General features: G+C 43.7%; 1 protein-coding gene across 2 annotated transcripts; it reads left to right on the top strand.

Moving 5' to 3' along the window:
• Positions 1-22,543: 22,543 nt before the first annotated feature.
• ZBBX (zinc finger B-box domain containing) lies at positions 22,544-62,388 on the top strand. 2 transcript variants are annotated; one of them, XM_083504043.1, is made up of 20 exons: positions 22,544-22,743; positions 28,830-28,952; positions 29,302-29,415; positions 33,350-33,440; positions 34,318-34,366; positions 36,952-37,067; positions 38,744-38,839; positions 42,596-42,775; positions 44,337-44,517; positions 44,947-45,067; positions 45,890-46,035; positions 47,144-47,247; positions 48,597-48,673; positions 49,720-49,868; positions 50,470-50,720; positions 54,610-54,763; positions 56,845-56,997; positions 57,858-58,106; positions 60,327-60,456; positions 62,130-62,388. In XM_083504043.1, the coding sequence occupies exons 2-20, from the start codon at positions 28,885-28,887 to the stop codon at positions 62,200-62,202; spliced, it is 2,502 nt and encodes an 833-aa protein (XP_083360169.1). In that variant the 5' UTR covers positions 22,544-22,743; positions 28,830-28,884; the 3' UTR covers positions 62,203-62,388. The 2 variants fall into 2 exon arrangements, with proteins under 2 accessions (XP_083360169.1, XP_083360170.1); XM_083504044.1 differs by having other exon boundaries at positions 22,653-22,747.
• Positions 62,389-72,089: the final 9,701 nt, after the last annotated feature.

The following is a 72,089-nucleotide window of genomic DNA, read 5'->3' as shown; positions in this document are numbered from 1 at the left end:
ATTAACTAAAGTGGTGCTTCAGCTTAAGAACAGTTTCAGGTTAAGAAGGGACCTCCGGAACGAATTAAGTTCTTAACCCCGAGGTACCACTGTATCCAGAATGGATATGCAGCTTCTGCTTGCATCTGGACACAGTGGTGGAGTAATTGGTTTCCAGCGGCAGCAGTAAAGGAGGAGAAGCCACTCTTTCCTCAACAGGCTGCAGAATGCCAATGCCAAGGGGACGCCTAAAATTTGGAGGAGTACTAAAAGTTATTTAAAGCTCAGCAACAAACCTGTCCCCACCTCCCCCCCAAAAAAAAAACAGCCCAAGGAGGAAATATGTTCAGTAACCATGGAATGTCAAGTGCCAATTGGAGAAGAAAAAAACAGGAAATTCAGGAGGTGGGAGAGACCGACTTGCCGGAGAAGTATACGGCCGGCAGATTGAGACCCTGAACAGCCCTGTTAGGAGGTGAGAATATATTGCAACATTTTCTTGCAAGTTCCACTGGTCAACATAGGTTCTTTACTCAGCTTACTAAATCAGTTGTCTAGAGCATTGTGAACACGGGTAGGCAAACTAAGGCCAGGGGGCCAGATCCAGCCCAATCGCCTTACATGAGCAGAATGTGTCCTTTTATTTAAAATGCATCTCTGGGTTATTTGTGGGGCATAGGAATTTGTTCATTCCCCCCCCTTCAAAATATAGTCTAGCCCCCCACAAGGTCTGAGGGACAGTGGACCAGCCCTGTGCTGAAAAAGTTTGCTGACCCCTGATTGTGAATTACGGCAGATATTCGCAGATTCTAGCTTTCCTTATTTCTGAATAAGATTATCTTTGCATTATCATATTGTATGTTTAGGATTAACCGTCTCTCTCTCTTTCTCTCTGTAGTCAGATATATAGTATCATAATGCGACTGTGTTGCACAGATGCCATCTTACAGAGCACTGACTAACAGCCGACTGCAGCGATTATATCCATAACCTTGGCCCCAATTGCCAAATGTAGCAGCCTAAAAAAAAACCCATTCAAAGTCAAAGCCATGTGTGTCCTGAGAAATCCCCAGCTGATGTGCAAAAGGCAGGCAACAGCTCATCTGCAAAGCATTGCAGGACCACATGAGGACATTTGCTTGCTGTTTCGTTCCTCCCATGTAAGCCAATTCAAGGTGTCTTTCCTGATACTGAAAAGCCAGCGTTGGCTTGGTGCTCAGAGAGCGACACTCCATAACAAAAAGAAGCTCTAGAATTAGGGACATTTAACCTGTGATTGTTGACAAGCTTCTGTTTCCAAAAAAGGAGAGATAACTTGGAAGGAAATGCCTCTTGGGCTATGACTGGGGAATTTGTGGCTCTCCATCAGACCCAGCCAACATGGCCAATGGCCAGGAATGATGGGAGCTATGGTCCAACAGCACCCAGAGTGAAGGCTATGGGACTCCTTCTGGGAACAGAGGATAAATTAACACAGGTCCTTCTGTGTCTTCCTCACTATCACTCATTTTCACATAATGTTTCCAATAGCTTCTTTTATAGGCCAAAAAGGACACACACACACACACACACACACACACACACACGGAACTCATTCTCTGAGTGCTGATCTTTATTTTGCCAAAACGATACCCTCGACGAGTTATATCCTCATCTTATCCAGGTTGAGCTTCATGCTGCTGTCCTCATCTCAGAGTCTGTATCATTTAGCAGCATGTTGAAGTAAATACATTTTTTTAAAAAAGGTTTCTATCGGGTTGATCAGGCTCCCATTCCAGAGCTCTCCAAGAGTTATGCAAAGTTATTTTGCATTACCAGACATTACATCATTCATAATTTGATATTTTTTATGATGTCAGAGGTGGGCAAACACACAACAAGTGCATTCAGACATGAGGAATATGGTGCTATTTTTCCATATTATAATGCTAGTGTTTCTGTCCCATAGTTTAACGTTCTTTTTTTCACACCGCAGTACCTGTTGCATTATGGAACTGTGGCTTTTTGACCGATAGATCGGCATGACAGGCTACATTTCATTCACACTAGGGGGCGTGATGCGATGCAACAACAAATGTCACTGGACAATGTCATTACTCTCCCACCCTTTTGACATGTGTGTGTGTCTTTCCCCCCATGATAACAGCACAGAACTCTATGCTGGTTGTTGTTGTTGTTGTTTAGTCGTTTAGTCGTGACCAACTCTTCGTGACCCCATGGACCAAAGCACGCCAGGCACTCCTGTCTTCCAGTGCCTCCCGCAGTTTGGTCAGACTCATGTTTGTAGCTTCGAGAACAGTGTCCAACCATCTCGTCCTCTGTCATCCCCTTCTCCTTGTGCCCTCAATCTTTCCCAACATCAGGGTCTTTTCCAGGGAGTCTTCTCTTCTCATGAGGTGGCCAAAGTATTGGAGCCTCAGCTTCATGATCTGTCCTTCCAGTGAGCACTCAGGGCTGATTTTCTTAAGAATGGATAGGTTTGATCTTCTTGCAGTCCATGGGACTCTCAAGAGTCTCCTCCAGCACCACAATTCAAAAGCATCAATTCTTCGGCGATCAGCCTTCTTTATGGTCCAGCTCTCACTTCCATACATCACTACTGGGAAAACCATGGCTTTTGCTATATGGACCTCTATGCTGGTATATTACCCCAAATTTCATCACTTTTCTCTGGTGATTATCTGGGTTAAACTGGTTTTGGGTGGATTCCCTCCCCCCCGGCAATGACACAGAAATTAGCATTAAACTTGCACCGCAGTCCATTAGTTTTCCAGAAGTGGCTTTTATATCATGTGGAAGTTCAGATATAATGTGGAAATTAACAGTTAAGGGAACATTGAGGAAATGGAAAAAGCTGCCATGTGAATGCAGCCAGCGTCTTAACAACAGGTCCTTTAACCTCTGCAAGCTTTCAGCACTGGCCAATACTCCTCTGGCAAATGAACCATTGCTCCTGCTGTGGGGGAAAAAAATATCAAATCTGTGTCCTCCATTACATTCAGTGTTGTAGAGAACTTCTCAGGTGTGTGCTTCCTTCCTCTCCTCACACCCCTCCCTTCCGTTGCCTTAAATCTTTTCATCCCATCTCATCTAAAGACACCGGATAATTTGAAGACTTATTCGTAATTAATGGATACGATTACAATTAGGTGTGAAGAAACATAATGTCTTTGCTTCTAAGCAGGGATAACACACACACACACACACACACACACGGCTCAGATGGGAATGCCTTAAAATGAGCTTTCTTGGTGGTTCTTTTTAATCCTTGCCAAGAGAACAAGGGAAATTCACAGGAAGCCGCAGCTAATCTTGGTCATATTTCTTTTCCTGCTGTAAAAATACTGTCTTTTGTGTGTTGACGGCCCCTTTCCCCAATTTACCAACAGGTAATCTCATTCTGTTTGGTGATTCTGTTCGATAAGCCTCAATGTTATTACAAAATATAATCCATGGTAATGATAAACTAGACAGAAATTGGCTGCTGGGAAGCACATAGCTGTCACCACATAACTAGGTCTGTGCAGGGATCTCTCTGTCTTTGGGGATAGACTTATTGGAGGGAAAAACAGGCTTGCTTCGGGATACAGCCATCTTGCCAATTCCAATGTGTATGTGTGGTTTTGTTGTTGTTTTTTAGTTTGTTTTCAAATAGAAGCTGAGCAGAAAATCCCTAAAAGCATATTTGGAAGCAGTAAAACATCCTCTCCCAAGTGCTGCCTTGTCTTCTTCATACAGCACATAGTTTGACTGCAGAACTTTCTCCAACAGGAAGTAGCGGTGGCCACCATTCTAGATGGCTTTCAAAGAGGTTGAGGCAAATTCATGGAGGATAAAGCCGTCAATGGCTACTAGTCATCATGATGACTGTGTTCTGCAGCAATGCTTCTTAATACAGTGGTACCTCAGGTTACGAAACCGTTATTAACCTGAGGTGTGCTTTCACTAATGGGGCCTCCCACTGCCACCATGACACTGCCGTGCGATTTCCGTTCTCATCCTGGGGCAAAGTTCTCAACCCAAGGTACTACTTCCGGGTTAGCGGAGTTTGTAAACCGAAGTGTTTGTAACCCCAACTGTACCTGCTGCCCCAGTGCCATGATGTTAATGTGGCATCTGAATATAGACTGCATTTTTAATCAAGGCATATATTGGCTTATATCTTGATCAGGTTCCTAAATTAAAGAGAGAGCTTAAAGATTTTCAAAAGTTTCATGCCAGGCAAGAAGGCCAGCTGTTTAAAGAACACAGGCAATGTTTTCCTCCTAGACAAGGCCCCCCCCTTGATTTATAGCAGAAAACAATTCTCAAAGTCGTAAAAGCTGGAATTACAGACTAAGAGTGAGGACACTGACCCTACATGTTACAGAGATAAACATAATTAGGAATGGGTAAATAGTAAAATAAAACCGTTAAACTTGAGCCACAGGACAAAAGGCCAAGAGCACATGGAAACAAAGCAACTGGCTGGAGAAGGGGGGGAAGTGTAAACAGGGGAAGAGGTTTTTTTCCTATTTTATTTTGAGGCTGTAAACTGTTCCTTCCTTTTTACTTTGAGGAAGTTTAAATATGCTGGCTTAAATGTAATTATGCAAAGGATTTAAGAAATGCTAGATTTCATATAGTTGTAAGAGTTGTATTTTGAAATTAAGTCAGCCATCAGCCTAGCCCCCCCCCTGCCAGAAATGAGACGCCAATCGAGCACTCATGACGGATGGCTGTCAGGCCTTTGTTTAAAGACCTCCAAAAGGAGATATTTCATTGATGATGCATGAGAATATGAACCCAAGGTCTCTGACATCTGTTCAAGATAAAAATTTAAAATTATTAACCATTTGTTTTAGAAGGCAATAGGGCAAGGAGGGCAAGAGGTGAGCTGGTAATTAAGATTCCTTGTTGAGACACATGTAAGATATATTACTACTTATTTGTCATTTATAGATGTAACAATATATAGCTCTTTGTGTTCCATATAAGGACAGGAGAATATGGGTGTATCTTTTAAGATTGGTTATAGCAAACAACCAATAGAAATTTCAACCAGGCTGATTGAACAGAGGCAGCCACAGGAGGAGCAAAGGGGGCTGAATTAAGGGAATATAAGTGCTGGCCATAATGGTAGGAGGCCAGGCCAGAGCTTGGTAACCATATACCACTGTGCCTCTTATTTATTTGTCTGACAAATAAATTATTATTTTAATTTCTCTGTTGCTGCGTTGAATATTTCATTCCAGCTAAGCGTTAACCACAAGCAGGGTGCTACATTTTATGGTGCCTGCGACTCGGATAAGTGGTCTGCTGGAACGCAGCCCCTTCGCCTCACTGGACGGGGTACAAGAGAGAGGACAACTGTGCCTACCCAGCGCGCACTGGAAAATTTTTTTCCAGGGGAACGCAGCAGTCTCGTCTGTCTGATACCCTGCCCACTGACGGCGACGGACCGGGGGGGACCAGAGAAATAAACAGGGAACCAGCTAAGGGTAAGTGCACTAAGGGGTTTTGGCCCTCCAATTAATTGGGAGGAAGAGAAGTCCTGATCAAACTTCTGCGTCTCAGTAAAGGGGAACTGAGTACGCTAGGTGGCTGGGTACATCAGATGGTGATCTGGTGTAGGGAAAGGGAAAGTTGGGAGGTAGTGTGTGGTAAAGTATCTAGCGCATTGCATGTGTGAGAAAGTACAGTGTGTAGCTGACCTAAGTGTGGAGTGAGTACTACTTCGTTTACCAGTAAGGTGTGTGTGTGAGTGACTGAGTGGATACTTCACAGGGCCATACAATGGGAGTTGGGGGTTCAAAGGGGGGAAATACACCTCTTGAATGTATGTTAAATAATTTTAAGAAAGCCTTCTCAGGGGCGTATGGAGTCAAAATGACGCCAGAGCGCCTGAGAACGTTATGTGAATTAGAGTGGCCGAAGCAAAATACTGAATGGCCATCTCAAGGAACCTTTGATATAAATTTAGTAAGCAAAACTTTGGTCTAACATCGCCAAAGAAACTGGAGGGTGCCCAGAACAATTTTCATATATAGATTCTTGGCTGAGCACATTAAATAAAAATCCTCCATGGATAAGGGAATGCAAAGTCCAACGATGCAAATTATTGGCTGTAAAAGCCGAAGCTAGAAAAGGAATCTTGCCAAATAAACTCAAACCCATTTTTGAGGGACCAGAGGAAGAGCTGCTTCCACCTCCACCCTATGCTCCACATCGAAGGGAGCCTAATCCAAACACTCCACCAGTTGTAACCCCAAGGCAAGAAAGTGGAACGAATAATGGGGCTGGAGTCACCGAACTTGATTCCTTGATAGATTATGATAAATATCTTCAGGAGGCATTGGAGTCCTATAATGAAGCCCAAGCAGAAGTGGTTATTCCACCTGTGAGTCCCAGTAGAACTCCATCTACAGTCTCCTTTAGTGGAACAACTAATTGCCCACCCCAAACCCCTGTACATCCAAGTCCTAGAGAATTATTACAGACGTTACAGGGAGACCTTAATCGGTCAGCAAGCAATACAGCCAGGCGTATAAAGCTGCTAAAAGAACGCCTTGGGACAGATACCATCCCCTATGATTTGAGGCCCCTAGAGCAAAGCGAAGAAAAAGGTCACGTAGTAGCCCCTCTTAGAAGAGTATTTGATGCACTTGAGGAGCCTGTGCTGGTTAATGGGCAACCCGGACCACGGCCACCTCGAACTTCGACCCTGCAATATATTCCATTCACAACTACGGATCTGATGAATTGGAAAACACCCCATCTTTCGCAGAAAAACCTCAGGCTATGATGGACTCGGTGACTTCAATAGTAAATACTAATAGTCCTACTTGGACAGGTTGTCGCCAGCTCCTGAATACTCTCTTCACCACTGAGGAAAGGAGAGACATAATTGAAAAGGCACAGATATATTTGCGTGAGCAGGCCAGAGTGGGAAATATTTATAATATTGACCGTCATCTCCAGGATAACTTTCCCTTGGAAGATCCTAATTGGGATCCAAACAATGCAATTCACCTGGCCAGGCTTACCACCTACCGCCAGACGCTTGTGCAAGGTATCTGCAGGGCATGCCAGAAGCCCACTAATATGTCTAAAGTCTCAGGAGGGTAGACGTGTTACCCATAACACTGTTTCGTGTTCGGTGCACACCCACAAAAAGACTTAAGTTGTCACCTTTTGAGCTCCTGTATGGGAGGCCGCCCTCCTTTGTTCAGGATATTCCAACTGACCTCAAACAAATAGGAGACCATGTGACACAGGGATAAGTGCAATCTCTCTCCCGTGTTTTTGTCTCTCGCCCGTGTTTGTTTGTTTTTTTATCTTAACAGGTGGGCCCTCGAGCGCACGCCGTGCAGCATTGCCAAGCCGATTCATCAGCTCCAGGCTGGCATAGCATATGGGTGAAAGAGTGGAAACGTGATCCACTTGCACCTAAGTGGCGTGGACCTTACACCGTCTTGCTCTCTACTCCAACAGCGGTGAAGGTAGCTGAGGTGACCCCCTGGATTCATCACTCCCGTTTGAAGAAGTCCGAAGGCAGTTGGACGTGCAAAGGTGACCCCTCTAATCCTTTAAAACTGACTCTCTCCAAAAACCCCTGTATCTAGCCCTACGGGGAACGGGCTAGGTCACGGGCAACATTAGACGACCGGCCTGCTGCAGCCACAAACCTGGAAGCTGGCTGACCTGCGCACGCCTGAAGCTTGAGGAGCGTCTGAACCAGAGACTGTGAGCGGGAAGATTCTCTTATACAATTGATTGACTGCCCCCTTGTGGAACAATTATCAGAGATATTACACATTGGGGATCCTTGGGATATATGTTTTGGTCTTGGTGGTTCCCCATTTCTGTCACTGGGGGAATTATATTGGGACTAATAGTTTTATGCTATCACAATAAGGTAATCTTTTGTGGAAGGAATGCATATGCTAGACATCAACATGATTTTATTATTAATCCTGATCCCTTGGGAAGGGGAAGGGTCCTTGAATCTGACCAAATTTGCTAAATATGGATTCCGCTATGACCACAATATGTGGGTAGGCTTAGCTGAGATGGTAGCCAATGTTGCAAATAGGACCAATTGCCTTGTTTGCTCTCTTGGGCCAGATGATTCAGAGGGAGGTATGCCCTTATTACCAATACCATTAAATGCCATTGGTATGGTAAGCGAAATGCCACACCAAACAGAAATACAGAATTTCCCCGGATGGAACTCAACTAAACCATTACGAGTTATACCTGTACAAGGGGAATTCTGTGTACATAAATCATCAGATGCAGCTGATTCTACCATGATAGGCTCTTCTCATTGTCCCTATACTTGGGATTATATTAAGAATAGTCATACCTGGGCACACGGTACTACCTATCGAACTCGGAATACCTTGCCCTGTGCACCTCCTTTTATTCATGCATGGAAAGTGGTATGGAACATAACTGTGACAGAAAAAGGCAATCTAACATACCGCACTGTGAACTCTCTACCTCTTTTGCTATTTCGCCTTCTGTACTCCACGTACCAAAAACCTCAGACCCGATGGTTGTGGTGAATATGTGGAGAATGGGCATACAAGAAACTCCCTTCCAAATGGAGTGGGACTTGTTTCCTGGGATGGGTATTACCACCAATGTGGATTATGCCCACTAGTTCAGCTAAGCGAACACGAAGAAACGCTGATATTTCTCATATAGCAGGAGGAAGTACCCAAAGTTGGAGCGGTACTGATGATTGGCCGCCAGAGCGCATTATAGCCTATTATGATCCTGCCTCCTGGAATCCTGGTGAGCTCATACAAGGGGCACGGGATCCTATTTATAATCTAAACAGAATAATTCGATTGCAAGCAGTAGTGGAACTTGTAACCAATGCAACGGCCCAGAGTTTGAGACTTATTGCATAACAGCTGGATGAAAGTAGAGCCACCATTTTGCAGCTGAAAATGGGAATGGATTATGTACTTGCCAAGCAGGGAGGCCTATGTGGAGTCTTGAACTTGACAGGGAATGCCTGTTGCTTTAACATTTCTGATAATGGTGAGGCAATCCGTGTGTTGGCCACAAAGATGGAGAATATAGCACATGTCCCAGTACAAACATGGGAAGGATGGGGTATGGGATGGCTAACCAATTGGTTACCCAATGTCACAGGACTCAAAGGGATACTATTGTCTTGCTTGTTTTTCTTGACAGTAGTAGTGATGGTTTTATGTATGATGCCATGTATCATTTCATGTTTTAGAAGTACAATTAGCAAGATGGTTTCAAATGAAACTCTACCTCATATCATGGCCCTATACAGAGCTTTACCTCAGGAATATGATGGAGATCAAGCTATCAAGGACACTTGGTAGCAAGGTCCTTGAGCTTGAAAGGGGGGAATGTGGCATCTGAATATAGACTGCATTTTTAATCAAGGCATATATTGGCTTATATCTTGATCAGGTTCCTAAATTAAAGAGAGAGCTTAAAGATTTTCAAAAGTTTCATGCCAGGCAAGAAGGCCAGCTGTTTAAAGAACACAGGCAATGTTTTCCTCCTAGACAAGGCCCCCCCCCTTGATTTATAGCAGAAAACAATTCTCAAAGTCGTAAAAGCTGGAATTACAGACTAAGAGTGAGGACACTGACCCTACATGTTACAGAGATAAACATAATTAGGAATGGGTAAATAGTAAAATAAAACCGTTAAACTTGAGCCACAGGACAAAAGGCCAAGAGCACATGGAAACAAAGCAACTGGCTGGAGAAGGGGGGGGAAGTGTAAACAGGGGAAGAGGTTTTTTTCCTATTTTATTTTGAGGCTGTAAACTGTTCCTTCCTTTTTACTTTGAGGAAGTTTAAATATGCTGGCTTAAATGTAATTATGCAAAGGATTTAAGAAATGCTAGATTTCATATAGTTGTAAGAGTTGTATTTTGAAATTAAGTCAGCCATCAGCCTAGCCCCCCCCCCCTGCCAGAAATGAGACGCCAATCGAGCACTCATGACGGATGGCTGTCAGGCCTTTGTTTAAAGACCTCCAAAAGGAGATATTTCATTGATGATGCATGAGAATATGAACCCAAGGTCTCTGACATCTGTTCAAGATAAAAATTTAAAATTATTAACCATTTGTTTTAGAAGGCAATAGGGCAAGGAGGGCAAGAGGTGAGCTGGTAATTAAGATTCCTTGTTGAGACACATGTAAGATATATTACTACTTATTTGTCATTTATAGATGTAACAATATATAGCTCTTTGTGTTCCATATAAGGACAGGAGAATATGGGTGTATCTTTTAAGATTGGTTATAGCAAACAACCAATAGAAATTTCAACCAGGCTGATTGAACAGAGGCAGCCACAGGAGGAGCAAAGGGGGCTGAATTAAGGGAATATAAGTGCTGGCCATAATGGTAGGAGGCCAGGCCAGAGCTTGGTAACCATATACCACTGTGCCTCTTATTTATTTGTCTGACAAATAAATTATTATTTTAATTTCTCTGTTGCTGCGTTGAATATTTCATTCCAGCTAAGCGTTAACCACAAGCAGGGTGCTACATTTTGGTGCCCACCGGAGACATTTTTGTTTCAGAAGACTTTCCTTTGTGACCCTATTTATGGAATGCTAATTGTACATCCGTAGAAACATACAAACCATTTAATAGTTTTTAGGTCTTTTTGGAGGTCTTTTTGGTGTTTATTCCACTTTTGTCTGGAATACTGCTCCAGTGGCTTCATGCTAGGAAGCGGTTCATAAATTGGTTAAACCAGTGGTTTTTTTCCCTTAACAAATGTTTAGGGGTACTCTCATTTTGACTCAAGAAAACCACCATTTTCTAGTTCAAATTGGGAAAAATAAATACAGCAAATGGACAAAAGTACAAAGGTTCACAAAATGTTTAGGGGTATGCATACCCCTGTGCCCGCCCCCCAAGAAAAAAAGCACTGGGTTAAATGAACTAAATAAATATGGAGGGTAAAACGATAAAATACCACAAAAAGACAAGCAATAAAATTATCAATCCGTTACAATAAAGCAAAAGTAGTTACCAGTCTAGTAGTAGTATACATATCCTGAATTTTGCCATTCCAAAACATCACAAATAAACTCCACCATTCTATACATTTGTTAGACTGTTGGTTGTAATACATTCTTCTGTAATAAGTCAGTTCAGACAGAGTTCAGATGCATTCTCTATTTTATTCTACAATTCAAATAGATGTGGGACTGTATTCTTTTTAGATTGCACTTTACCCTTGTGGTGACGCATTGTTGTTGCTTTGTTGTTTGTTTATTTTCAATGTTAATAAAGCTTTTCTAAACCAAATATCACTGTCCGCTTCTTACAAGAAGACTGGCCCCTGGAAATGAAATTATTGTGCTCTGCACCAGGGAATGTAAATGTACATACACGGCTAACCAGAGCTCAGCAAACTCCCAAGTCCTGCAGCTACATGGACTGAAAAAAACCTCCCAGCGGGAGCTTCCCAAAGTACAAGCTAGGTAGAAAATAAATATTACAACATCCCATATTCAGGTAACTATCAAGCAGGGAGCTTCAAGGAGAGTTGAAGAAAATTACGCCGTGTTTGAACTGCCTTAATACGAGGAAGGGAAAGGGCCATTTAGCATGATGGTTTAATATGTGAGCACAGTTCCATTTGGAAGAATTATGGGGAACCTGGGGCCCTCCGGACATTATTAAACTACACATAGGGGTTTTCAGCTTTTTGGGGACCAGGGAACACATTTGGAATTTTGAGGAAGCACCAGTCACAAAGGGTCTGTTTTCATAGCTGTCAACCTTCCCTTTTTTGGTGGGAAATTCCCTTATTCCAGTGCCATTTCCCGCTGCTTCCCACTGCTATCCCGGATTGTTAGATATCCCGTAGACTGTCCCCAGGACAGGTGAGGCTGCTGATTCCTTATTTTCAAGGGTGCTGATCCCTTATTTTCAAATCTGAAAGTTGACAGCTATGTCTGTTTTTGGGCAGGGGGGACGGCATAAGACAAAGCAGCTGCTGCGCGGACATGGCAACACATGGGTGCTATGGGAGGGGAGTGTATCATAACACAAAATGGCTGCCACATCTAAAAGAGAAGAAAACGAGGACCATGGTGCAGCCATGCCACCACGCAACTTGGTGGTGGTGGTGGAGAGATCTACTTCAATCACTGCCACACTTACAGAGAGAAGCTATTTGCCCCTCTCCGCTGTTTATAACAGCAGACCCTCTGAGTTCCTTTTCCATGGACAGTCCTGGATTTACAGAAGCCGTCCCTGTTTCTGATCTTATCCCAGAATGTCCCGCTTTTCCATAGGATGTCATTATTTTCATTGGAGAAATGTTGGAGGGTATGGAATAAGACATCCTGAGGCCTTGTTATCAACTGGAACTTGACGGAACTCAGTTCCAGCACCTCTCAAGTGGGCACAATTACTATTATAAGAGAACAAGAGAGGCGTCCATGGTGAGCTCTGGCAACTCTTTTTCTAGAGAAATAGCACTGGATGTCCCTGTTTTCATTGGAGAAATGTCAGAGGGGACGTCTCTACAGTCACACCTCGTGTTACAGACGCTTCAGGTTGCGTTTTTTTGGGTTACGGACGCGCCGAAACCCGGAAGTACTGGAACGGGTTACTTCCGGGTTTCAGTAGTCACGCATGCAACGAAGTGCTAAATTGCGCTTTGCGCATCGAATCGCAACCAGCGCATGTGCACATGCAGCGCTGCGGGTTGAGAACGTGCTTCCCACATAGATCACGTTCACAACCTGAGTGTCCACTGTCTTTTCATCAGAGAAATGTTGAGGGTATGTAACAGATGGGTGAGAGGTGTTCAGTCGTGGTATCCAGTGAAACGTGAGTACGTTTAAGCGGTGGTATCCAATGTATGTGGGGAGGCATTTTTGTTTTTGTGTGTGTTTTTTGCAGGAACCATAGGAGAGCTAGTGTGGCCTAATGGTTAGAGTGTTGGACAAGGATTTTGGAACCAGGGTTCAACTCCCCACTCAGCCATGAACCTCACTGGGTGATCTTGGGCCAGTCATAATATCTTAGCCTAACCTACCTCACAGAGTTGTTGTGAGGATGAAACAGGGGGAGGGCAGGAGAACCATGTACACTACCCTGAGCTCCTTGGAAGAAAAAATGTGGCATATAAATGAAATAAACAAATAAATAAAAAACTGGTGGGCATGCTGGCACCTATGGGCACCATGTTGGTGCCCCTTGATTTCCAGTTTATGTAATCTGACAGGAACTGGAGTTCAACAACATCAGGAGCTCCTCCTGTTCCCTGTCCCTGATTTAGAAAGACAATTCATGTTGACTTCGAATGGCATTAAATGGTTGTGTGAACCAGGCCCCGGTTGGCAGGCTTTGGGGGCTTAGCTATTCATTTCTGGAGTTCTCAACATTTGACTTCCTCCCACACTCAAACATATATTTTTTCCAGATTGCTGTCTGCCAGCACCACTCAGTTTTTTTGGTAGCTGTCTAAAACCAAGGAAATAACTGCTGCAGAATAATATTTGCGGATCCTCTTCTCCCTGCTACTGTAATATCCGATCTATTTCATTGCTGAGATTGTATTTATAGAAACGACATGTAATGAATTAGCTGGGAAAATGAAGGGCCTTGGGTGATCACTGCGAATGCTAGGAGGCAGGTTGGGAAACTGGGTGCATTCTTTAAGTCAGTGTTTCCCAACCTTTTTTGGGCAAAGGCACACTTGTTTCATGAAAAAAATCTCGAGGCACACCACCATGCCAGATGGGGAAAGGTCACTTTTTACTTATGTAAAAAAAAATAAACAAATAGTAACAGCATAGAAGGTAGAGAAGGTAGGACTCGAACCAGTGGATTCACGTTACAATAAAGATTTTGACTAAACATGGGAAAGAACTTTCTGCTGGTAAGGGCTGTTCAACAGGGGAATGGTCTCCCTCGGGAGGTTTTTCCCTTCTTGGAGGTTTTTAAGCAGAGGTGGGATGTCTGTCTGCCATGGATGCTATGGCTGAGATTCCTGCACTGCAGGGGTTGTACAGTACTGGATAGTACCCTTCCAACTCTACGATTCTATTAGGATCCCTTTTATAAAAGAGAGAACTTTAATGGCACGGCCATTATTTATTTCGGCTTCTCCCAACGGGGCCACGAAGGATCAGAAAAGCTGAAGAAGAGACCCTTCCTCAGAGGAGGCGGGAGACCACCGGACCCGCCGAGGAGGGGAATCCGGCCGCCTTTCCCTCCAGAGCTTCACCTTTTGCCCCGGCCAAGTTGCGCCGAGGGCGCCTTGCGGGCTCTGCGTGGCTTCAGGCGGAGCCTAGGAGCCACTTCCCAGCCTGGAGGGCAGGCTGTGCGCGGACCCCGCCACTCTCGGGGCGCGACCCAGACCCGGCTGCCTTCCACGGCCAGCAGAGGTAGGCCGCCGGCTTCTAACCCGGCGGAACTGGGGCGTCCCGGGCGCAGCGCCGCGCTCCCCGCTCCTCCCGCCCCGCCCCCTTCTCCCGGGTGCCCCCTCCCTCCTTTGTTCTCCGGAGCCCCGCCTCCCCCTCTGCCCCAGCTCGCCTATTGGCTCACGCAGCCGCCACTCAGGTGGGGGCCCGCTTTGGCCCCGCTCCCCGGCCGCCGAGAGAGAGTGGGAGCGTGCGGGGCTGGGCTGGGCGGCCGGGCGTCTCCTTCCCTGCGCTGCTTCGGCCGCGTCTGCAGCCGCCGCGGGACCAGGCGGGAGGCCAGTCATGCCCAGACACTGCCAGCCGCTCGGAAGGAGCCGTCGCTCCGCCGGGCAGCGCCTGCCTGCGCGCCCCTCGCTCCCTGCGCCGAGGATGGCGGGGGTGCCAGGCGCAAGGCAGCGCCAGGGCTGCTGGGCAAGCGGCAGATGCTGATACAGTTTGGGGAATTCCTGTCACAGGGAGCAAGGCAGAAGCGGATGACGGGGCACGTTCCCCGGGGGAGCGGGGCCAGAGGATTAGCCCGACTCGCCCGCCTCCCTCCCACGGCACACTAGGCAACGTCCGGCGGCACACTAGTGTGCCGCGGAACACCGGTTGGGAAACACTGCTTTAAGTTATTGATTCCAGCAAGCCAGAAATAGTTGTTTTGGCACAGGAGGTAATAACGATTATAGAAGCAAGTTTGCACCATTTCAGGAAAGATGCCAGCCCAGGGTTTTTCTGCTCCACAGTTTTACTCTTCTGGATTTGTCAGTTACTTTCACACCATACATTTAAAGTACATTTAATTCGCATTTAAAGTACATTTAATGCATATTTAAAGCAGGGAACTGTACATTCTTAAAGCCCATTTATAGCACCTTAACAGTTATGGCTTCCCCCCAAAATTCATTTCCCCAAATAACAATCATTCTTTTTTTCTCTCCTGTTATTTGATTGTGCACATAAACAAGCTTTTATTTGCAAACCAGAGTCAGTAGTTGAATTGTTGGTCAAATATGCCTCCTTTTCAGTCAGGTAGAAAACGCTGGCAGCTGTGCATCCTTTTTTGTGGTGGCACCATATTGCTTATTAGCTGGCTTCATATTTAAATTCCCACCTCCTGCCTTCACTGTCACGTCTTTTATATTGTGTGGGTGTTATGTTCTGAGTTGAATAGGATCTAAAATGCAGCAGTCTGATTGGTCCTAGAACAATGCAGCAGTATGATTGGTCCACAGGAGCCACGCAATCCAGCTCCAGGTGGAAGTGAATCCACAACCTGATTGGTCTACAGGAGAATCCCGGAATTAGCCAATCACGTGCAGCCCATTGTGTAAATAATGTACATAAAGCAGATATTGTGGGGGAACTTCCATTCCTCCTCACCACTATGAGCTGAATAAAGAGCACGAAATCCACTCTCGAAGCCGAGTATATTTCAGTGGGAAATCAAGCTTATATTTTCATATGTGGCATGGGCACATTGCATGCTCAGTGATACCACATATACTTCTCAGGGGATTTGAAAATGGTGGTGGACATATCCTGAACATTTGCCATATTGAGCACGCCCCTTATTATGGGAAACATTTTAAAAAGCGCACCAATTGCCAGGTCCCCCCCCCCCCCCGTTTTTCAAATAGGTGAAAAACATGTCATTCCGGGCACCAATTGCAACAACACTGTGGTTGGATCTGGAAACATCACAGAAGTGTTTCAGTTAAACATGTTGCAAACTTTGTATGAGAAATCAGGTTGGCCAAAATGTAACTCCCAAGCGCCATCTGGTGTCACAAGGTTAGAATGCATAAACAGCGCATATAAAGCACTTTTTATTTGCTAATGTTGCTGAGTCCTGGTTGATAGCGGACATTGGTTATGAGCACTTTGTCCTCTGTTGCAAACTATCCTGCAGTTGAATAGGAACACAGTGTGGGAGAGATGGAACAGTACCCTAAAGATGCTTGAAGCATCACAGAGAGGGACAATCCGGAGAAAACAATCATGGTTAGTGCATTAAAAGAGCTTCCAGTATTTCCAAATATGTTAGCATCTGAGAAACCAGTACACAGTACGGTTCACAGATCTCCCAAAGGTGTACTCACCCCACTAAGCAGCTTGTGACGTACAGACCATAATGTTACCCTCCCACTTTCATGCATGAAGGAGCGTCTCCACCCCCATCGTTCTACCCGGACACTGAGGTCCAGCGCTGAGGGCCTTCTGGCGGTTCCCTCACTGCGAGAAGTCAAGTTACAGGGAACCAGGCAGAGGGCCTTCTCGGTAGTGGCACCCGCCCTGTGGAACGCCCTCCCACCAGATGTCAAAGAGAACAACAACTACCAGACTTTTAGAAGACATCTGAAGGCAGCCCTGTTTAGGGAAGCTTTTAATGTCTGATGCATAACTGTATTTTAATATTTTGTTGGAAGCCTTCCAGAGTGGCTGGGGAAGCCCAGCCAGATGGGCGGGGTATAAATAATAAATTATGATGATGATGATGATATTATTATGAGCATATTCATGTTTTGTATTCCTTTTGGTTATTTCCCCGTTTGTGTTTTAGGCACTAAGACACTTTGAATTCTCCCACACCAAGGTTCCCACTGTCCCCTTTTAAAAAGTGGCTCTGCTTTTTGTACTGTTTCTGAACTTCTGGTTTTTTTGGTCTTCAATTCACTCATAAAGATTGGATTCCAGCCAACAGGTTTAGCAGCTGTTCCTGGCTTTGTTGCTGATTAATTGCTGCTGGTTTCATTTCCACAACAGAAGGGAGTCCGCAGAGCACACGCATCACAGCCCATCTCTTAAGTATGACCTGGGTGCTGTAGCCTTGCTAGCTGGAGGCGTCCCACTGCCAATCAACCACTAAAAAATGGTTTTGACCAGTGCTTGGTGTACTGTGTAGCTGGTTTGTGAAATGGTGCAGTCTCAGGGAAGGGCTGTAGCTCAGTGGTACAGCATCTGCCTTCAAGCAAAAGACCCTCAGTTCATTCCCCAATAGCATTTCCTGTAGGGCTGGGAGAGACTCCAAGCCTGAAATCTTGGGAGAGCCACTATCAATCAGGGTGGGCAATACTGAGCTGGAAAGACCAGTGGGTCTGACTCCGTGCAAGGCAGCTTCCCATGTTCCTAGTCTGAGGCACATTTCCCCACCGGTCCCTGAGGTGAACCCAAAAGCATACATAGCATTTGAAGCAGGGGTTGGCAAGCTAAGGCCCATGGGCCAAAAGCGGCTCATGGGGTTGTTTAATGGGTCCATGGGCCCCTGCCGCCTGCTCAGGGGCCCCCACAGCCTGCTCAGTCAGCTCCCGTGCACCACGCTAAACCAGTGCGGAACAGAGCGAGGACCGCCTTCTGTGACGCTGGCCGGCTTCCCATTGGCTGCAGGAAGCTCCTCCTCGCTGGAAGGAGAGCTGGAAATAGTGTTTGTGCATGTTTGCTTGCCCACTGCGGCGTCTGTGGGACCGTGAACTGGCCCAAGCCACAAAAACTTTGCCAACCGCTGATCTAAAGCATAAGAATGTCACCGACAGCTTTTGGGGACGCTGTTGTTTGATTGGGTACTAAACGGTCACACTGCGTTCAACACATAAATGTGCCCAGCCCCTCACCCCAAAAAATGCATTTGAGATTTCATGGTTGCCTCATTAACTTATCCCACTCCCCAGAAGCTAATTTTGGGTTGTAGGTGTGACACTGCAAATTCTTACAAACCCTCCCTTTTTTACGTTACTGGAGGCAAAGCGGGTGTTTCTGGCACTGCACAGATTGTCTTAAAAAGAGTTTTCTTAAAAATATGCTTAATATGGTGTTTTTTGGGGTGGGAGTGGGGGGAGGAAGCCTTGTATCCCCTCCTTTTGTGTGTGCGAATTGTTAGAAACAAACACAGACCAAGACCTGTGAAATGTAGGAAGCTGATAACTTATAGGACAACTCCACCATATGGATTTCAGCTGAATTTCAGGTCTTGCTTTCTCTTCCTGAAGGCACACTGTTTCAAAGCAAAAGTAATTTGGGAACAATTACTGGCAAGGCTTGGAAAGGGAAGGCTGGATACACATCAGGGAGGTGTGCGTCCCTGTCCCTGCATAAGCAGAATGCTCCATGTGTGGGAACTCGGCCTGGACTGGTGTGCAAGTGGGTGGAGGTCATTTATCTTGTGCCATTATGCATGATGCATAAGGGAGAAATGCAATGAATAAAGATCTGAACTGCATTCTGGTTTCATTAAATCTGGTGGGAGTTTTGTTTCCAGTTTCAAAAGGGTAGGGTTTATTATTATCATTTTAAAAATAGGATATATACCCTGCTTTCCTTTATACATCTCAAAGTGGCTTGCAATAAAAAGAAAAGGTGTGCAACCAATGGCTTCAAGTTACAAGAAAGGAGATTGAGGACTAAACACCAGGAATGTCTTTTTCTGGCGGTAAGAGCTGTCAAGTGGAATGGACTCCAGGGGCAGATTTAGGGCGCAGAGTCCCAGGGGTGCCACAGGGGATGCCACAAGAATTATGTAGGATGGAGCATGAGAGGCGGGGTCACTGAATTTTGGTGTTGCATAGGGAGTTGCAAACAAATTGGGCTCCGTGATCACTGCAGATGATAGCAGTCACGAAATTAAAAGATGCCTGCTTCTTGGGAGAAGAGCGATGACAAACCTAGACAGCATCTTAAAAAGCAGAGACATCACCTTGCCGACAAAGGTCTGTATAACTAAAGCTATGGTTTCCCCAGTACAGTGGTACCTCGGGTTACAGACGCTTCAGGTTACAGACTCCACTAACCCAGAAACAGTACCTCGGGTTAAGAACTTTGCTTCAGGATGAGAGCATAAATTGTGCAGCAGCAGCGTGGCGGCAGCGGGGGGCCTCATTAGCTAAAGTGGTACCTCAGGTTAATAAGTTTCAGGTTAAGAACGGACCTCCAGAACGAATTAAGTTCTTAACCCGAGGAACCACTGTAGTGATGTATGGAAGTGAGAGCTGGACCATAAAGAAGGCTGATCGCCAAAGAATTGATGCTTTTGAATTATGGTGCTGCAGGAGACTCTTGAGAGTCCCATGGACTGCAAGAAGATCAAACGCACCCATTCTTAAGGAAATTAGCCCTGGGTGCTCACTGGAAGTACAGATCCTGAAGCTGAGGCTCCAATACTTTGGCCACCTCATGAGAAGAGAAGACTCCCTGGAAAAGACCCTGATGTTGGGGAAGACTGAGGGCACAAGGAGAAGGGGATGACAGAGGATGAGATGGATGGACAGTGTTTTCGAAGCTAGGGACATGAGTTTGACCAAACTGCGGGAGGCAGTGGAAGACAGGAGTGCTTGACGTGCTCTGGTCCATGGTCCATGCTCTGGTCCGAAGAGCCGGACATGACTGAACAACTAAACAACAGGGAGCTGCTGAAATTTGAGACCCAAAGTCTGCCACTGTGGACTCCCTCTGAAGGTGGTAGAGTCTCCTACGTTGGAGGTTTTCAAGCAGAGGTTTGGTGGCCACCTGCAGTGTCAGATTAAACCCTGCAGAGGCCCCTAGGCAGTTAAAATCTTGGGCCCCACCCCTCTTGCACGAGCTCTAGTGGGATGACAGTGAACTAAGAAAGTGTGTCATTTTCTTTCAAGATCAAATCAATATTACTTTGAGCTGTTCCCCGCGGGGTCCCTAAGCCAGTGCCAACTCTGCCTATTTGGTAATCCGGCACTGGCCATCTGTCATGGATACTTTAGTTTAGATTCCTGCATTGCAGAGGATTGGATTAGATGACCCTCGGGGTCCCTTCCAACTGTACAATTCTATGATAGATTTAGCTGCAGTGGAGAATGCCAACTAAGGGGTTGTGCCAAAGGGTTTATTCAGAATATTAAGAAGCGCCATAGCTGAGAGGTAGAGCATCTGCTTTGCATGCAGAACTCTCAGGTTCAACATCTGGCTTCTGGGGAAGAGCTGGGATTGTCTCCTGCCTGAAACCCCGGAGAGTCACTGCCAGTCAGTGCAGACAATACTGAACTTGATAGACCAACAGTTTGGCTCAGTATAGGGCAGAGTCCTGCATCCGAAAATATACTTTCTATTTTTCAGTCTTTTGTTCTTCAGTAATAAAGATATTGAATGCAATCAGATCCACATCTTCTGTGTAACATTAGCGGAGAGCTGTTTGCAATCTGCTTTTGAGACATTTAATTTCACAACCTGAGTGCTGCTATATATATGCCACCTTCATTTCCAATTTATGTTACTTCCAGTTCATGTTTCTCAAGTATTCTTAAGGGTTTTATGTAGCTGCAGAATCACGTTGAGGTCTATTGTCTAGAGAGAGAGAGATTCTTTCAGCATTCGTTCCAGATTATCCAAGGATGCAATTCTCATCCTGCAGCCTGTATTGATTATTCTGCTGTACAGTTAAGAGGCTGGCGTATCCCTGGGTGAATGAAAAAGAATCCAGCTGCCCCCGTGCATTCAGGCAAGTAATTACCAGACACACAAAATAAATGAGTCGAAGAGACCTTTGATCAGACCAGGATCATTCACGAGAGCAAATATAAACAGCTGACCCTCTCACGCCTTAGGTCTCTTCATATTCTTTCATGGGGAAAGGCGAGCATAGCAGAATGTGCAAAGTGAATTAGGCTGCAATCCTATACCAACTCACTTACCTGGGAGGAAGCCCCATTGAGTTCAAGGGAGTTTTACTTCTGAGTAAACACAGCATTGAGCTGTGAAGAGAGTAAGAGACAGGGTTCCTGCATGTTTAATAGCTTTGTAGAAGAGGGAATTTCAGCAAACGTAATTTGTCATGCAAGATACACCTGCTTAGATTCTTTCTTCGCTGTTGAATGAAAGTGACCTATTCCTTGTTTATGTGTGGCCACCCGAGCTGCAAATTAGATGAACAATGGACTTACTCTAAATTAGGTCTGGCTCATAAAGTGCGTTGTATTTTATTTATTTCACAAGATTATATGCCACTTGATTGTAATAAAACCTCAAAGCAATTTGCAGAAAGAATAAATTACCAGTAAAAAAAAGATGAAAACAACTATTTAAAACATACCAAAAAGTAATTAAAATCAATGATAAGCTGAAAACCAGATTAAAATGCATGCCAACAACATTATACGTGTCTAAACAGGCTTGCGTGTTTTTAGCAGGCACCAAAGAAAGTACAGTGAAGGTGCCCACCTGATGTCAATAGGCAAAGTGCAAATGCTGCCACACTAGAAGATTAATTAATTATAACCACAGAATAAACCATAAGCCACAAGGAACAACTTTATATATTGACATGTGAAATCCTCCCGCAGCCAAAAATTCATTCTGTAAGGCACTTTGAATTTATTTTATGAAGGAAGATGGTACATATATGAAATCCAATAATAGTAATAGGTAAAGGTAAAGGTAAAGGACCCCTGGACGGTTAAGTCCACTCAAAGGTGACTATGGAGTTGTGGCATTCATTTTGCTTTCAGGCCAAGGGAGCCAGCATTCGTCCACAGACAGCTTTCTGGGTCATGTGGCCAACATGACTAATTCACTTTTGGCGCAACGGGACGCCGTGACGGAAACCAGAGCGCACGGAAACACCGTTCACCCTCCCGTCGCAGTGGTACCTATTTGTCTGCTTGCACTGGCATGCTTTCAAACTGCTTCCTTCCAATCGGCAAGCACAAGAGGCTCAGTGGTTTTGGCCGCAGCACCACCCGTGTCTCAATAGCAGTAATAACAATTGTTATGTACTGATCTGAATCCTAGAACAATGTCCCCATCTTCCCTCCCCCGTTTTACAAGGGAAATACTATAAGCGGGAAGGAGCTGGTAGGCATTGTAAGACCCACTGCAGGCAGGTGGGGGCTTAATGGGGGCACAATGAGGTTGGCAGGGCAATGCCCGCCCCTTGCCCTAATGGACCAACTCCCCCTGGGTGGCTCCAGTGCCCTGGGCAACCATGGAGACTAGGGATCTTGTGGTGGTGAGTAGTTTGGTTTGCAGCCTTAGGCGGGGGCCTTAAAGCGAAATATAGAATTGGGATGTTCCAAGTGCACCAAAAGCGAACCAAAGCAGGCTCGGAAATGAAAAACCGGATCATTCCACTCACCCACTCCCCCCCCCGGGCTCATTCTCTGTTCCACTCCCCCCGCTCTGCAGCATGGAACCTTCCGAAGCCCCGGCCGCGGCCACTGCCCCCCCCCCCGCTTTCCGAAGTGGAACGCGCCGCGTTGACCCGTTGCCATGGAGACCGGCGAGGCCCGGTCCGGCGCGTCGCTCCCGCCCTGCGATAGGAGGGATTCGAGGCGGCTGGTTGGGTGGGATTGCTGCTCGTGTTCGCCCCTCTCCCGCGTTGGAGGCAGGTCTTGAGGGGTGGGGTGGGCGAAATGCTGGGCCGAGGGGGCAGCTGAGGGGTGTGGTGTGGTGGTGGGGGGCAAAATGGTTCTGCGGCTGCGTGAGGCGGGGGAAGCCGGCGGCCAAGAAAGGGTTAATTTAAAGGGGCGTCGGGGGTCTCGTCGGAAGGGCGCCGGGTTATTCTTGGGCGGGGCGGGGTAGGGCTGGACTGGTGGAGAACCCGCTCTGCATGCAGAAGCCATCCTGGAGAGCTGCTGCCAGTCAGTGTAAGCAATACTGAGCTAGATGACGTGATGCCTTGATTTGGGAATTTTTTTCTTTTCTTTTACAAGGCAGCTCCCCTGAATTTACAGGGGTTCCTGCTGAAGGGCCAAACATGAAATACGGTACCTACAGCCTAACCCCCCCCCCTGTGGTTTAGGAACTAGAAAGCTTCGCTTGCTTCATTTCTGCAATTGGTGAATCCCACCCATGGGCGCAGCCAGATTGTTGTTAGGGTGGGTGCAGAACTTGGTTAGGGGGGAGTGCAGAACTGCCGCGATTGTCAATTAATTAAGTATTTCTATTGTTTTACTTGATCTAGGGTTGCAGCTCTCCCCCCCCCCCAATACACCCATCATCCCAGCCCTGAAGGCTGCCACCTTTCTTTCTCCTTCCCTCCCCAAGCTGGGCCTTTGGAATGGAACAGCTGCAAATAAGGCGGAAACCCAGTGGGTGAAGCTGGGGGGGAGGGGTCTAGGGGGCTTCCCTTGTTGAATTTCTGCTTGCTGCAAATCCACTCTGAGGGAAAAATAAGGTGCGGAATTCTGGTGGCAAAGGGGTGAGGAAAAGGTACTATGATATATATATATGGTGGAATTGTTTAAACATCAAACAATTTTGGGAAACAATATATAACGAAATGAAAAAAATGTTTAGATATTCATTTAGGAAAACACCAGAAGGTTTTCTATTGGGAATAGCTCCAGGAAAAACTTAACTTTCAGTTGCGGCTCTGGGAGATAACTTGCAGTGGGGTTGTTAAGTAGGTGGCGGAGTTAGGATTTGCATGCAGCAAAGTGATCCTAGATGCATAAGAAGCTGTGCAATACCAGGTCAGGCACTCTTTGCCTACGATCTAGCATCGTAGTGTCTGCTCCAACTGGCAGTGACTCTTCTGGGTCTCTGGCAGAGAAGGTTGTTTCTTCTCACATGCCGCCTAATTCCTTTCATCGGAGATAACCAGCAGTTTATTTATTTATAAGATTTTCCAAAGTGTGCAAGGCACCGTACATGTTTTTTCCTTCCTTATTTTATCCTTAAAGCAACCCTGTGAGGTGGGTTAGGGTAAGAAACACTGACTAGACCGATGTCACCCAATGAACTTCGTGGCTGAGTGGGACATTCAACTGGAGTCTTCCCTCTCTCTGCCCTAGTCTCAATCACACTTGCTGACTTTCTTCCTCATGCAAAAGATGTGCTCTGGCCCTTCTTTCATTTGCACATTCATTAAAACTTATAGTTCAGACTGTCCTGAATGCTTATGAAGGGTAGCAACAATCAATTGTTAAATGTTTTTAAAAGTGTGAAATATATAGCAAATCATAATCTCCCCAAAGAGCTTCAACAAGCTCGGTATTGGTGTGGTTGGAATTGTGACCCTTTTCATACATGGACCAGTTGGATAAAAGAATGCCTAATAACAGAATGTTTCACTCTTGTAGAATAGAGTCGTACCTTGTTTTGCGACCAGGATCCGTTCCGGAGCCCCGAACGCTAGACAAAAAGGATGCACAACAAAGCGCCGCTCTGCGCACACACGCGGAGTGGTTTGTGCTTCTGCACATAGCACAATTTAGCTCTTCTGCACATGTGCGAGTAGCAAACCTGGAAGCAACCCGTTCCGATACTTCTGGGTTTGCTGCGGACGTTTGATGAAATGGACGCTCGACAAGGCGGACTTAAAACGAGGTGCTACTGTAGCTGTGACAAAGCCCTATTGAAACCCTTCTACTCCAGACTCACTCCTATTTCACCACCATGAGCAGTTCTGTCTTTTCTCATGCGTGCTCCCAGCAATTCCATTTTGCACACAGAAGGTGCCTGGTTCAACCCCCAGAATCTCAAGGTAGGGCTGGGTGACAGTCCCATCTGAAATCCTGGAGAGCTGCTGCCGGTCAGTGTGTAGACAATACTGAGCTAGCTGGGCCAGCGGTCTTGTAATTATATGTGTTCTTAACTGGCAGAAAACCCAATGTAGCTAGCTCTCTGTCCGTTGTCACATTTGTGTAGGGCACAGAATGAACATACAAAGCTGCATTTTATTGGGCCCATCCAACCCAATATGTTAACTCTCCAAGGGTTTCCGCTGCCTTATTAGCTGTACGCTGCCTTTGCTTTGTGGCAGGATATGCTGGGAATATAACATGAAGAGCATTTGTATGTAAAGCATATAGAGCACAGAACTGCAGCCCCCCTGCAGTGTTGCCGTATGCTTCTGCTGAGTCTAATGTTGCCATTTGGGAGGGGCTTAATTGACTGTTGCTTGCAAGAAAGGCAGATGAGTGCCAGGTTACTCATCTGTGTCTTTCTTTCTTCCATAGACTTATTTCTATGTGCTTTTAAGATGGTAACGCAAGCCTTTAGAGCTTTTGATTTGTTCCACCTAACACTCCCCTTCTGTACCTGGTTACCAACTTTTTATTTTATTTTACAGAATTTTTCCCCTAGTTGCCTTCTTCAGATGTTTGATTTGCTGACATTAGCAGACGATGATAATAATTGTCTCCATCTTTTAACCGTTGCTTATTTATGTTGCTGATCAAGCTGCTGTAAAGGTGCAGATGAAATTCAGGGTATTTTAGTTGACAAACCAATGTATGCCTCAACACCTCTGCTGAATTCTTCTTCTTGCTTAAAACTTTATTTTTCAGTTTCTGATAATACTTGTGAGCAACAACTCCTAGCTTGCTTCCCACTTGCAGAATACTAACTTCAATTTCTAAAAGGCTAGTGGTAAGCCTCCATTCTTAAATGGTAATATGTGAATTATGTATATAGATCATGCAAATTGTTCACTCAAATCTTTTGGTCACTTAAGTATTGCGGACGTTTTTGGAGATTTTCCGTTATGTATATCCCACTTTTCTTAAACAATTCAAAGTAGCTCAAAAGCAAGCTCAGTAAAAAAAGAACAAATAAATACATAGTATAATAAGAATTACACATCAGCAGAGAGAAGAAAAATGAAATTGACAGACTATTATCCAGCCAATATAACCACAGGGAAGAATCCATATCAGAACGAAGACAGAAAAGAGGGCCAACTAACCATTCTCCAAAATCTCCTTAGAGAGCCAGGTTTTAAAGCTTCTGAAGGGCCAGGTGAGCATCCTTGGGGAGTTCCAAGGATTGAAACAGGGATCTGCTAGTAGACACCTATTAAAAAGTAGGGCCTTTGATGCGGAAGGGAATGAGTAAGAATAGGGGGTCTTTCTTTTTTTTTTTACATTTGTCATTTTGTACAAAAGAAACAGTTGCAAAGTGACTTAACGACAAGAAGCACTACAAATGAAACAAAACCAGATAATTTTAAACACTAAAATCCATACCATGCTCACCCAATAACATATTCATAAGGACAAGTCCTACCACTAAATGATGATCATCACTATAGGGGCCAATATTACCATTTGTTCTACATATTTAATTCCTACACATCTAATTCTGTTTACTATATAAGCTTAATCTAGTTGGATTAAATTACTCTAGTTTTTTTTTTAAAAAAGCATACCTTCGTCAAGTGTATCCTGTACTCGTTTTTAGTGCTGTATAGCTATTTTATTTATTTTAAATATATTTAGACATCTCTTCATTGTAGAGCGATTTCACAGCAGGGTACAATTTAAGTAATAACTGATGGAATTGGCAAAATGTCCGGGTTTTGGAAATGTCCCCCCCCCCCAAATCTCAGCAACTTTCTTTGGGCGATCCCCGCCAAAAAAAATCAACATTTTTTTGTCTCGATTTTCACTTCTTGAAATATGGCAACCCTAATGTAAAAGCAATGGCATATTAAGGAGAGAGAAATTAAGAACCTCATCAAAATGTAACCATCCAATCTTCCAAAGGCCTGTGTGAGTGTATCTGAAGAAGTGTGCATGCACACGAAAGCTTATACCAAGAACTAACTTAGTTGGTCTTTAAGGTGCTACAGGAAGGAAATTTTTTTTATTTTGACTATGGCAGACCAACACGGCTACCCATCTGTAACTCAAGTCTTTAACTGGTATTGGAAATTCAACAGTGTTGGCAGCTTCCATGAATGTGGAATTCCATGAGTCCGGCCCTAGCCGTAATGACAAGGTTCTGCTTCCACTGTCAGAGGCAGCTGGCATTCCAGTTGCTGGGAACCACAAATGGAGAGATTTTGCTGTTGCATCTAGGTCCTTCCTTGGGGCTTCCCATAGGCACCTTGCTGGCCACTGAGGAGAGGATGTTAGACTAGGACGGGCTTTTCGTCTGATCCAGCAAGGCTCTTCTGATGTTCTTGTGACAGTGATTAACAGAATTATGCTTTCTCATATGGTAAAGGTAAAGGTACCCCGTGACCATTAGGGCCAGTCGCGGACGACTCGGGGGTTGCAGCGCTCATCTTGCTCTATGGGCCGAGGGAGCCGGCGTTTGTTGGCAGACAGCTTCCGGGTCATGTGGCCAGCATGACTTAAGTCGCTTCTGGTGAACCAGAGCAGCGCACGGAAACACCATTTACCTTCCCGCCAGAGCGGTACCTACCGTATTTTTCGCCCTATAGGATGCACCTTTTCCCCTCCAAAAATGAAGGGGAAATGTGTGTGCGTCCTATGGGGCGAATGCAGGCTTTCGCTGAAGCCTGGAGTGCGCACTGACCGCTCTCGCTCTCCAGGCTTCAGGAAGCTATCGGCTAGCCGTGGGAGACGCAGCTCTCCCACGGCTAGCGGAGAGCTTGCCAGCACCCAGAAGCTTGGGGCGCACTGAGGTCAGCACGCCCCAAGCTTCGGGCTTCGCGCAGCCCTCCGCTAGCCATGGGAGAGCCGCGCAAAGTCGCGCAGCTCTCCCACATCTAGCGGAGAGCTTGCCGGCACCCAGAAGCTTGGGGCGCACTGAGCTCAGCATGCCCCAAGCTTCGGGCTTCGCGCAGCGCTAGCCGTGGGAGAGCCGCGTGACTCTCCCACGGCTAGCGGAGAGCTTGCCGGCACCCAGAAGCTTGAGGCACGCTGAGTTCAGCACGCCCCAAGCTTCGGGCTTCGCGCAGCTCTCCCACGACTTGCGGATAGCAGCCTGTCCTGGGGGCTGGGGTCGTGGGAAGCTCGGGCTTCCCCCGCCCCAGCCCCGCACCTGGGGGGGAAATAATTTTTTCTCCTTTATTTCCCCCCCAAAAAACTAGGTGCGTCCTATGGGCCGGTGCGTCCTATGGGGCGAAAAATACGGTATTTATCTACTTGCACTTGATGTGCTTTCGAACTGCTAGGTGGGCAGGAGCAGGGACCGAACAACGGGAGCTCACCCCGTCGCAGGGATTCGAACCACCGACCTTCTGTTTGGCAAGCCCTAGGCTCAGTGGTTTAGACCACAGCACCACCCGTGTCCCTTGTGCCACCCACGTCCCTTTTCTCATATAGTAAGCACACACACCCCAAATTCTGTAACAGTAACTGTGTTGCATCTGCTGCTGCAAAAAAGCATTAGAACAGTACCTTAACAAATATATTATTTTTTAGAATTTTATTTTAAAACAATTTAGCATGTGTGGCGTAATCCAGCTTTGTCCAGTTCGCCATATGCACAGGCTTAGTGGGGCTTTCTTATGGGTAAACACACATTGAATTAGCCTGTGCCTGCAATTCCCTGAATGCTTGTTTGGGAGAAAGTACTACTGAATTCATTGGGATCTACACCCAAGTAAAGACGATTTTAGCATGTTGCTGCATCATAGTTGCTATAGGGCACTCTGTTCTTCGTGTGCCAAAATGAGTGATTGGCTTTCCTATTTCCCTTTTTAAAAATATAGTTGGAATTGGTAACGGGTTATGGATATTGCCTTTATTTATTTATTTTTTCATTTCTGAGCAGATATCAAGTCTGTACAACTTCTTGTATCGCTGTAACTGTTTGACAATTGGCAATCATGAGCGTCAATGACTTTGTGATTCTCCCTGGTTCAAAAACTGGAGTCTCTGTAAAACTGAAAGCAAAGTAAGTTCATTTCCTGTAACTGTCTCGTGTGCTTCGATAATCTATTGGCTTTTTATGTGCACCATGAAAGCAAGCTATTCATAACTATGAACAGAGCAATCACCTGCATGATGAGTTCAATGGTGTTGTTGTTGTTTCTACACACCTAGTTATGTATGTATAGGATTGCAGCCTATGGCTACTGTCATAAAATAATTTGCTTGGGAGTTACTTCTGTTGAAACATATGGGATTTGCTTCCAAGTAAATGGGTTTAAAATTGCTTGTTTCTGAACCATGCTGATCATATTATATTGTATACGGGAGGAGGAAAATCTGAATTTGGTGTTTGAACTTAAATCTCTCTTCAGAAGTATACGAGAGCTGCAGTTGGAGAAGGTTCAGCTGGAACTTGAAAATAAAGAGATGGAGAAGACACTTCAGCAGCTACAATCAAACATGAGCAGAGAAAAACAAGAGAGAGAGTAGGTGAAATTTAATGATTTGAAATTAAGAGTGATGATTCTAGTGAACCCCTGCTCCCCCGACCCCAAACCCCCACTTTTGGGGACTGGGTTGAGTTGTATTCCTCAAGAGTTCTTTCTTTAATTATTATTTGATTTCAAACTCCACCTGCCTGCTGTTTGCACCCGAAGTGTCTTTCAGTGCAAGAAATCTACACAGGAAAAGATATCACCATCTTAAAATACATAACAACATAACTTTAAAAAAATTGAGTAAATAAGATCGGTTGAAACAAAGAGCAGCCAATTAAAATTGCTGTTGGATAACAGCTGTAAGATTTCACATTGCTTTTGTGCTTTTCCTTTTTTTAAAAAACAACAACCAATAGCTCGTGGCATGGTTTCCCCCTGACACTTATGTGCAGTCTCCAGGGGTGCTCTATGCTCAGCTGGAAGAAGTCTAAGTGAAAACTTCCAATTGTTCCTCATCTGGCCGTAGGGGCAAAGTGGATTTTAAACTGAAAAGTGGCTTGCCTATTCATCTGTGCCAGCAGCAGATGTAGAAACATCAAGATAACCCCCAACTATGTATCTGCTTCTGCCCTGTGCTGGCACACTGCTTTGTAGAATTGCAGCCTTTGTCTTTTGCTGCTGTTGGGATTTTGATACCAGAATTCAATTTCAATCCCCACTCTCACCCAATGAACTCTGTTTGGTATTCTTTCAGGGTGCTTCATTGTTCATGAAACGGTCATTATCTTTTAATAGAATCTCAATTCTATATGAGTTTTAAGTGCATATGCATGCATTTACAAAAAAACACAAGGAAGTTGTAATTGTTCTGTATTTGATAGAATCCATTTAGGAAGTCAAAATGTTCTGCAGACAAAGCACAACGCTGAATATCTGTAACTCTTCTCTTCAATTCCGAGAGCCACTTTTATTAACCTCTCTGTATCTGTTTCTCTTTCTCGGTAATGTGAATAATAATGCTAACTTTCCTCTCTCAGAAGAGCTTTGCAAGGGTGCAGTCATTAGTGTTCTGCTGCGCTTAACAAGATATATGGTTCTGTTTAAGTGTTAAGTGTTGCTAATTGCCTTGGATCATAATCATTAATTTCTGCATCCTTTCTCAGAACATTTAATGCTGGATTCTAGCTAGGAGAAGCTCATTTTTTAAAAGCAATGGCACTTCATTTTTTAGTTCATAACAATTTGTTTTGCTGTTCATTTGCAAAGGAGCAAAATAGTACTGGAACTGGAAGCAACTAATATTCTCTAAATGGGATTTTTCCCAGTACAGTCATACCTCGGGTTGAATGTGCTTCAGGTTGAGCGCTTCCGGGTTTCGCCGCTCGCGCATGCGCAGACGCTCAAAATGGCATCATGCGCGGAAGCGGCAAAACGCGACCCGCAGTCGTGTCTTACGTTCTGTTCAGGATGCGAACGGAGCTCCGGAACGGATCCCGTTCTCATTCCGAGGTACCACTGTATGTTAACAGTGTATTGAAAGTTGGGAAATGCTAGGTTTAAGAATCCTGTAATTTGCAGTGGATGTGAGGGAACATGGTCAGGAAATCATGACTAGCTGGGGGAGAAAGGCTTCCGTAATGCATAAAGCCACCTAGTTTAGTAATATCAAAGGCTTGAACCCAAGGTCTTCTTGATTCATACCTTATTCAACCTTATAGTCATAGTCGCCATGCTACATCTAGGAATATCAGATAATTCTAACAAAATTCAGGAACAGAAATGGCTGGTGTTCATTTAGTTGTCCCATCTTCAGAACGGAGACCAATCCATTCTGAATGCATTCCTCCCCCTTTTGCATTAACTTTTTTTTCTGCATTGAAATGAATGGGGTGAACTGTGGGAATGTTCTGGGGTGCAGGAGAGGATATACTGACTAATTATATCCTTATCCAACTTGTGCTAACAAGTTCCCAAAATATCAGCAGAGTTCATATACATTCCCCTTTAAGTTCGCAACGGTAACGTGTGCACAGGTTCGCTAGAACCTCTATAATAATTATTCTGGTAATTTCCCCTTTGTTCCCTCTTAAAATACAAGACACAACACAGTATTTATAAAAGTATAAAGAGTTTACTCACGATCTGTTCACAATATGATCCCAGACGGCAGACAGGCTTAAAAAGGTTACATATACTTAGAATCTATCTTGTTGCAAGATAGACCTTATCTCCTCTCTTGGCTGAGAGCCAAGAGGGCATCTTTACATGCTTCCTCATCGAAGGAAAATGGCAGAGAGAGAGAGAGAGATGGCTGTCTGCCCTGTGCTTTTGTCATTACCTGCACAGGTGAGGCCACACCCACCTCTGGTCACATGCGGAGGAAGTCCGTCCCCAGGAAGTTTACCTGCTTGCTGGACAGACATCCCTCCCCATGTTCTAACATGTACACTCTAGGAATGTTGTCATTGACTGCTCCTGTGTTTATATCCCACATGAACTAACATAATGACAACGTAGTTTTGCCAGTGTGCAGCAAGACAGATAATGTAGTTTTTGGTGGAACTGCAATAGAACAGAAAAAGTACTCCATGTGATGAGTACAGGGCAGAACAGAAAAGAATGCCTTCGTACATCCTTAGCTATACCCAGTGCTTTCCCCCCCTAATTTTTTTAAAAAGGGTACAGTGGTACCTCGGGTTAAAGGCGCTTCAGGTTATAGACGCTTCAGGCGGTGATCAATTATGTATTGTTTGTGTTCTTAAAAACAACAATGTGAATGGATACAGATTGCATTTGCTTGGCTGATTTCTGTTGCTGACCACAGATGAACATGTGAGCTGCAGCAATTTGCTCTTCCTTTTCTGTTTTTGTTTTAATTATCTGACACCCTTTGATGAAGCAGCAGGCCCATCTCCCTCTCCAGCCCTTCCTTAAACAGAAAAACCTTCACTGAACCAATGGTTGGTGCTGTTTTAATTGTGAGGAGAAGCCGAGGCCTCGGCATGGCTGCAAATGGATGAATTTGCTCCCAGTCCCTTCCTGCCAGTATTGGGAGTATAGGGTAACATCCTTTGCCCTGTCAGGCATGATGAAAGTCATCCAGATGTTTTTGGCCTACAGCTCCCATCATCCCTAGCTAGCATGACCAGTGGTCAAGGATGATGGGAATTGTAGTCTCAAAAACCTGGAGGGCCAAGTTTGAGGAAGCCTGGTGTAGAGTAAAACTGGCCCACCTGGGGCTGCATCCCAGTGGTGAGAAGGGAAAATGGGCGGGACAGCAGATGTGAGTCTTACCTTTGTACAATGGAGTTTGTTTGAGTTATGGACAGCTGTATTTTTACACACCTCCCTCCAGGCAAGCAAGAGGATTATTGCAGTTCAATGGCACATTCTGTTAAAGCAAAAGCACTTCAGGGGTGTCATGGAAGCAGGACCAGGGTGAGGTATGGCATGGGGAGTGGCCCAGAGGGCAGCTAGGGAAGCCTGGAGGGCAGCATTCAGCCCCTTAGGCCTGAGTTTCTGCATTCCAGTTGTGAAGACTCCAAGCATAGTATAATAATATGAATTGCACTCCACTCTCCCTCTTGTGATTTTCATTATGTGAACAGAGAATGCCGGAATAGGTCTTCTTTTTTATGGATGTTATTCCTATTATTCAAAAATAGCATAGCAGCCAGCTAAGACAGACACACTCATTTTAATTAATACATGAGCAGTAATAACAATAAAGAATGCAGCAGCAGGCCATAGTAATGGGCCACAAAGGCCTCAGTTGTGCCAAAAACACATTACAGCTGGTGTTTGTCAGATTTATATTCCAAAGGTAAAGAATCTAGGAAACCACCCCCTCCCCCAATACTTCTGTTTCCCTGTTTTTAGAAGTATACCTTTGGTATTGGCAGGGTAGGGGGAAAGGAGAGCAGTAAAAATTCCTCTTCTTAATCTGAAAACATGTACAAATGCAGTTTTGGAACTTTTATAGACGAGCAAGTGGATATCGCTGGAAATCAGGCCAAGCTGGCCTGGGCATGCAGCCCCAACTGTTGTTGCAGAACAAAGAGAATGTTGGAAAGGTAAGACTCTCACTAGAATTCCAATAAGGTAGGCTTATTGTAACTTAGGGCTTTGTTCAAAAGGTTGCTAACTCTGCAAAGCCATTAATTGAACCGTTTCCCCCATCTCTGTTGCACCACCTTTCAAGGAAATGGAGAAGGGCGATGTTTTTTCCCTCTCCTATGAATAAGTTTGCTTTGAATATTGCAGAAACCACCTACAAATGACCCATTAGCTTGTAGCTTCATTGAATTTCAGGGTTGCAACAGATTGAAGTTATTTTCACCAATGAGAAACACTTCAGAATTATTATGCTTTTATTCCACGTTATGCTTTCTTGTTCCTGGGTATGTTTTCATTGTTCATTTTATTTTTCTTTCTTGCTGTTCTGCCAGTGTTTTTCTGTCCACCAGCTGCTGCTGCAGTTGCACAATGAGAGAAAAAAGGTTTACAAAGTTGTTACGAATGCAAGGCTAGCAGTGGGGGTGGGGGGTGGACTAAGACACTGTATTTGCAGTTATTGATGTACTTGATAGTATTTTCCAGCCCTCCTAGGCTGATTCATATGGCGACTTTTGAGGATTTTTTTAAAAAGCCATTTTGGGTAGTATTTTTTTTTAATCAACCAGCACTGAATGTGAATCAACCTTTCGGAGAAGCAATCTTCTGAGCACGGTTGTGCATCCAGATTCTGATTTTCTGGGCCACATTGTAAAATGCTTCAAAACTGTCTGTTGCATGATGTGGAAATACATCTGACTACTTGGACAACTATATTCCACATGCATGCTAACATGAGATGAATAGAAAACAGTCAGTATGACCAAAAATGGCATTAAAATCAGCCCAGATTTTAAATCATGTCTAACATAGCTCTTTGCTTTTTATTTTAACTAGGTTTCATCAGGCAAGATAAAACTAAGAATACTCAAAGAACAAATTCCAGGTAAAAGGATGCTAATGTTGGAAAAACTGTCATAGGAATATAGATAACTGCCTTGTACCAAGTCAGACTATTGGTCCATTTAGCTCAGTATAGTCAACACTGTGTGGCAACACTGTCTGGCTCTATAATAATAATGATAATTTATTATTTATACTTGCCCATCTGGCTGGGTTTCCCCAGTCACTCTGAGCGGCTCCCAACAGAATCTATGATAATAATAATAATGAAGTGATAAAACATCAGCCATTAAAAGCTTCCCTAAAGAAGGCTGCCTTCAGGTGTCTTCTAAAAGTCAGATAGTTGTTTATTTCCTTGACATTTGATGGGAGGGCGTTCCACAGTGTGGGTGCCACTACTGAGAAGGCCCTCTGCCTGGTTCCCTGTAACCTCACTTCTCACAGGGAGGGAACCGCCAGAAGGCCCTCAGAGCTGGACTTCAGTGTCTGGGCTGAACGATGGGGGTGGAGACGCTCCTTCCGGTATACTGCGCTGAAGTTGTTTAGGGCTTTAAAGGTCAGCACCAACACTTTGAATTGTGTTTGGAAACATAGTGAGAGCCAATGTAGGTCTTTCAAGACTGGTGTTATATGGTTCTCGGCGGCCACCCCCAGTCACCAGTCTCGCTGCCGCATTCTGGATTAGTTGTAGTTTCCGGGTCACCTTCAAAAGTTGCCGCACATAGAGTGCATTGCAGTAGTCCAAGCGGGAGATAACCAGAGCATGCACTACTTTGGTGAGACAGTCTGTGGGTAGGTAAAACAAAATTTAAAAATTCCTTCCAGTAGCACCTTACATGCACACGAAAGCTCATACCAATAACAAACTTAGTTGGTCTCTAAGGTGCTACTGGAAGGAATTTTTAAATTTTGTTTCGACTATGGCATACCAACACGGCTACCTACCTGTAACTAAAACTGTGGTTAGGTAGTGTCTCAGCCTGCATACCAGATGGAGCTGGACACAGAATTGACCTGCACCTTCATGGACAGCTGTGAGTCCAGAATGACTCTCCTGGGTTTGGGGCTGGAGTCTTTCTCAGCCCTAACTGAGACCTGCGACACTTTGCATGAAAAACAGGTGTCTTACTACTGAGCTATGATCTTTCCCCAGGGTTTTCATTATACCTTGTAATCAAGTTACATTGAAAACTTTGGCTAATGGTTAGACAGACTATGCCACCTTGACAAAATACTTTCTTTTGAAAAGTGGCTACCCATTTAAATAAATAAATACATAAATTGAGCTTTGGGGGAACTTTTGGTCAGTATCTGTGGAATTCAGTTTTAAGGATTAACACGAGACTCTGGAATACAGGAGAAGTATCCTCCTCCAATCTTGATATTTGGCCCATTGACCTACTGCCCAAATAAACCTAACAAGTTGCATAAGCCATAAGGAATACGCTGAAAAAATCTTATTATAAATTGAGGTACATCAGATATTTTTAGTGCCTCAGACTATTTTGAAGTCTAATTATAACACATTTGAAGCCATATAGCTGCCTTCCTGACATCAGCATCGCTAGAGCTTTAGTCAGTGTTGTTTGTCATTCCCCGAGTTCACGAGGCTCGTTTGATGGCAACAAGAAAACCAAGCCTTTAGTTTCCAAGGCTCAGTTTTGTGGAATACTCTTGCCAACAGAGGTTCAACCGACACCTTGTGTTTCGACTTTTAAACATTCACAGAAAAAAATTCTATTCTGTCAGGCTCATGCAGGCAGTTGCGAATATATCTTTCAACAATAGTTTGTTGATTTTCAAATTTAAAATGTTTATATGGCTGTTTGGTTTTACATAAATAGTGGTACCTCGGAAGTCAAACGGAATCCGTTGCGGTAGTCTGTTTGACTTCCAAAACGTTTGGAAACCAAGGTGCGGCTTCCGATTGGCTGTGGGAAGCTCCTGCAGCCAATTGGAAGCTGCGTCAGATGTTTGGGTTCCAAAGAACGTTTGCAAACTGGAACACTCACTTCCGGGTTTGCGGTGTTCGGGAGCCAAAACGTTCGACTCGCAAGGCATTTGGGATCCAAGGTACAACTGTATACTGCTGTAAACTGCTCTGATACTTATTATGAGAAGTGATCAATAAATATTTTTATGAATAAGGCAAGCCTACCTGGATGGCGTGGGGGCAGGGCATCAGTGTGGTTAGGGCTGCATGGATGCAATGGGGCAGCCAATTTGCTTCATGGCCCCAACCTCACCACCATCCAGGGAAGCTGTAGTGACACCCGAGTCAGGAGAGCAGATCTAAGGGTCTTTCTTGCCACACCAGCCATTATTGTTAAAATGAGTTGCAGTTAAGTAATAAAATTGTAGACTGAAGTCTTTGCCATCCAACTGGGATGTTTTTATCTGAACACAAACAAGCTCTTGTCTTGTTACTTCATTTTTATCTAGTGATCTAACAGTATCCTATAAACCTGTGGGTTTTAATTCTCTGAGTCCACATGTGCACTGTAGTTTGTCCAGATGCTTCCACCTCTCATACAGATCATTCCCCATCAGTGCCTCGTTTTAATCCACGCTCTGTACAGTTTATGGCTTAAAACAACAGCAGCAACAATGCTCTACTACATTTTGCAGCTCCAGAGCCAGCTAAGCAGCCGCTTGCAAGTAAAGTAGCAAAAGATGCAGCCCCTGAAAAGCCCAAAGTGAAGGGAAAGGCATGTGGGCAGTGTGAGACAAAGACTGCGCTCTTGGTAAGTACGTGAAAGAAAGGAAGAATAGCCGCACTTGTTAGTTCAGTGTGCTCTTGAAATATTTTTAAAATATTTCTCTGTGGTGGGGTTTTGTTTAATGCCTATGAAGGCTGGTAAGTGCCCCTGTATTGAATAAAACACTATCACTGTTTGCATTTCAGACTAGCCCCTTCATAAAGAGGAGGTTAAAATACCTGTCCTATATTGTTCAGACGATTCAGACATTATTCTACAATCTCTCTCTCTGCCCCATCCCCCCAGTAATTCATACTATACTGTGTTCATATCTGTTTCCTGTCTTGCTTCCTTAATACCATAGTGGGGCCTACTAATATATTTTGCATATAGATCCCATACAGTTGCCTTTTTCCATGCCCAACCCATCTTCAATAGATCACATAGTTGTGGAATCTATAGAACAGGGACGTCCAACTCCCAACAGACAGCGATCTACTCACAGTATAAAAAAACTGGCAGTGATCTACCCATTGTCGTTGGATGGACCAATATAGAACATAGTGATCATTAATAGGAACATGAATTCTGATTTTATCATTTCACCTCATTTTAAGCTTCCCTTCCTGCATACCATGACTATGATTAAGTGATATACAAATGGTTGAAATTTAAAGGAAAAACATTACAATTGTCGAACTTGTTTTGCTGCTTATGTGAGACACAGTGCTGTGTTCTTTTAGCCTTTTCTGTCAAGCTGTTCAAACCTCCACACTATTGTAAGGTGTATATAGCTTCCCAAAACTTTGAGAGTTACCTGGCTGATCTGGATGCCATCCTGTTGATAGCAAAGGGAACAGTCCTGGCTTCTTCACTCTGCCAGCCTTGGAGCTGGTGCAGCGAGTGGGTATTTTTTCCTGCCCATCTTTCCACCCTGGCATTATGAGTGGCAGGGCTAAGAGAGCAGTGCTGGCTTTGACTCTCCATCAAGCCCCACCCCCAAGTTAGCTTAAAACTTGAACTTTCATTCAGATCCATGAGACTTGACTTAGTCACGGCTAACCTGCCCCCTCTGATTTCAATGCGGGATCTGACAAAGGCGATTCCACTGGAAGGGGGCTACTAACTAAGAGTGCAACACCATCAAGAAGGCTTCCACAACTGAGTCCTTCAATGCTCAGACAGTAGGGAGAGAGGCACTCTGGAAAGCAAGTCCCAAATTATTTGGGGCTTTCTAAATTATCTGGCTCCCATGCAGCAAAAGACGCAAGAAGTGCATGTGCTATAAAATGCCTAGAAAGGCCCTTAAGGTAATGTTTATAATAAATCAACGGAGAAAACGTTTAATCCCAAGTTCGGTCTGTTTAAAATGTAAGCTTCCCCCAGATAGATGCAGACAATGGCACAATAATTTGTTTAGGTGAGATAGAGTTGTACCTAATTGGGGTGACGTTTTAATTAAAGTGACAGCCTGACTGAACACCAGTTGCAAACTTGAAATCCCACTTCACACTTGTCACTTTCTGCCTTCAGTTTTTAGCTTCCCATCGTGAGCTGTGATGAGACAATGAAAGCTGTGTTATTAACCTTAGGCTACAATCTTATATGCACACTTCCCTGGGACTTAGGTCTCAACGAACTCAGTGGGGCTTTCTTCAGATAGACATGCAGAGAGCTTTGCTGCTAGTTCATGTTTATGCCTTCATTTTCTTTTTTCCAAGGTGTGCTTAGAGTGCGGAGAAGATTACTGTCCTAGCTGCTTTGCCAGAGTGCACCAGAAGGGGGCACTTAAGCTCCACAGAACTACTTCTTTGCAGGTATGTTGCTTTCAAAAGTTTTTATGTTATGATTGTACAATAATCCTCTCGAAGGAGGCACACATCTCATCGCCATTATTATTAATCACAATTCCAGGAGCTCCTTTAGTTGTCCCATGTAGAAATCCTTTTGTTGGGATCCTTTTCTGCATTTATTATTTTCTGCTTTTTTATTCATTCATTCATTCATTCATTCATTCATTCATTTAATTCATTTATTTATGCTTGCAATTCCAGGAGCATCTTTAGTTGTCGTACCTTTTTGCTGTGCTGAGGTCATTTTTTCTGCATTTATTCTTAGACAAATTGCTTATATAGAAACAACTGTTTATATAGAAACAATTACAAACCAACTGAAAACTCAGAAGACAAGACTGGAAATGTGTGGCCATAATTAGGTTTTTAAAGAAGGTGATTGACACTTGTCAGGTGATTGTCGAAGTGGCTGTAACCGCAAATCAACAGGCCTTCAGAGAAGCTCTCTGACGACTAGCTGATTCTCAGAGGGAGGCCCTTTGAGTCTTTGTAGAGAGGTGAATGCTCCTAAAACAGAAGCATTTTTCCTCTCTGCATAGAAAGCAGTATGTGTGCGAAATGTTGGGGAAGCGCATGAGAATGCACAGTATGCTGGGGTGCAACAGTGGGAAAGGGATTTGCCTCCGGACCCTACTTTTGGGGTTCCTGGAGGTATGTGGCTGGCAGCTATGAGGAGGAATATGTTACACTGGGTGGGCCTTTGGTCTGATCCAGGGGGGCTCTTGTTCCATCCTTGATTGCCACAGTGTCTCATGCCATTGTTCCACCAAGCATGACTCAAAGCCATCCAGGAATGTGGCTTAACAACACTTATGATACGCTGTTGAGTGAAACTATATACATCACAATACGGTCATCAACAGTAGCAGAGACTGTCTCTGAAAGGTGGAGTTGAGAGTTTGTTGTCTGAACCTTAGCAAATAGTATAGGAAATTGGCTTGTCATTCGGTGGAGGAGAGGGAGCTGAAATAAGGCTCCATAATAGACGTTAACAAGCTCCTGTACCTGCCGTAAGTTATCCCCCAGTGACCAAAGGCATAACGTTTGAAGATTTAGTGCATTCAGCACTACAAAACGCAATCTGTTTCCAAATACATGGCATTGCCACAGTTCTGGTGCAGAAATTCTGGGGCATGTAATTGTACAAAGGGGGAAAGAATTGGCAACATTAAAGGGTCGGAAAAGAAGAAAAGGGAGAAGTTAATGTCCTCAAAGTTGTACACAGGGAGGGGACAGGGCCTCTGAAAGGGAAAATGAAAAATGGGGAGGTGGCTGGAGAGAGTATAAGCTTTGTCCTTTGCAGGGAAATAAAGGAGAATTAATAACATTTTTTCCATCAACTTTTCTCTTGCCATATGTAGCCTTGCTTTGTGATCTGATTGGAGACTTTAGGATGCAGTTCCTCACCCTTCCATGAAATATTTTTAACTGATTTTTCCTCCTTTGCCTTATTTCAGAGTGAAGTTTGCCACCCTTTAATGCAGTCTGATGTTTCTTTTTTTTAAAAAATAATAAAAACAATAATTATAACAACAATTATCTGAATGAGCATGAGGGGACACTTGCATGGCCTAGAAGTGACACTTGTAGTTTATTTGCCTTTCTGTTTTTTATTGCCGAAAACAAATTCTCAAAGCGTTTGCTACTCTGCTACTCCCAAAGAATAGCTAAGGGTGCCTCTGTGCATGTAGAAAAGAATGAGGACAGATGTGTAAGAGAGAGAGAGAGAATCTAAAAGTCAGCAGAGTAGAGAAAGTCAGATGCTGAACATAACAGGCAACGCAAAGCAAAGCAATTAGACTGCCTCTTCGTAACATAAAAGAGTATTCACTAATTCCTACAGAAGAGAGAAAGAATTTACACAGTGCGTTACTGGGGCTGTTGATTCTGTTGGAGCATCTGCTTGGAGTACTGCTCTCCAAAGCTTGGAAGAGGAATGATTAGTGGCTCCAGTTCATCATCTGCCACATGGATATGCAATACAACACCCTGTTACCTGTAGAATTGACTTGAATATTCTCCAGTTAGTTTTTTTTAAGTAGCCGCAAGCCATTTTTGCAGATTCACACGCACACATGAAACAACAACTTCGTTGAATAGTTGCCTTTTTTATCCTGTTCGTTTCATTGGACTGAATCACACGTGATTTTTCTGATTGTGCAGTCTCCTGGTAGGGGAGTTGGTATATGTGCCATAGGCTTGTATGATCCCTCCTTCCCTTAATCCAGGGTTCAGCAAACTTTTTCAGCACGGGGCCAGTCCACTGTTCCTCAGACCTTGTGGGGGGCCAGATTATATTTTGAAAAAAATATATGAACGAATTCCTATGCCCCACAAATAACCCAGAGATGCATTTTAAATAAAAGGACACATTCTACTCATGTAAAAACACGCTGATTCCTGGACCGTCCACAGGCCGGATTTAGAAAGTAATGATGATGATAATGATAATGATAATAATAATAATAATAATAATAATAATTATTATTATTATTATTATTATTATTATTATTATTATTATTATTAATTTATTTATACCCTGCCCATCTGACTGGGTTTCCCCAGGCACTCTGGGCAGCTTCCAACAAAATATTAAAATACAATAGTCTGTCAAACATTAAATAATAGTCTGTCAAACATTAAAAGCTTCCCTAAAGAGGGCTGCCTTCAGATGTCTTCTAAAAGTCTGGTAGTTGTTTTTCTCTTTGACAACTGGTGGGAGGGCGTTCCACAGGGCGGGTGCCACTACCGAAAAGAGCCTCTTCCCTGGTTCCCACTTCTAGGTCATGACTGGGCCGGATTTGGCCCCCTGGCCTTAGTTTGCCTACCCATTCCTTAAACACTCCCAAGAGTCAGTTAAAAAAAAAAAAAAGATCAGTCAAGCTGAACTTTGCCATTACATTTGTACTGGTCATCTATGACTTGGGTTTGTCCTCCAAATTAGGACCAGGAATCATACATGGAAGCTGGTTTCTAGTCCTGTTTGGGAGAGAGCAAGTGCAAAGATAGTTTGCCAGTTCAGTTGCAACAGAACCAGGAAGTAGCAAATGTGAGCCTGAGTGCACGAAAGGAGGAAGGAGCACATAAAATGCTATGTTCTCAGTCTTCCAAACTGGAGAACTGAACATGTTATATGTGAACCAGCCTGTGCATTCTCTGACTGCTGTTTCAGTACTATTTTCTCCCATTACATGCTTCTGCTGGTAATTTCTGCTTCTACACAAACTATTGCTAAATGATAAATCCCTAGTCTTACTAATTCTACCTTGCTTTTCGTCGAGTGATAGCCTAGATTATGTTCCAAAACATTTCAGCAATGTGTAGACAGTTGCCTCTTCGATTGTCTACTTCTGATCCTTCTCCACTCGACTCACTCTTGAAACAATGGGTGAAATTCCTGGGAACAGGGATTTTTTTTGGAAATCCAGAATAGAAGCCTCCAAGTGCAATAGAAATGCCTAGTTGACTACATCTACTTACAGGAGTTGGGGAACCTTTGGCCGTCTAGATGTTGCTTTCAGCCCTAGCAAGCATGTCCAATGATCAGGGATGATGGGAGTTTGGATACATTTAGATGGCCAGAGATTTCCCATACCTGATCTGCTATTTTGTGTACTGCAGTAGAAGATCCAGGCAGCATATCTGTAGTCTCCTCTTGTTGGTTATGCAAAGTATCTGTTTTTGTTTTGAATTCAATATATTACTTACTTTTTTCTGTAGGCAAAAGCACGTATACCAGTAAGGAAATTGGAGGCTGCTCAGCAGTTCCTGAAAACAATAAATCCGGAGGAACCTAATGGCTGCATAAATAGTGGACTGAAGAAGGAAGTTAATGATATATTAGCGAATACTTCAGACATTCCTTCACCTTTACCAAAAATGCCAGCCTACAATATTGAGGTAATTCAGGAAATTTACCATCTGAAGTGTTGTTTGTTTTAAATTCTACGGAAATTTCTTTTTCATAATCACAGCAAAAAGCTGGCCTTTTAATTGTTATGGTATGGATGCCATCCAGTCAAAGGACCCGTTTATTGAGGGTGTGGTTAATTTTCGAGGCATTTTCAGTCCCAGGAATTGATTCTGGAAATCTTAGGATTCTCTCCTTGGGGGAGAATAAGGTGAGGATTTCTGACCTCTTGAATTAGTCCATTAGTTAGAATGTTATTTTTTGAAGGGGTATGGCTATATACTTATATTTCACTTGATTGGTTCTAGTGGCCATTGTACACTATACAATGTGTACTATACAGTTATACAATGTGTAGTATACACTATACTATACAACTTTTTTCTAGAGGAGGAGCCACCATCCCTGCTTTCCAAGAATGGCTGTACCTTCAGAGCTGAGAGTTTATGCTTGGGTCAGGGTCTGGTTCCCCCCCCCCACCAGCACTTTGATTTCTTTCTCTCTCTTTTCAGGAGTCTTTCTGTTTTTCATCTTGCTCAGTCCTATCCCTTTTAACTAGATGCGGGGACTGAGATTTTGTTACAAGTCAAGGGAACCCCCAAACAGTTTGGTTGATTCTTTGCCTTATATTGCATGTCACATCTCCTGGGGCAGTGTTCTGTGTTTTTTTGGCTGCTAATTCTTTCCGTAGTTTTTCTTAAAATTTAGGAGGTGGATGGGTGGGAATATTCCATAGCTGCCAGTCGGTCTGGATGGCAGGGGGCAGCTCTTCCACCAGAAAAAAATCTAGTGACTAGGAGGTACCATTCCAAATATTGCACAGTGCCATCCAGAAGCAACAGAAGTTAACCCAGTAAGAAAAGTCCATTTCCCCTCTGTTTCCAAGTATTTCACTGGATTTGAGTATGCATAACTGTACTAGCTTAGGGCCATTGTGGTCATATATAGAGATTTCCTAATGCAGTCTTGAATTGCATTAGTGATAACTTGGTCCGTTTTGAAGCTTACATACCAGGCTTACTCCACATTAAAGGTAAAGTTAGAGGGACCCCTGACCATTAGGTCCAGTCGTGGCTGACTCTGGGCGCGCGGCTCATGGCGCTTTATTGGCCGAGGGAGCCGGCATACAGCTTCCGGGTCATGTGGCCAGCATGACTAAGCTGCTTCTGGCGAACCAGAGCAGCGCACGGAAACGCCATTTACTTTTCTGCCAGAGCGCTACCTATTTATCTACTTGCACTTTGACGTTCTTTCGAACTGCTAGGTTGGCAGGAGCAGGGACCGAGCAACGGGAGCTCACCCCGTCGTGGGGATTCGAACCACCGACCTTATGATCGGCAAGTCCTAGGCTCTGTGGTTTAACCCACAGCGCCACCCACATCCCTTACTCCACGTTACTCTATTCTAAATACCTGATTTCCTTAAATTCAGGAAGCTTTATATATTCCAAGTGTTTGGTATAAAACAGGTTTGTGACCGAATGACATACTGGGATGTATCAGAAATGGGTGAATTTTGGTTAACCCAGATTAATTCTCGAAATTAATTCAGGAAGCATCTACAGAACCTTCTGTGGAGGATAGGCCTGAGAGCCAGAGTGGTGGATCTTTACTGCATGGTGTGTTTGACGAAGAAGAATCTGCAAAGTCTTTTCAAGAAGCTCTGAATCAGTGGAGAAGTAGAAATCACTCTCAGAAATCTAAGGAGGAACGTTCCTGTCAGGTTGGACCAGGTAAGGATTAACAATTGCTACATAATATTTGGAAAAGAAAGCTGATCTAGCTTACATTCTAAGTATTCCACGTGACACAAGGATAGCTCAGTATTTGACTTGTGAATGATGACAGCGATTGTCCAAAAAGTGGGGAAATATTTAAATAAATTCCTGGGCATGAACTCATATAAGGGACACCTCACTGCCCTGATTACTTGTGGGGTTTAGCCTACACATTTGGCTTGCAGTTTTCATGTATTGGTCAAGGGCTGCACTAATATGAGTTGCATTTTATGCTATTAAATATTATCAATTCTGAATTATTTTCTTAGTATTGTTAATCTCATTGGTTCTGCCAGAGCTGTAGAGCTACTGTTGGCGAATTAATGTGAGGCATGTCCTAATATGTTTGAATGGTAGCTGATAGTTTTCTCTATATTGTTATAGAAACTACTGGTTCCTGTCAGGTGCAGACAAGCCCTCCAGTTGCGAAGAAAGCTATTGAAATTGAATTCAAGGAAGATGGCTTGAAGTATATGGAAAGATTATTGATTAAGAAGCATAGAAGGTATTCGCTGGATTGCTGCAATACACAAGGGACTCTAATCTAATTGCTTATTCTAAAATAGTGCAATCAAAGTATTCAGGCAGTAATATTGGAAAATACTCCTTCATAGGGAAAGGAGTTGCTGATTTAGAATGGTTATTGGGAATGACTTTATGGATGTCAAGGTAACTTAGGGTATAATGTTACCAATAATTCTGAAAGTGTTGAAAGTGAAAATGTTGTGAAGGGTTGCAATTTTATAAATTGAACTTGAGTATCTCAGTAGATTTGCACATAAACACTAAGCCAAACCATGGCTTTCTACAAGCAGAAGTGTGTGGTTCCCTTGAGAAGAAATCACATCCCCTTTGCACCTCCTCTGATCCTGCTGCTGCTGCTGCACTACCAGGGCTAAACCGTGGTTTGGCTTAGCATGTCATCGAAACCCGGGCATGTTATTTGTCACACACTAGACGAATCGGGAGCTGAAACCAAGGTTTGTTCTTGGGTTTCATCTTGTGATTTGTCCAAAGGAGTTAAACCAGAAAGCCTGGGTTCTGATGACACGCTAAGAACCAAACCATTGTTTAACTCACAGTAGCAGGACCAGAGGAAGAGCAAAGCAGCTTTGGTCTCTCTGGGATCCTGCATGTTTGTGCTGCACCATGGCATTATGCCTTTGTGTTGTGACTGAGACTCAGCAAAAGACCCAGTCTGGAAGTAGATAACCATTGTGAGAAGTCAGGATCAGTTTTCTCACATTCTCTGTGCATACCAAAAAGAGTAACAGTGTGATAATAGGCTTGCAGTTTTAAAGCATTTCCCTCCTCTTTGTTTTTTTAGAACTCCAGTTGATAAGTTGCCAGATAGTATTATAACAGATGAACTGAAACTTGAAAAGCCGCAGATTAATGAACCTGATGACACTTGGGTTGGAGGAGAGGATGATGATGATGAAGACGATGATATAGCATTTGCTCGTTTTGAAGGTTTGCTGGGCTTCTCAATCCGTTATAGAGTACTTTTATGCTCCCAGTGGCAAGCTACATCAAGAATCTGAATGGCTAATCAGGTTTATGGAATAATTGCAATTGGGACATACTGAATTCCCAAAAAGCAATTTGACAATTTACAAAGTTAAATTAAGATGCAGTTGCACCAACACGCAAATGGTGGTATGGAAAGTTGGGAGTGTGAGGTGAAGCTATTGTGCAGTCATTTCATACCTTGCCCAGAAAGGATAATATTTGAAGTACATTAACCCACTCTCCCCATATGAAAATGGTTGTGTCACCCAGTCCTGAGCGATGCAGGAATTGAGAAGGTTGGGCTTGACAAAAGCCAGCTATTGCAAATGTATTTTTCTTCAGTTTGTGAGATCTTAATACCCTTTCAATGCTTCCAGTCTGCAAAGTCTGTAGATACAGGGTGCTTTAATATTTCCTTTTTTGTATATTTGCCGACTCCACATGGCTGATAAAATCTGGTAGGAGACAAGTGAATATGGGTGTCCTTAGAACCAGTGAATTTAGGGGTGTTTAGGTGATTGTTCTTGAGAAAGGCTCTTGGCTTTTCCCTTAAAAACTTCATGTGTCGGTTACATATTACACTGTAATATCAGAAATGAAACTGGAAATACATTGTCCAGGCGAGTCCTTAAAATTTTTCCTTTCGCCAGACAATCCCTTGTTACCAACCTTATCCAGATTAGTTAATCCATAATGGGGTTTGGGGTTTTTTTTTTGTCTCTGGCTCCATCCATCGCTCTGCCCACCGCACTTACTTTTCTTGTGAAATTATACTGCTGTTGAGCCATCATCCTATCCTTTTGATTCTCCATGTTTTCAGCATTTCCCCCCCATTCACTGAGCTGTTATCACACATTGTTACTACAGATAGGGATGTTCCTGCTTAGCACAAAGCGTACTACCCTAATGCTTTCAATTATTCACACCTAGAACAAGAGAATACCTTGCCATTAGCGCTTCCTCAACAGACTGGAATGGCTGGCACTGCAATTTCGCAGCTGCGTAAGAACAATTATTTAGTACAAATCTAAAATACAAACACTGGCAGAGTTTTAATTTTTAATTCCAGCTAAAGAAATGAAAAAGTACTGGGCAGATGTTTCCAAAGGAGAAGAGCCCGAGGCACTTCTTGCAAACGTTGAGTCCTCTCTGGAAATCAGGGTCCTTGAAGACGTAAGTGTTTTATTGCCTGGCTAGTGCAAGTTCAGTTTCATTTGTTGCGCTTAGTAGACTTCACAAAATATACAGTAGCATAAATGTGTACAAATGGGATCACCCACCACATACAATTTCCTTTGTCTGCATTCCCGTGACAGTTAACTTGACAGGCTTGTTTTAACAAACCCACGGTTGACCGCAGTAGCACGAAGCGAGGTGAGAAGAACACAAATAATCTAAGCGGAGCTGAACACTGGTAACATTAACAGCAGTTAAAGCAGAAAATAAATAAATGTGGGATCCGTTGCATTACAGGCTTGTCAGGAGGAAGAAATATGGACATGAGTTTGAGAAGTGGTTGCAAAATGCATAATATGCAGCATGAATGGCCCATCTTTCTAACAAATATTCAGGGCAGTTAGAGCTGGATTGCATTACAAGCCCAAATGTTTCTGCGTTGTTTATGTGTTAACTTTACGTAGCCATTCTTTTAATGAATGCAGCCAAGGCAGCGGAATATTTTCATGGATTCCCTGGCATCATCTGATGGCATAAATTTAGCCAATATTTTTTGCTACATTTTGAGTCAGGGCTTACCTTGCACTTATTTTTGGTACCCTGGAATATATGTGCACCAAGAGTGTGCTCTTTTTAAGTTACAGAGAGTGCCTTGGTTATGTCAGCAAAAAAGCAAACTCAGCCCTTGTGGCTGGGATTAAGGGGATGGGTATATAGGTCCAGGGGACCCCGTGAATTATAGCCTCTGTCATATTAGAAGGAAAGTGCAGAATGAGCTCTATTTATACCCTGCCTACTTATGCTGTGAAGACACAGCTGACTATGCTGGACCAAACAGGTCATTGATTTTTATAACAATTCTTGTGGCTTCTGCTTCGATGAAATGGATTTGCCCAGTCAACAAGCGTAAAATGAATGCACTGTATTAAAACTATTTTCTACACAGGCTTATTATTAAGAGCAATTGTTGAGAGTCATTAGCTTCCAAACAGTGGCTTCTCTCCTTTTTGTTATCTATCCGTATTGGGAGGCAAAGTGGGATGGGAATGAAACTTGTCTGGTGCAACAGGAAGCCTTGTTAGTTTGTTTAACAAATTTTATATGCTGCTTGGTGGTAAGAAAAACTGTTTTAAGCAGTCTGCAAAAATCTAAAATATTAAAATTATCTGTTAAAAATCGGCCCAATCCTCAGACAACCAAGGGTTTGTTCTGTATTGCCTACAGTATCATGTTAATTGTTTAGATTTTAGGTTACAGTATTGCGAACATGATTGGGCTTAGGATGGAGTGGACTGAGATTCTCTTTTAAATGAATGAATGAATACATGAGTTTTCTTTCTGATAAGGCTTGCAAGGAGGAGTCAGAAGAACCTGCCAATTTTGTGGTGTCAGAAGCTGGATCTGATGAGTTGATTGATTACAGGTAACGATTACAGCCTAATTATGGAACATGGTTACACACATTTGTGCTGACACATTTTGATTTGCATCCTGCAGTTTTCCCTGGGAATTTTTTATTCAAACCAGAACCTGAACAGGCATATATTAGAGAAGTAGCCCATTTCATGCGATATTCCAAGGCAAGGGGGCTCCAAGCACTGAAAAGGGGTAGCAGCATTGCACTGCTGGCCCTGCTTCCAGGTCACCTGATTCCCCAAGCCCCACCCCTGATGTCCACACATTGAGTGTAAACACCCGCAAAACAGAAGCCTGTAGGTGTAAGCTTCTGGATCCATTGAAAAATCTGTTGGCGTATAAGGCTAGGCATGCAAGCTTCCATTTTGCAGGTGCCTATCCATAGAGTGTAGGGCTGGCTGATCAGCAGGTCAGCGGTTCGAATCCCCATGACGGGATGAGCTCCCGTTGCTCTGTCCCAGCTCCTGCCAACCTAGCAGTTCAAAAGCACGTCAAGTGCAAGTAGATAAATAGGTACCGCTCCGGTGGGAAGGTAAACGGCGTTTCCACACGCTGCTCTGGTTTGCCAGAAATGGCTTAGTCATGCTGGCCACATGACCTGGTAGCTGTCTGTGGACAAACGTCGGCTCCCTCGGCCTGTAGAGCGAGATGAGCACCGCAACCCCAGAGTCGTCCGTGACTGGACCTAACGGTCAGGGGTACATTTATGTTTACCTATGCATTTTGCAGGTGTCAGGGGTGTGGAAAGGGAAGCCACATTACACCAGAGGCAGGACCTGGAGGCCAATGCTGTTGGCTTTTCAGTGTATAGATGCCCCCTTACCTTAATAATGCATGAAGGATCTTCCCAACATAGACCTATTATGAGCATAAGGAGAACCATGCTGGATGAGGCTCAAGGTCCAGCATATATTTCTCAAAGTGACCAGCCAGATGCTTGTGGAACCCCAAAGGCAGAACATGCACATGACAGCACTCTTCCCACTTGTGATTCCCATTCTTTAATGTCGTTTCTGGTTATTTTCTGTTCCAATTTTTGTCTTGTACCTCAAGTGGTCCCATGTCGGAAAATCAGAAAACTGAACCTGACGTTTTTCTGGCGCAAGCTGGCAATATTACCACCAGGTCATCGCTTTCACCTGCAGCTCAGAAAGAACAGTGTGTAAATATGCTTCATAATAAACAGAAAGAAACACCTCGAGGTGAGCTTATGGTAGTCACTTCTACTGGTAAACGAGGATTTGTGTTGACATAGTTTTCTCCCCCAGAGTAGGTGGTTTGTGTTTGCACAGATGTCTTAACCCGTGGGTAAGTGACAACTTCTGTGCTTATTCCCAAGGGCGCACACCTTCCTAAAAACCAATAGTGGGTACCTTTTAACCTCTATACATAACTAACTGTTTCTGTTGACTATGCAGTCAGGCAGGAGGCCTGAATCTCCCAGCATTCAGAAATGCTGGATGAGCCTTTGACCCTTAAGCATCATTCCTGGAGTATGTACCACCGAGTAAAGATTTGTTTAAGGGAAGCAGCTTAAGGTGAAATGTGGCAAGAAGGAAATAATAAAATATAGCTATCTGCCTGCTTTCAAACTTACATAGGCGGTTCTTTTGTGGACTGAACCTACTTTTTTCCTAACTTCTATCTGGATGTGCAGCCCCTGAGTGCAGGTCCCTGGTTTTACATGCGAGTTGATGTAACTTGTGTGTTAATGGCCTATTTTAAGGCAGTCATTTGAGAAACTACATGCAGGGATTTGAACTGACATGGTTTCTTTCTCTCTCTCTTGCTTCAATTCTTTAGCAAGAGCACCTTTTGCAGAGTCAGGAAGAGCAGATGGCGCTTGGGGCTGTTCCGGCGCAGAGGAAACGATTCCTAGCACCCCTTTTAAAGGAGTTGCAGCAAAAGAGAAACATTCGAAGACAAGGAAAATTAGCACTCGCAAGAAATCGGAGCAGGCTTCTAGACCGCCCAAATCGGCTCCGAGGGAACCTTGCGCAGTGATGTCTGCAGAGTCACACGAAGCGTCGCTACTCACTGCCAAGTCTTCAGTGGTAAAAAATAAATAAATAAAAGGAATTAAACTCCACTTTTGTTTTTTGGGGAGAGGGGGCGGGTGCCATTTCCTCGTTATTTGTTGAACTATTAGTAGAATAACAGCGGGAATAAATTTCTGTCTTGTATGGCGCAATGCACTTTTTTTTCATTTCATCTTGTGAATGGGGCCATTTTTGGGCCAGTTGAACCACTGCATTGTTTCATCTGTCCGGAGGGATGAGAAGAGCAGGTGTGGGGAAAGGGGACAGTACAGGATGCAGAAGGAAAGAAGCTTTCTTATTCCTAAGTCTCTACAGAAGGAAGGGCTCTGGCTCAGTGAGAGAGCATCTGCTTTGCATGCAGAAGCTTCTGGGTTCAATCCCTGGTATCTCTGGGTAGGGCTGGGAGAGAAATCCTGAAGGGTTTCTGCCGGTGTTAGTATAAACCATGAAGCTCTTTGGGTGACCCTGGACTAGTTCCTCCTCTCAGACTAGCCTACCTCATAGGGTTGTTGTGGGGATTAAATAAGAGGGAGAACCAAGTATGCCACCTTGAGCTCCTTGAAGAAGAAAAAAGGTGAGGTATAAATGCAGCAAATAAACAACAAGCTTCTACCCAAGCAAGAATAGGGAGAAAAAAGCATAGGTTGGCTCTACCTTCTGGTTGACTGCTAGCATTTCCTCTTCCTCACCCTGTTTCATTTAGGACTCTCTGGTGGCAATATTTCCCATTCATAGAATAATTCAATGAAAGGATCCAACAAATGGAAAAGATTCATTTCAATGGATTATCCACATACTTTCCCCCATTGGTGGCTCCCTGAACAGAATCCAAGAGGAAATCCCCAGCAAGGGGGGGGGGGCGGAAAATACTACCCACCCTCCAAAAGTATCTCAAGGGAGCCCCCCCCCCATTTTTCTCCCATTCTAGGAACGAGGAGGCCCCACGTAACTCCTGCCTGGTGGGACATTGGGAAGATGATTTTCTCCTCCTCCTCCTCTTCCTTACTATTTTAATCTCCCATACATCCACACAATTGACTTTGGGGAAGGGTCTTGAGAGTGCCTGAAATTGGAGGATTTCTTTTTTAGTTTAGAGGCAATTGTGATTAATTGGTACATAATCTGTAGAACTAAAGAATACACAGGCAAGAGAGCTTTGCTTGCAGAGGTTTTGTTCCTGCCCCCCCCCATGCATGTCGATGGAGCACGTATCAGTGTGCTCCATCCTCCCCTGCTCCTGTTTTGCCCCCATTCTGCTTTCTTCTGGGTCCCAAGGGACCTGCACATTGACAATTGTCCTTCAATTGGATGCATCTAAAACGGTTGCTGCCTGTGAAATTTTTTTGTGCCTGCATATTTTGCTTTCCGGCAAAACTCTATGAACAGAATCAAGCAAGAAATTAGGATTCTGCTAAAGGAGTCGTCTTTAAAAAGTTATATAAGTGTAAACTATTTCTTTAATCCATTCTGAGTTACAAGCCAATGGTCAGCAGCTCAACAGGGCCACAGTGCAGAGAAAGCACAGAGAAAGTTTCATTGCCATCATGCTAGGAGGGGATAATAGAATAGTTCTTTATTACATACTACTACTTTCCTTTGGGGATGTGGGTGGCGCTGTGGTATGAAACCACTGAGCCTCTTGGGCTTGCAGATCAGAAGGTCGGCAATTTGAATCCCCACGACAGGGTGAGCTCCCGTTGCTCGGTCCCAGCTCCTGCCAACCTAGCAGTTCGAAAGTGCGCCAAAAAAGAGAGCAAGTAGATAAATAGGTACCGCTCTGGTGGGAAGGTAAACAGACTTTCCGTGTGCTGCTCTGGTTTTGGTGTTCCATTGTGCCAGAAGCGGCTTAGTCATGCTGGCCACATGACCCGGAAAAATTGTCTGTGGACAAACGCCGGCTCCCTCAGCCTGTAAAGTGAGATGAGCACCGCAACATCAGAATTGTCTGCGGCTGGACTTAACTGTTGGGTCCTTTACCTTTACCTTCCTTTATTTTTGTTTGATTTGGCTTTCTTAGACTTTGATGCCTTCCTAGAGGGGTTTCAAACAGCATCTAGGAACAATATTGGCCAAGTTGTTTATAAGTATCTGCCCAACACCCCTTCTGCAAAAAGCAGTAGGCCAGACTTTCCACTGCCTAAATCACTTATTATTTAAGGAGTAAGCAAGGGCAAGGACTAGATTTGTTCATTAAAAATTAGAGGGGGGAAATATTCCAGTGTGGTAGATTTAGAGGATATGTTTCAAAGATGAGCTGTGGTTTTTTTGGGTGGTTCTCTCTCTCTCTCTCTCTCTCTCTCCCTCTCTCTCTCTCTCTCTCTCTCGTTGTTAAAGTGTGTTTTTGGTTATATAAATTGAAGATTGATTGAAGGGCAATTATTTCCTTGATAAGATGTTTGCTTTCCCTAAATATGGCATATAGTTTTTTTATGGAATTGCATTTTGTGAATGCACTGTTGATTTGGATCTTGATTTTTGCTGTTATCTTGACAACCACAATTTTTATTTTAATTTAAAAAATATATACAGAAAGTGAAGAGAAATAAGAAGCAGTGGCTCGGAATTTGCTCTCATTCATTAGCTCTGGAGGGGCTAGGAATACTATTAGGGACTCAAATTGGAGGAAAACAGATCAGTAGCTTGCTGGACTCTAACCTTGGCAGGAATTTCAGAATATTCTTAAAGCAGACATTTGGGAAACTTTGAGCCTGCATTCCCAGCAACCCCAGCCAGCATGGCCAATGGTATGGGATGCTATGAGTTGTAGTTGCAACAAAATCTGGAGGCCCACAGACTCTAAAGTCTTGCTGACACAATATATAATAGAGGATTTTTTGTGCTTGCCTTGTAAGATGTACATCTAATGTATTTAATGCAACCACAGCAATGCAGTTTTTGTGACCTTTTAAAAGTCTGAGTTTCATTTTTATGCATAATTTCAACCTGTGTAACTAAGCGAATTTCAACATTGCCAAAATTCCTAGCTTTTTGAAGAAAGACAAGATAATACATGTGGATAACTTTAGCTTTTTAATATCTGTATGATATTTAAATAATAGTTTTAAGGGTAAAGCTGTACACCATATGGCGCTGTGGGTTAAACCACAGAGCCTAGGACTTACTGATCAGAAGGTCGGCAGTTCGAATCCCTGCGATGGGGTGAGCTCCCGTTGTTTGGTCCCTGCTCCTGCCAACCTAGCAGTTTGAAAGCTCATCACAGTGCAAGTAGATAAAGAGCTACTGCTCCGGTGGGAAGGTAAACGGCGTTTCCGTGCGCTGCTCTGGTTCGCCAGAAGCGGCTTAGTCATGCTGGCCACATGAGCCAGAAGCTGTACGCCGGCTCCCTCGGCCAATAAAGCGAGATGAGCGCTGCAACCCCAGAGTCGGCCACGACTGGACCAAATGGTCAGGGGTCCCTTTACCTTTACTATTAAGCCATTGTTCAGGATTGGCTGCAAACCAGGTTGTCAAACTGATTGAATCGCATTTTCCAACCAGGATTATTGCAAGTATACTTTGTTGGGAGCAAATCCCATTGAACTCAGGGGCCTTCCAAGCAGATACGCATAGGATTACATTGTCACTGTTCCATCTGTGTCAAGCAAACCATGGTTAAGGCAGCTTTTCAGCCTCTTCCAATTGCTCTTGCTTGCAAATTGACAGTCAGGCCATGTTGGTGTTTTCCTGTACAGCCCCACTTAGACACAAGTTAATTTAGCTGAGAAAGGTACACCTGGGTTAGTACCAACACAGCCCACCATGGTTAGTACTAACCTGGTTTAACCATTCTTTCTTCACCAGGACATAGAAGATTTCATATTTTAAAAATGCAATGTTGCTGAGAAAGCTTATGTCAAGGGGCTTCAAAACAGTGTTGTCTTCCCAATCTTCTTTCTCTCCCCAGTTGTTACAGGAAATAGCCCAGAAGAAGAAACCTAGCTGTGCCCCATATCGAGGGCTTGAGGAATTCTTTACAAGCTGTGAGCAAGTTATGATGGAATCGTCTCCTTCGCCACGTGCAGGCAGGCAATCGCCAAGCCGTGGCATTTCATTTTCAGGTAGTAATGCAGAATCAAACACCTGTTTCCATGCGTGTTGCTTACTGAGCACATTGGCTTTAGGACATGGTAGCCTCAGTTGCATATTTAAGTACGCAAAGCATCCTTATCTGGAGATGCCAAGTCTAGGACATCATGTATAAGTGCATTTGGCATAAGCTGGTGTAACTGCCATACTGAGAAGGCGCAAGGAAAAGATTGTAGCAGCAAAACCAACGAGACAAAAGCATGTCATTCTTTCATGCTTTAAGTTGTAAAGCCGTGTTTATCATACTTGTAGTGGGAAACGCAATTATGTAAGTCACCTGGAAATGTCTTGATTTTCCTCTCTGAAGCAAAGCTTTGATGAGGCCTGTTTTCCCTTAATAACTGTGCATTAAGCTCTTTGGGAAATTATTAAGGAGCCATTAGCAGTCATAAATCAGTTGCTTGAGTACACAAGCTAATTGCTAAATGAAAATTAACAAGCGACTTACTTTCACTCTTCTTAGAATGTGTTTGTATTTTGCTCTTGTACTCTTTTGAAGTGAAAGTTAGGGTCCAGCCTTCCCAGATCACTCTGGCTTGCAGCCTTGGAGGGATCCTGCACTGAAGGGTTCAGCTATGGCCAGGGACAATTCCCACCAACTGTGGCTGCCACTATGCGCTTTATATATAAAGACTGTTCATAGGTTTCAGCTGGAGACACTGTTTGATGGCAGGACAATGTTATACCCAGTATCCAAGAGTTTCCATTCTAATCCTCCGGGCACAATTCAAAACGCTCATCTTGTTCTGTGAAACTGCTAATGACCATGCCCCATTGTACCTTAACATGTTTTTGTTTAGGCAAACCTGTCTAGATGTGGAGAAATTATATGTGTTTTATTTCTTTTTAGCTACTGTTTATTTTAATCATCTTTCAAATATTTTAAAATGCCTAATTTTAACTGTTTTGTATTGATAATTTCAATGTTTCATTTTATACTTTTGAAAACCGCTTAGAGATTTTTATTTTTTACAACCAGGTAACATATAATTTTTTTAAGCAAATAAAATAAATAAAATATCTGAAAGACCTTCATCCAATCAAATGTTTTTAATTTGATCTGATCACCTGCCTTTTAACAGACTAATCTTAATTAACAAATAATTAAATGTGCATATTAGCAAAATCTCAGTATAGGTGCTTGTTGACAAGTTTAAGAAGCAGAGATAATTTAATAAACTATAAGTCCATATGCAGCAGTAAATGCCCCCTCTTCATTCTTTATTACATAAAACAGGAGAGCCTCTAAAAATTAAGTTTGTGGAATGAAAGTCACCCTTGTTCATTGATGCTGGTGCCATCAATTAATCAGCTAACAATCTAGTGGACTGATATTGGCGATTAAACCAATCAAAGCTTGCATTTTTCTCTCTCTTCCCCACCCCTCATTCCATCTGTTGTCTTTGTGCTGTGTAAGTCCCATTTACTGGAATTAGACCTCAACTTGGCACACAGAATTGTAGAAGGTGAAGCCTTAGCTGTGCATGGAAGCAAATAGTTGGGGAAACGTCATCTGTTTCATTTCTGTGTGCCAGTTTATTGTTAAAGGCATGGGATCAGGGAAGGAAGAGGCAGAACTCCTGTAAAGTATGACCTGCAAGTCCTGGGAATGGAGTGAGGACCCAGTGCATATAAATAATGTGTGGATGCCAGGGGCGTACGAAGAAGTGGGGGGCGGAGGGGGCAGTCCGCCCCGAGTGCCACTTTATGTGTGTGTGTGTGTGTGTGACAAGATGGCCCCTGCCTCCCCCCAGCTGTAGAGCGACCAAGGGCACGCACAATCAGTATGGGCGCAGCTCACGCAGTGTCCGTACGGGCTGCAGCTCTCTTGCACCGTCCGTACGGGCGTCTGTACGGGTTGCCTCTCGCATGGCGACCACAAGGGATGCTGCGCATGCGCCACCGGGTGGTTCGTCCCGCCCTGGGTACCTGAGAGGGTTCCTCCACCACTGGTGGATGCATTTAAAGGCAGGTGTAATCTGTCCAACCAAATAATGCTTTAAGAAGAAAATTCTGATTATGGGAATTAAACATCTACCTTTTTCAACTCCAGGGTCTCAGCAGTGGATGAGGCAGTTCAGCTTAAGTGAATGTGCTGATGAGTCTGTAGTGCAAGATGTCTTGGAAAGAGAGCTTGGCAGACCATCAAGTAGACTGGGAAGGCAAAGCCCAGGTCCAAGAGCTTATCGGTCGAAGTTGTCCATCGGTAAGAGCCCTACTTAAAACGCATGCTTGCACGGTGAAACCAGGACGAAGTACATCCACTGTTGCTATTCCTTCTTTTCCCGGGTTCCAAAATGTGCAGAGCGCCTCCATGAGGACTACAGGCTCCTTACTTCACAAATTCACTTTCCAGCTCACAGAACAAGAACTGAAGGGAGTAGGAGGAGAGGTGTGTGTGTGTGTGTGTGTGTGTGTGTGTGTGTGTGTGTGTAATTATAATGACGAATTGGGGGCGGGGCTTAAGTGCTTGTATAACTCCTGAGTTAAGTATCTGGCTTTTCTTGAACAAAGAAAGCGGATTTTGATATATATTTTTTAAAAAATAAAAAATGGGTTGCAAGAGTTCATGTATTGATAGTGTCATATTTACTAATAGTAAACTCCTTTCCCAAGTGTGGAGCATGACTTTGGTATTAGTGGGTTGAAAACAGTACCACCTACACATAAGAGGACGGGGGGACCACAAAGTTTGCAGATACGCAAAAAACAACAATACTTCAGTCGAAAACTCCTATTTTAACATATCACAGAATTTTCCTCCTGCCCCTGTTACTTCATGACTGTATGTGCAAGTATGATGAGTTTTCATGCTTTCATTTTTTGGGGTTTCATGTTAAAAAAAGTTAGATGTAATTGGGCCTTCAACATTACTTCAGCCTGATTCCTGTCCAGACTGAGGTGGTTTCTAGATTTGGAAATGCAGTGCTGCTTAGTGTGTTTGTAAATACCCTTTGGACCCATGCTTAATGTTTTCTAGAATAGGGAAGGACTTTTTATGCATATCTTTAGAAAAGGAAATTTTTGTAGTAGGTCTTTAACAGCAAATCATTCTCACATTTTCAGAAAATGCTTCTGCAAGGCCCCTTTCTGCAAATATTCCTTTTTGCAGAACCATCACACCCACACTTCGCCCTTCTTCAGTTCTTCAGACAGGATCCGAAAGCTCAGCTACCTGGCCTTTATCCCGAGCAGCTTCTGAAATTTCAGAAATTGAAGGCATTGATGTCACCGAACATGATGATCCTTTCTTGGAATACAGTACTGATCAACAAGCCTTAGCAGATTTAGAAGACGAATGGCAAAGTAATGCGGGTAATTATGCAATATCATTAAACTCCCATTCTGAAAGATGTATTTTTGGTAGCTTGATTATCTGTATAGTCTGCGTTTATGCTCAGCTGGATGTTTTTCATTTTCCCATATTCTCTGGATTATAAAGAAGGAAGTCCACAATATTGGGACATAAGCAACAACACTTCTCTGATTCCCTGATCCCTAGGCAAACATTGAGTGAAGTCGGGCAGGCACAAACTAAACATACCCAACTCCCTCAACTGTTCCTCATAAGGTTTGGTTTCCAGACCCTTGATCATCTTGGATGAAGGCAGAAGAGAGCAGTACCATTACTACCCCTGATGTGGACTCTGTACTTCTGTTGATGCAGCCTAGAGTAGCATTAGCATTTTTGCTGCTGCATCACACTGTTGACCCATGTTAAGCTTTTGGTCTACTAAGACCCCAACATCCAGGTGTCTCCCATCTTATATTTGCGCAGCTGGTTCCTCCTGAATAAGTGTTAATCCTTACATTTGTCCTTATTGAAATTAATTTTGTTAGTTTTGGCTCAGTTTTTGCCCTCTATGCTCCAGCCAGCCAAGCAACCAACACAATCAGAGTTCAAGGACGCCTTCTAGCCTGGCAGGAGCCAGTGGCGTAGCGTGGGTTGTCAGCACCCGGGGCAAGGCAAGTAATTTGCGCCCCCTAACCTGTGGATTTGCGCCCCCTAACCCTAACTCCCAGATGTTGCGCCCGGTGCGGCCGGCCCCCCCTGCACCCCCCACGCTACGCCACTGGCAGGAGCGCTCAAGGAGAGTGCAGAATAAGGCTGGTGAGGGGTGTGACTCAGAAGGTTGTGTGGCCTGTGGAGAGTCCCAAGGGCCAGATAGAAAGATCCAGGGGCCACATTTGATACGCAGGCCTGAGGTGCCCCTTCTCTGGCATAGCATATTGGAGTTATAGAACAATCGGAGCAGTCTGCATAGGGCTGCTTGTGGAGGGTTTAGAGGACCCTGAGGCAGGGGCAAAAAGGGGGGCTTGTAGAAATGAATTGGAATAATAAAGAGTAGAGAGGGTTTAGCGATAGGGATGGGGTATTAGTGAGCAGAAATAGCAAGCGGAAGCTTGGACGGGGACCAGTTCATACATTGCACATCCATCACTCAGTTTTAGCAGAAAGTGCAGATTACTTCCAATGAAAAATACTGTGTGCTCTAGAATCAAGTCTAGAATATACATTAACACTCACAGCAGGGATTCTGGTCTCTATAGCGAAATTCAAATCCCACAGATGGGATTGTTTTGAACAACTCATTGGCCCACAACTTGTTGAATGTCTAAATGGAATCAAAACATGACCATCCTGCCTCAGATTTTGGGTGACACTCAGATGTACTCAGTGTTAGGAGCTCGTCCTACACTCGAGTAGGACCCTGGCAGAGACACATGCCCACCTGGCATGTTCTCTCCCTCCTGGTCAATCGTTCGGGAGCTTCAAAAGGTTTCTTCAGCCCGAACATCACAGGGACCGATGCCAACAGACATCAGCACACTTAGGGATCCGCAGAGTCTTCGCAGTTGCGTAATAGACCTCAGCAACTCAGAATTTTGGCTAATCTACTTTATTTACATATAAACACACACGGAGCACTGCAACATGGCTCCCTCTCTCTCTAGCATCAGGCAGCAAAGAGAAAAAAACAAAGGACAATAGTCCCACTTCACGGAACACAGTAACACAAACATCCTGTCTTGGTCACTTCCCACTCTGTGGAGTCAAAACATACACCGTCATGTGAAAGACAAAAATCCCATGACTGCAATCATGGAGCAGGAATTCTAACACTCAGTCCCCCATGCAGTTTCCACAAGATGCACAGCAGCTGTGCCTACCCCTGTTAATCTGTGTTGCAGAGTGCAGACAGGGAGAATTGCAGGATCAGTTGGAGCGATGCCTTTGCTAGCATTTCCAGTTTAGCACTAAAGCACTGAATGGGCAGTGTGGGATGCTCTCATAAGGGTATAATAACAGAGGCAGGTGCTATGTATTATAAACTATAGTACTATGGACTTGCCCTACATTGGAGAGTTTCTAGCAATATTTTGAACTGGAGTATATACCCCTCCCCCAGTTTTAATACACAATATGTCACATTTTGATGGCTCTGACTGTTCTTTCTCATGCCATGTGAGAATTTCAGGCACCTTAGCATTTCTGTTGCTTGTTACTAAAAGAAAATACTTACAAAATTTCAGATCCTTGGGAAGAATTCAGTGACTTAAGCTCTGGAGACTTCAGTAGACATTCAAAGGGGGCATGTCAGAATTTTCCCGAATTCCTTAATAGCCATGAAATAAAAGACTACAGTCAAGGTGATGCTATAAGGTGAGTTAATCTTGCCATTAACTTTTACAAGAGGATAAAAGAAATGTAAAAGCCAAATCCAGCATTTCACATTCTGTGTAACAACAAACTTTCCTTTATACGACGCATGTGACAAAATCAAATCAGAATTCTGCTTACAAACACTAGAGGTCTGCATGGTTTGCCAGAAGAGTCCTGCACCCTCTCATCTAGGTTAATTTATTTTTCCTAATTATCTGCTAATATGGCTTGTTTCTCAATTATCAGCTCATCTCCTCTTCACTGAGAAGTGATTAATTATGCCAGATTTGAAAGCATTAACTTTCCCCAGCTTTTGTTCTTTTTTAAAAAATAGAGCCTTCTAATGAGAACCCTGTTCAGGACACTTTCTCATCCTGCTTTTTCAAAGCCTGTTATCTCCCACCATGGGGCTTTTTCTTGCCCCAGACATGTAAGAACAGTAAGATCACCTCCAAGCTTCACATGTAACATGCAACATGGTTCTTTGGGGGGGGGGGCATGCAGGCAGCAGAGATTACATTCTTTAGAAAAACAGGAAAAAATTTTTTTGACTGTGTGGTATGTCGAGCTTGGTGTATCAAGTGTACCCAACAGAGATGTGCGCCAACAATAGGCAGAGCCAGCTAATTTTGATTTTGTTCCCAACATCCTGCATGTTCATTTCCACAGTCACTATAAACATGGAGGCTGTGGAGGAGGCTGGCAACCATTGCCACTCCCTGGATTGGTCGTAAGTCAGAAGCTAGGCAAAAGGGCCTGAATATAGCTCAGTTGGTAGAGCACAAGGCTCTTAATCTCTAGATTGTGGGTTCTAGCCCCACGTTGTGCAAAAGATCCCTGCATTGCAGGGTGTTGTATTAGGTCACCATTGTGGTCCCTTCCAATTCTACAGTTCTGTGATTCTATGAGGGCAGGTCTCACCTTTTTTGCACTATACCCTAACATTTGCAAGTGGATTTTGTTTTTAGTTTTGCGTTTTACTTCCTGTTTTATATTTGGCAAATAACCAAACAGTTTAACCCCTGTGTTGCAAACAATAGTCAGTAATATCCAAGGCAACACAATGACCAAATACAGTGATGCAATATCAATATACACTCTTTATATAATATGAAATAATATGAAATCACATAAACAGAAAACTTATGAATCTCTGAAAGTCACAAAATATGCACTCTTAATCGATTCTCTTGAAAATATAAAACCAAATAAACATAAGTCTTATAAGTCTCTGAAAGAAGCAATGAATCAGATTCTTATCTGGTGAAAACAAGCTTTGTATATGGTGTCCAACGCTGCCGAAGTAGTTCGCAAACGGACATTGTGAACAGTGATTCCGGATATGTTTGGCAAAGGCTTTAAAAGAATGGACGGAACAGGACAAATAATTTCCACTTTCCGAAACAGTAGGTGGTCTGATCTTCTATGCCAATCCGAGAGTGATAATAGGTTGAATCTAACCAAGTCATAATCACAGTAGACCTTTGGAAGTCAATGGACATGACTACCAAGCCCAGCATTTCAGTGGTTATCACTTGAGTGGATGCAAGCCACTGGGTTACATATCTGTTTTGCTTCATTGTAATTAATCTTATCTCTGTATCAGGAACTTGCTTGCATTTGGATTTCTGGAAACGAAACAGCTGAACCTTTTAATTATGTTTTATTTTTAGAGTTTATGACGAAAGCCATACAGACGATGAGGAAGACAAGAGGGACAAGCAGCAGGTGATGGATCTGCAGTGAAAAACACACACAGAAACACACACACACAGAGGAATCGAACTTGATGTACCCTTCTGCTTCAATCCATATAAAATCATCAGGCTGAGGCGCTTCTCTCCCCAGCACGGCAGGTTAACTGAGCTGATGTGAAGACAAATCTCAAATAAATAAAATACATGTTGATGCAGAAAAACAAACAGAGAGAAACGCGTTTGGGCTCTTCCTACTTCGCTACTTCCATTGTTTTCTCCTTTTATATTTGTTCAATGCATCTGTACCTTGCTCTTCAACCAGAAAAGCTCCCAATGTGGCCAGCAAATCCGAATAATAAAAACACAAAATTATGTGTTTTCCTTGGAAAAGATGAATTAGGTTCACCCGGGCCAAGCAAGAGGAGGAATGGTGTATTGTTCCATTGTAACAATTTTTAGTTGCTGTTCGCTGGAGAAGGTTTGTGGCTATAAGGTTTTCTGGTTTATGGAGATAGCAGCCTTGGTGGGAAAGCTGCAAATTCCTTTTTTTTTTTTTTATAAAATTTTTATTTGGTTTTCTGCTTTTATAAAAACAAAACATACACAAAGAAAAAACAAAAGACAAAAACATGTATAAAATCAGCATATCCCCGTTTCATGACCTTGTTCCCTGACTTCCCCCCACCTCCCCTCGTGCATCCCAGTTTCAAGATTATATCAGCAAATTGGTGTTTCTCCTCTTAACAATCTTATTCATCTTATTACCTTTTTTATAATAAAAATTGATTTTCATAAGTTGGACTTAAACTCTCTTCCATCGATTTTCATTTTATCTTAATTGAAAGTCATCTTAACCAAACCTAAAAATCTTAAGAGTTTTTAAGAGTCTCTTCTTCCCTCCCTCCCATCCCCGGTTTTTGTCCCTTCCCAATAAAAATCCAAATTCGAGATTCTCAGCCTGGGTTCCTCACGTCCGAGGCTTTCAAATCTCTTTCAGTCCCTCTCCGCCTGTCCTGTTGGTAGTCCTTTATGTCAGTCGTCGGGTCTGGGAAAAGTTCTTTCACCATCAAAATGTATCCTCTTCCCACAAGAAGATTCAAACGTGACTGCTGAAGAATTTCCACAAAGTCTATCTCTTCAAAGTCTAAGTCCAAACGGAGGCCCCAATCATATTTCTTTATTTTACAATCCTGTATTCCGTTTTGTCTTGGGACCTCCTCCTTCTTCTTCTGTGTCTTTCGCAGACTTGTGGTAGATATGTTCCCAGCGTCTCCTTGCTTGTATTCCACAGATGTCAACTTTTGGTTGTTACTTCCCAGGATTACTTCTTCTTTTTCTTGTTGTTTAGTCTCTTCCAGCTCTGTAGTTATTGTTTCCCACTCCGCTGTGGATTCTTTCTCATTGAGGTCCTCAATACAAAGAGCAGAGTTGCCTGTTCCCAAGGTCATAGTCTCAAGTTGTTTATTCATGGCCAAGCTCTGCTCTTGTAAGATTCCCACCAATTGAAACATCCTTTCGATTTCCACTAGTAACTTTCCTTCCACAGCCATTGTATCCATTGTAGTTTCACAGAATTCCCCCTAGGGGGAATCTGGTTACTTATTTGCCTTTTCACCAACAATCCTTTAACTGATTATTGTTACTTTGTTTCCAACAGTTTTAGCTCAATTATAACTCGTCTTAGTCCAGAGGGATCTTAAATGACAATTTCTCACTTTAAACCGCCCGTTTGGCAGCTTTGACAGCTGTCAAACTCCTCAGCTCTTACACAGGCACAAAGGCAGGACGTTCCCGAGCTCGGGAGGGGGGGTTGTTTAAAACAAAAGAAGGGTTTCCAAAACTCCACTCTCCAGCCCAAAATTTCCTTTAGTTAAATCTTGGAAGTTAATGTCCTTTTTAACTCACCCCGCCAAGGGTAGGCTCTCCAGCTTAGCTCTTGTGTCGTTGCTTAGATCGTCTGCAAGGGGGGGGGTGCGGACTTCCTTTTAGCACACCCCCCGGTCGTCTCCAATTTAAGGTAGATTTTTTAAAGTCCCAATCCGTCTTACTCACGGGTGATTCTTTCAGTCCAAATTTTCAAGGAAGGAAGTCAGCGCTCTCTGGTCATGGCTCGCGGCTTCGCTCTACCAAGGTAGCGATCGACTCTCAGTGCCACGCCACCCCCGTATCCCCTCCGCAGCCTTTAAAAAGGCTCTTTGCGAATCAGGGGGGGCGCTTAAGGCACCCGCCGAGTCTTCAGTCCGCAGGCTTCCGCGCCTGCGGTTTTTAAGGGTCCCCGCGTCGCCGGCGCGGCAAAGACCCATCCTCGGTAGAGCCGATTCCCTCCGGAGCTCGGAGGGAATCCGCCATTTCCAGATCGCGTCAACCCGGAAGTCCGGGAAAGCTGCAAATTCCAGCTGTATTGTATGATCATGCGGCTGGCGTGGCTTTGACCGTTATGTAGCAAGTGGGGACCTGCTGCAAAATGTTGCAGTATTCCTCTCTCTTCTAACAAGAGTGCTGCTGTTCAGGCTCTCAACTCTCTGGATCTTGTACTCTTGGACGGAAAAACCCAGGAGATCTTCCTTATTCCTAGACAAAACTTAATGGTGAGCCCGGCCTTGGCTGGGGAGGGCAGGGTAGGGTATAAATTATTATTATTATTATTATTATTATTATTATTATTATTATTAACAGTATGAAAATTGAAAACAGTCCTAGAACATCAACACAGAACAGTACCTTCAGATTGATTTGGTATCAGTTTTTTTAATACCACAAAGGCAAGATTGGCTTATACAGGCTTAGCTGGCATGGCTTCACCCACAAATGTCCTTTTTTGCTGCTATCCTTCCTGAGCAGAGGCGGGGCTGGAATGGGTCTTCAGCAAAAGAGGCTCGTGGCAACTTTAAAGGGCACCAAATTTATTGCAACATTTTTGGTGAACTATGGTCAGATGTATGAAGTGGTCTGTAGTCCACAAAAGCGTGTGGCACAATAAATTTGTGGTGTCAAAAGACTTTGTGGTTTATAATTCATGGAGGGTCCCCAGCAGGCTTATAGGAGTGGTGTGGGCGTTTAGTGAACAGGCATCATCACCATAAGTCCTGGTCCCCCAGAACTGGCTACACTTTTATGGCATCTTGCCTTGGAAACGTGCTCCACTGGTGACGTGTTGATTCATTGGCTGTGTCTCATACCCTTGAAAAATGTAGAAAGTGCACTGAACAGTACTGTGAGAGAACTCTAGAATCAAGAATCACTTTAATCTTTGTAAATACTAATACAAACTAATTCTCACTTTCCTTGGTAGTTTCTGTGTGATCTTAGCTCGCTACTAAGTTAATTCTGTTTTCTTTTTGTCAGCTTTTTTCCTGTCAGTGATGCCCGACTTCTTTTAGACCTATCATTAAAAATAATAATCATTGCTGTCACACAAGGTCTGTCGTACGGTTCTTGTTGATAAGTGTTTACCCTCTTTGCATCTCTTGCAGTAAAAACGCAACTTTTTATGACCACGTTAGAAGAGAACAAAGACCCCTTTTAACTAGTTTTTGAAACGGGGATGGATAGTAGCTGTTCCCTGTTAATTCAGTCATTAACCTCTCCCAGATTACTTCCCTTGGCTATGCTGTCTCACTTGCCACCCACTCATTATTGCTGTTTATACAAAAATTATGACTGCTTTGGAAATTAAAGTTGTTGATAACTCCTGCTTATTTTTGTTAAGCACTGCACTGTCAATACGAACGTGAGGGAAATTCAGTTCGAAGTCTATTCAGAACTACATGTTTAGACTTTCAAAAAATGCACCTATCCTCCCAAGATTCCAGATTTTCTGAATGTTTTCTCCAGTTGAATGTTTGCAAAAACATATGTGGAGAACGAAAGTGTGCCTAAAATGCATTTATTAGTTAAAATAAGCATGGGAAACGTAGTTTCTGCTTGGTGGTATTCAGCTAAGTTTTCCTTATAGTAAACCCCCTGAAATTAATGGGCATAACTTTGCTGTGTTCATTAAATTCAGTGGATCCGTTCTGAGTCAAATGTGATTGAAGATCACCCACTACATATGATATAATAATGGTTCAGCAATAAGAGCCCTGCTGGATCAGGCAGGATCAGCTTTCTGCTTTTGCATCAGTGCTCTCCCGACTTGCGATTCTCAGCAACTGGTATTCAGAAGCACACTACCTGTTACTGTAGAAGTAGAACGTACCCATTGTAGCTACTAGCCACTGATAGCCTTATTCTGCATGCCTAATCCTTTCAAGCCTTCCAGGTTGGTAGCCATTGTTAAGTTGTGGGCGAACATATCAGATGACACAGCGGTTCTTCCAAAGCAGCTCTTTATTTGTAAGCTGGAACTGAACTGAACTGAGGAGCTCAGTCAGCCTGCTTATATAGAGCTCCAGAACAATGTAACTGTTGCAACTTTCTAAAACTATCCAATCACTGAACGTCACTTTCGATCCTTCATTAGCATAACTATCTACAGTATCCCCCTACTGGCCCAGGGTGAGAACTTCAGTACATAACAGCCATCACTACATCTTTTGAGAGCAACGGGGATAGCTCAGCTGGAACAGCATGAGACTCAATCTTTGCTCGAGTTATTTACTACTGTAAAAAGTGCTGCCAGAAGCAGAGCCCACCAGTGCTGGTTTGATGTAATCAACTCCACTGACAAACTGGAACTGGAAGGACACTGACAAACTGGAACGTGTCCAGAGGAGGGCAACCAAAACGGTCAAAGGCCTGGAAACGATGCCTTATGAGGAACGGCTAAGGGAGCTGGGCATGTTTAGCCTGGAGAAGAGGAGGTTAAGGGGTGATATGATAGCCATGTTCAAATATATAAAAGGATGTCACATAGAGGAGGGAGAAAGGTTGTTTTCTGCTGCTCCAGAGAAGCGGACACGGAGCAATGGATTCAAACTACAAGAAAGAAGATTCTGCCTAAACATTAGGAAGAACTTCCTGACAGTAAGAGCTGTTTGACAGTGGAATTTTCTGCCAAGGAGTGTGGTGGAGTCTCCTTCTTTGGAGGTCTTTAAGCAGAGGCTTGACAACCATATGTCAGGAGTGCTCTGATGGTGTTTCCTGCTTGGCAGGGGGTTGGACTTGATGGCCCTTGTGGTCTCTTCCAACTCTATGATTCTATGATTCTAACGCCGCTAGGATAAAGCCTTTCCGCTCTTCAGATTCCCAATTAATGTATAGACTTCCTCCACAGTAACCAGCCTCCACTGAGGGAGCAGTGACACTTCTGCCCTACAATTATCATCCCTGACCACTGGGAATGATAGGAGTTGTAGTCCAAAAAACAGCAGGAGACCCAAGTTTGGGAAACACTGGATCTGTGTGGTCCCTTCCAACTCTACAATTCTATGTTAATAATAATAATAATAATAATAATAATAATAATAATAATAATAATAATTTTTGATTATACCCTGCCCTCCCTGGCCAGAGCCAGACTCAGGGCGGCTAACACCAGTAAAATTGCAATAAAATCATAATGGGGGGGGGACCAATTCAAAATACAGGTTAAAATGCAATTTAAAATGTAGCCTCATTTAAAAAGTAGAACATAGATCAAAACCATAAGGGGAGGGAAAACATAAGGGGCAGACTGAGTCCAAACCAAAGGCCAGGCGGAACAGCTCTGTCTTGCAGGCCCTGCGGAAAGATGTCAAGTCCCGCAGGGCCCTAGTCTCTTGTGACAGAGTGTTCCACCAAGTCGCGGCCAGTACTGAAAAAGCCTTGGCCCTAGTTGAGACCAATCTAACCACCTTCTGACTTGCGACCTCCAAAATGTTGTCATTTGTGGACCTTAAGGTCATCTGCGGGGCATGCCGGGAGAGGCGGTCCCATAGGTACGTGGGTCCTAGGCCGCATAGGGCTTTAAAGGTCCAAACCAGCACCTTAAACCCGACCCTGTGCACCACCGGGAGCCAGTGCAGTTAGTAAAGCACTGGATGAATGTGATCTACAATTCTATGATTCAAATGCTGCAAATACCTCTTGTGTGAAGAGGTACCTATTTCCCCACCCCCCCCCGTCCCGAATCATTCAATAATAATAGCGCTCAGACCACACCTGCAAACGCCAGCTTTTAGTAAATTTATGCAGCATGCTTAAGCTTGCTACGAATTGGTTTCTCAGGTTGTTTGATGTTGCCATTTAACTGCCAAGGGCAGAGATTAGATGACTCCAGACCACGCTCGGTTTGCTCCCTGTTTGTTCCCGCAACCCTCACCAGCCGCCTTGTGTTTATCGTTCGAAAGCTGACAGAATGTCATTTGTTTGCCGCTTTGGAGTCGCGAAACCCACTTCCTGCCCTGATGGGACGTGGCAGAAAACCATTATCTGTGCGCAGAGATTAAGTGCGCTAATTAGCAAAGTGCTCCTTCCTTTGCCTCCGAGCTGCACAATTGTTTTATTCACTGAGGCATGTGGACAAAGGATTGCCACAGAATTGTAGTCTCTGTGTAATTAGGCATTTACCTGTTTGAAAGAAGTGCAATGCAGCCGTCGGCTGTGATACCTGGAGCAAGTGTGGCAGGGAGCAAACAATTTAACAAGTGCATTATGCTGTGAGGACACAAAGCAGATTTTGGCCTCTGAACTCGTCAGGACTGGCATGGAGAAGAGAGAGAGAGAGTAAACTAGCCTGCTGCACAAAAGTAAAATTTGCGTGCATTGCATTCATTCTATCCTTTTGCCTCTGGCCCCTCCCACCCTGTCATGTGGCCCCTGGAAGATTGCGCAGGAAGGAATGCTGCCCTCAAGATGGAATAATGTCCCCTGCTCTATCCTGGAGAGCAATCTAATTTAGTGCATTTATTTTAGTTTTATATCGTAAACCCCGCTAAAACGTTGAGGCTGCTAAGCGTGCCTAATACCACCTTTGCAATTGGCATTTGTTCATTGTTGCCAACAAACTAACAAAATGGGGCATTTTCTGCAGAGGAAAATTAAAAATGTCCACCCCACATTGCTGGTGTGGCTGGAGGGGACTGTATTCTGCAAGTAGTTACACAAGTGAGGCGTTCCCCGCAGGGTCGTTGTCAGGGAGTTGGGCCACTCAAGTGACAGAAGGGGTGAGGAAATTTTGCCCCCCACTTGGAGAAGTGTCCCCAAGTGCATTTCCACAGAGAAGTGAAGGACAAACATTTATATGGGTGAAAGTTAAATTCCCTGAGAGATGGAAAAGGTACCTTGAGCCTGCTGCATCTATTTGCCAGCGGTGACTCTTCTGCAACCACCTCCAGATTTGGCAAAGTATTTGCAAAAATCCCCCTTTTTTTTACATACGCAAATGTGCATCTTACTGATGCACTGAAAAGTGCATTTTATGGAAAAGTGCATATTTTATGTAAGAAGTGTGCAGAAAATGTAGACAGCACAAAGGAATGGCATGCAGTGGGGTGAGCCAGTAGCATACAACTGGGACAGGACGGATCTGTGTTCGCGTAGGAGAAATGGCAAGGAGTGTGTAGCCACTCTTTAAGTTCTATCGACCTGTGTATCCATTATCCATCTTGTATGCTTGGCAGAGGGCAGATGGGGGTGGGGGCAGTATCATTTGAATTTTACGCCTCAGTGCCAGAATGAATATCTTGGTCCAGCTCTGATTAGTACTGTTCAAGTTATCAGGAACCGTCAAAGCTAAAGTAGTGATAAAGTACTTTTCTTCAGACTATTTCGATGTTTTTAAAAAAGAAATAAAACCCTTTCCTTTCAACATACCAAGATATGGTGGGATGTCCACGTTTCTTTTACAAGAAAATACAAGGTCATTGTCCAAAGAAAGTTTACAGTGGGTGTTGGGTTGGGGGTTTTTTTAGCTATTCACTTCATCAAAGCATAATATACAACTGTCATGATTGCATATTATTTTCTGTGTTGCTGTGCCGATGCACGCTACCTTTGACAATTTAACAGACATTTATAAGTGCCGGGACTTCAAAAGCCAACCTTCTTTAGTATATGCAATTCCATTCTGCAGTGCAAATTAAAATTCTCTTAACTGTCTTAAGATAAGCATCACCAACTTACATTTCATATGCTGGAAGAGAGATGGAGTCTGCTTTGCAAGTCAAAATATCTTTCCCACAGCATATTTTGCATGCTAAATTTTCCTCCTGCTGAATATGTTCACAGAATTATAATTTTTGGATGGCTTATGGTGATTTCACTCTATATACCTTTTAAAACAGACAGCGCTTTATTATATCAATATTGCTTCATTAGTCCTACTTTTCTCTTCCTAGAATCTATGGGCGCAATTCTCTTTGTGTAAGTTTTTATAAATCTTCCAGATTTCCTGGAAGAATTATTGATTCTGTACGGATGCAATCTGTTGAATATAAATATGCGTGTGTGTGTGTGTGTGTGTGTGTGTGTTACTTTTTACAATGGCGATCAATTAGTTTAGTTGATAGGGCACAATGCAGTGAAGGAACACAGATCTAAGCAGTTCACACATTATTGGTGGGAGAAGGTAGGAGGCTCTGAAACAAAATGCATTACCCCCCTGATACTCCCCCCCCAATTTTAGGAAACCACCCCCTCCCTTCTAAAAGCAGCATCTAAGCAGCTTTCCAAAAGATATGGGAACAAACCTCTGGCCCACCTGTAATTTGAGCACCACATTAGGGACTGTAGCCCAAAGAGACAGAATCTTCCTACATTTTTCGTTTTCAGCCATTTGAGTTCGATTTCCTTGTTGCCGTGTGTGTGACAATCTTCTGCTTATCCCCTGCTGGTGTTCAAGAACCCTGGAGCTGTTGTCTTTTGATTCCTGGAATCAGGCTCCTTTAGATGACCTGAATCCATCCTCATTTACTTGCACAAAGCTTAGTTGTTTGAATTTTATTTATATACTCATATAATCATAGATTTGGAACATACCTCCAATGGTCATATGGTCATCCACATACCCCTCCCGTGCAATGCAAGAATCTCAACTATGGCATCCATGACAGATAAGGCTTGATTGGAAGAAGAAGAAGAAGAAGAAGAAGAAAGGACTGTGAACCTTTCCAGACTGGATTCTCTTTGCAGATGTTGTCTGTGATGTGTCATTGATGCAATAATTGTCCATTAGTGGTTGATTTATACTGGATTGTCCATGCACCATTCCATTTTATTAGTTCCCCAATGCTTCCCCAATGATAGTTCATTATTGCGGTCTGAAAATACACCCTTGTGCTATACTGCAACAAAAGCGGGGACACACTCCCCCATGCTAGAACATTTGTAGTATGAAAAGTTATAGGATTTCAGCTGGAAATTATGGGACATGCACGGACTGAAAGCAAAGCAGTATGTCTACCTTGAATGCAGTATGTCTACCTTGAAACTTCTGCAGGCTCAAACTGTTTTGAAAGCGAGATTGCATGTGTAACTGCCCCGATATCATCGTGAGAACGAATCAGCATGAATGCACAGTAAAAAGGATGTCTGGAGGGCTGTGTCCAGTCTTGATTGAGCATTCATTCTGATTTGTTTACGGAGCAGGTTAGACATCAGCGAGCATCCTGATTTGCTTGCTGGGTGTTTGTGCACCTTGCCAAGAATCATTTATTCATCCCAAAATTGTCAGCGAATCTCCCCATCACTTTCCTAACGGTAAAAAAACCCCCTCTTTTAAAAAGTACATTTGCTGTGCTTAAGGCAACAGAACGCTTTAATTGCACAACCCCAAATTTCTGGCATGTGCTCCAATTCTTTCCTGCTTAAAACAGTAACAGTCTGAGAGCACTCATTGTCCCAAGCAATAAGAGAAGTTTGCAGCAGTAGATGAGGAATGTTCCTTCTTCCAGTGTACATAGACCTTCAAAGTTACTGAGACCCCTTGGATTGTGGCAGGAGACAGATTGATAGGAAGGAGTATCTGACCAGACCATGTTCATGATAGCAGAAGAGCAGCCTGCCTGCTGATTGGGT

Source organism: Podarcis liolepis, assembly GCF_965112155.1.
Source record: "Podarcis liolepis genome assembly, chromosome: 5".
Taxonomy (NCBI): Eukaryota; Metazoa; Chordata; class Lepidosauria; order Squamata; family Lacertidae; genus Podarcis; species Podarcis liolepis.
This window is presented reverse-complemented; position numbering and strand designations above follow the sequence as displayed.

Coding starts and splice junctions, on each gene's coding strand:
- ZBBX (XM_083504043.1), top strand. CDS start 28,885: ATGAGCGTCAATGACTTTGTGATTCTCCCTGGTTCAAAAACTGGAGTC. Junction 33,441..34,317: donor ACAAAGAGAATGTTGGAAAG/GTAAGACTCTCA, acceptor TATTTTAACTAG/GTTTCATCAGGCAAGATAAA. Junction 38,840..42,595: donor ACAGAACTACTTCTTTGCAG/GTATGTTGCTTT, acceptor TTTTTTCTGTAG/GCAAAAGCACGTATACCAGT.